Raw genomic sequence first — 72,089 nt, 5'->3', positions numbered from 1 at the left:
TCATTGCACATGCATTTCCTTCATTAGTTAACCCACATGCACTTATCACTTATCATCACCACATATCATATCACTTAATCACTTATCACTTATCATCACCACTTAACCACTTATCATATCATAACCACATATCATATCACTTATCACTTATCACTTAACATAACATCCACCTACTTCACCTACAACATCCACTTCACCTACAACATCCACCTACTTCACCTACAACATCCACCCACTTCACCTACAACATCCACCTACTTCACCTACAACATCCACCTACTTCACCTACAAATGACATAGCCATATGTTCCCTCCACTACTCCTATAAATACCCTTGCATTCATTCATTCATGGGGATCTCATCTCATTTTCACAACACAACACCCCTCAAACACTTCCATTATTCCCTAACCGTGAGTCCCCCTTCCACCATTCCTCATCCATTTCCATAATTCCCCAAACCTCACCTTAGACCTTGTGCTACAACAACGAGGAAGATAAGAGGGCCTAAACGTTCATACAATTCAAGTTTGAGTTGTTGGAATGTTTAGGTGTTTCTTTGATTTCAAAGTTTAAATTCAATTCTCTTTGTTTTGTACGTATGAGGAATGGAAGAGAAGAATGCCTAAACGTTCATACAATTCAAGTTTGAGTTGTTGGAATGTTTAGGTGTTTCTTTGATTTCAAAGTAATGAGGAACTAATCCCCCTTTAGCTAGGGGGTGATTCGAAACTATGTTTATATTTGCAATATGAATTGATTACTTTTGGTTGGAATTTCATAAGTTGTGGATTCAATTCGTTTAACTGTTTGATTGATAACTTATTTATGTATGTTCATTGAGATTGCAAGCTTAATTTTCATGCATGAATATGACGCTAGAATATAAGTGAGTTTCACCTAATCGTTATGAACTTATATTCACAAGTAGTGGAGGTTGCTTATAAACAATCGCGTTAAACGAATTCTTGGCATAAGTTTCATGCGTATTCCATAGTAACGAATGCCTCGTCAACACTTCTAATTTTCATTGAACTTAATGATCTTTGTTGAATGTCTCTATCATGCGTATTCCATAGTTAGGGACTTTGATTAAGAATAATTTGGTTGTAATGCGTATTCCATTCAATCCAATGAATTTAGGGAAATCTGAAAGTTAATTTAAGCGGACCTAATTAACTTGGAGCATTGAGTTTCATAATTTATCGAAAGACCAACTGAGAATCAATCTTGTATGCAAGTATAACATGTGTGGAGAAGAACCCCTTAGCTAGCCTTCATTCCATTTATTCCATCATCCATATTCACATTTACATTCTGCTTAGTTTATTAACTTGTTTTGTTATTTCAATTTTCGTCAAATCAAAACTCTTCCCCACTTTTTCCTTATTGTTCAATTTAGTTTATGTTTTAAAGCATTTTGAGTCTTTGGTTTGTCTTAGTGATTTAAAGTTTAGTTTTGCATTCTTTGAGTCTAGTATAGTGTTTTAAACTTTATTTTACGTTTTTGAGTCAAATCCAAGTGATTAACAATCCCTCCTAATCCCCGGTCCAGAACGATCCCTACTTATACATATACTACAATTGATAAAAAGAGGGTTTAATTTGTGTGCGTATAAATCACGCATCAAATTTTGGCGCCGTTGCCGGGGATTAGCAACTTTGCTAATCTCTTGGATTGTTTTATTTTCGTTTGTGTATATATATTTTTTTTTAGTTTTATTTTAGACGCAAGACATGGCACTTGATAGTGCTTCTCTTTTGTCACAGCTTATGGAAGAGTACCAAACGCAAAGAGTTGGTACATTTGATCATAATCAATCAAGGAACGACGTGTTTTCCAATACTTACAATTCCGATTGGAGTGATCATTCAAACTCTATATGGTGGGAACCTCAACATATTCAACAAGAAGGATATTGGCAGCCTTATGAGGAGTTCTATTCAACGTCTATGCATCCACCACAACCTCATATTCAATATGCCCAACCAAACTCAAGTTCGTCAATAGATTATAATCAAAAGCTTAATGAATTACTTTGTTTGGTGCAGGGCTCACAAAACCAAGTCGAGGAGACTCAACAAGGAGAATATTGGCAACCATATGAGGAGTTCTATACAACGCCTATGCAGCCACCACAACCTCATATTCAATATGCCCAACCAAATTTAAGTTCGTCAATAGATTATAATCAAAAGCTTGATGAATTAATTTGTTTGGTGCAGGGCTTACAAAATCAAGACAATGAGGCTCAACAAGAAGGATATTGGCAGCCGTATGAGGAGTTCTATTCAACGCCTATGCAGCCACCACAACCTGCCCAAAGTAATGTAGGTAATTCAAATGATAATGATACGATTTTTCAATTACTTACTACTCTGGAAAAGCAAATTGGGCAGATAACGGAGTTCGAAGGACAATTTTGCGACCAAGGCGAACTCCCTAGTTCAACCATTGCAAATCAGAAGGGAGAATTTGAAACCACCAATGCTATCATGTTGAGAAGTGACAAGGAGGTTGGAACGGACCCTCAACCATCAAAATCAAATCACAAGGAAGAGGAATACACCCAACCTACGGAAAGGGTGGAAACACCTTTACCGGAGGCACCTATTGCTCCTATGCCATCTAATACAGGTATGGTTGTTCCAAATTTCATTATTTTTAATCCCGTTCCAACAAGTATCCCTATTCCTTGCAGATTCATGACTTCCAAGGAAGAAGAAGGTGAGAAAGACATCTTGGAAGTCCTTCCAAAGGTGACAAGTAAGGAATGTCATGAATTCATCAAAGAGGACATTCTTGAAACCAAAAAATCCAAAGAAGTTAAATTTGATGACATTGGACAAGTCATAACCATCATTTGCAATCTGGCCAAGTCCAATATCCCTGAAACTTTCCAGCGAGTGATGTTTATTCTTGAGTTTATGTCGGAGCACACAGGTAAGCCGCCTTCCCGAATTTCAATTTTCTTTTATACTAATATGTTGTTAATGATCCAGGCACCCACTTTAGAATTTGAACCAATGCCGGTTCATTTCAAGTATCACCTTCCATTCAAGGACCAATTCCATGCCGTTTGATTTTATTTATGTAAAAAAAAAAAAAAAAAAAAAAAAAAAAAACATGGCAGGATGATGGAGCTTCACAAAGGGCGTTTACTTGAAGCCCCACTACTGGGCAAAACTCTAGAAGCAGGAGGCATAGATGCGGAAGGCATCGGAGCAGAAGGCATCGAGGCGGAAGGCATCGGGGCGGAAGGTATCGGAGCGGGAGGCATCAAAGAAGAGGCCTCAATACTTGGCCAAACGCTGGATGAGCCCGGAAAAATGTGCCTCTGGAAGTAAGCCGCAAGCCTTTGACGGTCAGTTTGACGGTCACTTTGCATCCGACCATTGGATTCTTGTAGCTCATCAAGCTTCCTCTTCATACCCGTCGAATAGTTGTTGGCAAGCACGTGCAAACTTCTATTCTCGTACTTAAGCAGTTTGATCTCCTGCTTGAGACTTTCCACCTCTGCCATCAAAGATTCCACCTGACGGGAGCGGGCAAGCAGGCGTTGGCCCATGTTGGACACAGAACTCGCACACTGAACACTAAGTGCGAGGGATTCTTGAACGGCCAACTCATCGGACCGTCCTGACAGCAGCCTACTATCTTTTGGAGTAAGGAGGTTCCTAGCTACTATTGTAGCTGTTGTGGCGTCCTGCATCACAGAGTCTTCACCTGAAAGAGGACCGTTAGAAGATAAGAAAGAAGGGCGCCATACGTTACCTTGACGCGGCGCGGCCGTATCACTGCTGAGACTCAATTCTAAGCTAAGGTTCGATGGGTTTGCCATTTTTCAAAAGTGTTCAAAGAGATGGGGTGGATGGAGTTAATTCTCAAAGGGCCGGAGTCGATTTTCAAGAATGGGAATTCTTCAGAGTGTGTTTGTTGTGGTGATCGATAGCTCTATAAGAAGCCAAGGCGACGCGTCCACCAATTCGAAAAGCCGGAATTTCCGGCGTAATTTAGGCGACGCGTTCTCTGCTTTTCAGAAGACGTGTTCAACTTTGTCAAAAGATTTCTGACAAAGCTGAAAACACGTGGAGGCCATCATCGCAACTACACATCTTTAGCCGACAAAGCGCAAAGTTCGGCGACGCTTTCTCTAATTTTCAGAAGACGCATGCAGCTTTGTCAAAAGGAGCCGCATCTGCACTACCACGTGTCGTTCAGAAAGCGAAGGGGCGTCGTTCAGAAAGCGAAGGGGCGTCGTTCAGAAATCGAAGGGGCGCCTGCTCAGAAATCGAAGAGGCGTGTTCAGAGATCGAAGAGACGCCATTATTTCAAAAAGCCGGATTTGCGGGATCAAAACGTTTGTCGACACGGGTAAAAGAACAATACCACCACTTGATATTATCTCTATATATGTCGACTTTCGTCTTTTATGGCAAGGCAAACCTGAAGAAAATGCCCAACTCTCCCTCACCTCTGAGGGTGCACTCCCAGCAAAGCCTTTCGAAATACTCAATTCTTTCTTCTTCCCCAAAGATGATCCCAGATGCCTGGAGTACAGATGACCCAGGAGGAAATGGCGGATTGAAGTGTGCTGATTCGTTCACCGCTTCTTCAAAAGCAAAGGTATCTCATATCATCAAGGTCAAAAGCAAAAGTATCTCATATCATGCTCTTTTCCTTTCCTTTTCTTTGTCCTTGTTCTTACTCGCATGGCAAAGTGAAAGAAGCAATCAGCCGGCACTTGGAGTCAGTCTTCCGATCTGGATCCGACTGCCTGGAATTTATTCCTGATTGCTTACCTAGCGTTGCTCTCGAGTAGTCATCTTCAACGGTTGATACACTTCCAGAGAAGGGACCACTCCTGCAAAGATTGAACAAAGAAACAGATAAAAGGGGTAAGCTCAGACCTTCGGGGGAGACCAAAAGAAGCCAGCTGCCCAGTTCAAGAGTAGCACAAAGGAAAATCAACGATGGGAGCAGCGCAGTTCAAGAGTAAGCCTGTGGAATCACAAAGATCAAAGCCTCAATGCAATTACCAAGGAGAAGATGGAATTTACACTCTATAACCAGATTTGCGTCTCTAAACTCTTCTCTTTGATTAATTACATTCTGCCATGTTTAATATGTTTAAATGCTTTTTGTATGTTTACTTATGTTTTGTGTGAATCTATGCTTAAAACATTGAGGACAATGTTTGATTTAAGTGTGGGGGGGTAACTAATGTTGTTAATGCAAATGCGTGGGATTTTATCACCCATAACTTTAAATGTTGTTCCTTGCTGTTTTAAGGTGTTTTTAAGATGTTTTAGAGTGTTTTATTATGTTTTGTTTTTATAACTCCGAAAAACCCATAAAAATTGAAAAAAAAAAAAAAAAAAAAATTGTTTTGAAAACCCAAAAAGAGTTGTTTTTAAGTTGTTTTTGTGTGTTTGTGTCTTAGGGTACCTTCCAACACAATGATATGGATTTGGTTTGTAAATTGCATGACTGTTAAAAAGAGTTATAAACATAGAGAAAAGTTTGATTTACTCTTGGTATATGCTTGGTTATGGTTATAATATATGACTTCACATGCAATTATAAAAGAAAAATTCGTTTTTGTAACATGCTTGAAGGAAGGAACTCAAACAAACGCTACAACCCTGTGAGACTCGAGCCATTACCTTCTTTGGAGAGTTATTTTCTGTGATTTCTTGTTTTCTAAAGTCGTTGCATGATCTCATTATTCTTGCTTGGTTGCTAACTAGAAGGCGTTTCATCACTTAGTTCCAAATGCTAGAACTTGCATCCATTCCATTCAAAGCATGATTGCATAATATATATCAAGATGAAGTGTGTAGTGAAGCCATCAACCAAATAGCCAACCCATGCACTATATATTGTAGGTCATAATCCCCATTGAGCCATTGTTAGCCTTTGTTATTTGTTTATCCATATCATCCCTACCTAGCCTAGATTAGGACCACCCATACCCTTGTTCTTGAAGCATAGTAAGCATGATTTAGAGGGAATCCTTTCGATTATGCAAAACAACAAGTGTGGGGGAATTTGTGTGTGTGTGTTGATATGCCACAAAAAAAAAAAAAAAATAAGGCATGAGTGAAAATAAAAAGAAAAAAAAATTTCGTGGAAAAAGAAAAAGAAAAGAAAAAGTTGTGAAAAGAAAGAAAAAAAAGAGTATGAAATAAGTGAAAATAAGCTCACATGTTTGTGGTAGTTGAAGAAAGGGTCCAAAACGTTGAATATGGCCCTAAGAGTTGTGTGAATTTTCCCCTTGTGTGTCTAAGTGAGTTTCTGCAATCACGAGTGATTCTAAGTGTCAAATTTCATTACTTTGCTTGTTATTGCCTAAAGAACGTTTGTTATCCTTACCTTTCATTGTTAGCCAATCACCCTTAACCCGTTACAACCCTTATGCTTCATTCTTGATCATTATGTTTTCAATAATGTGGAGTTTGGAATTGATGTAAGCATATGGTGTCCCTGGTTCTCGCATCTAATTAGTAGCATTCCTTTCATGAGATCATATTCATATACATTCCAGAAAATGCTTTCTTTGATATAACATATGTGAGTGTTAGAATTCATATTTACATCAATCTTCTCACATATAACTAGTGTAGGGAGTGTAGTCAGAAAATCTGTGTGAAAAACGAGTACATCTAGTAAGAAATTGGGGGAATTCTCTAAGGCATGTTACTACATTCGAAATGTGTTTTAAATGCTTAATTGTGAAATAGTATGTGGTGACTATGATTAAGAATGTACTCAAGTGTGAAGATGACTAAAATCTATGGGACTAATGATTTTTAACTTGTCATGTGCATTGGAAGTCCCTGATACGATTGTTGGAAGGTGTAGGTTGTGTTTTGTTCTTTTTGTTTTGTTTTTTCTGTTTTGCTCGAGGACTAGCAAAAGCTAAGTGTGGGGGTATTTGATAGGAGCATATTTATGCGACTTAAATGGCTTGTTCTCGTACATTTACGTTATGTTTCTTTAGTTATTTTAGTACTTTAAGCTATTTTCGTGTGTTTGTAGGTCCAAAGGGCTAAAGGAGCAAAAAGATGCATTTTGGAGACTTTTGGAGCACTTTTGGGCTAAGGACGGATAACTTATGCTTGAAGCCAAAGTGTTGGACGAAATTGAAGACCTAATTGGAGCCAAAGTGTTGGAACCTTGTTCTCTTTAGTTTTAGGACATTTAAACCTTTCCTAATCCCAATCATGCCATGCATAACACACATCCATTCTAACACATTGTCATTGCACATGCATTTCCTTCATTAGTTAACCCACATGCACTTATCACTTATCATCACCACATATCATATCACTTAATCACTTATCACTTATCATCACCACTTAACCACTTATCATATCATAACCACATATCATATCACTTATCACTTATCACTTAACATAACATCCACCTACTTCACCTACAACATCCACTTCACCTACAACATCCACCTACTTCACCTACAACATCCACCCACTTCACCTACAACATCCACCTACTTCACCTACAACATCCACCTACTTCACCTACAAATGACATAGCCATATGTTCCCTCCACTACTCCTATAAATACCCTTGCATTCATTCATTCATGGGGATCTCATCTCATTTTCACAACACAACACCCCTCAAACACTTCCATTATTCCCTAACCGTGAGTCCCCCTTCCACCATTCCTCATCCATTTCCATAATTCCCCAAACCTCACCTTAGACCTTGTGCTACAACAACGAGGAAGATAAGAGGGCCTAAACGTTCATACAATTCAAGTTTGAGTTGTTGGAATGTTTAGGTGTTTCTTTGATTTCAAAGTTTAAATTCAATTCTCTTTGTTTTGTACGTATGAGGAATGGAAGAGAAGAATGCCTAAACGTTCATACAATTCAAGTTTGAGTTGTTGGAATGTTTAGGTGTTTCTTTGATTTCAAAGTAATGAGGAACTAATCCCCCTTTAGCTAGGGGGTGATTCGAAACTATGTTTATATTTGCAATATGAATTGATTACTTTTGGTTGGAATTTCATAAGTTGTGGATTCAATTCGTTTAACTGTTTGATTGATAACTTATTTATGTATGTTCATTGAGATTGCAAGCTTAATTTTCATGCATGAATATGACGCTAGAATATAAGTGAGTTTCACCTAATCGTTATGAACTTATATTCACAAGTAGTGGAGGTTGCTTATAAACAATCGCGTTAAACGAATTCTTGGCATAAGTTTCATGCGTATTCCATAGTAACGAATGCCTCGTCAACACTTCTAATTTTCATTGAACTTAATGATCTTTGTTGAATGTCTCTATCATGCGTATTCCATAGTTAGGGACTTTGATTAAGAATAATTTGGTTGTAATGCGTATTCCATTCAATCCAATGAATTTAGGGAAATCTGAAAGTTAATTTAAGCGGACCTAATTAACTTGGAGCATTGAGTTTCATAATTTATCGAAAGACCAACTGAGAATCAATCTTGTATGCAAGTATAACATGTGTGGAGAAGAACCCCTTAGCTAGCCTTCATTCCATTTATTCCATCATCCATATTCACATTTACATTCTGCTTAGTTTATTAACTTGTTTTGTTATTTCAATTTTCGTCAAATCAAAACTCTTCCCCACTTTTTCCTTATTGTTCAATTTAGTTTATGTTTTAAAGCATTTTGAGTCTTTGGTTTGTCTTAGTGATTTAAAGTTTAGTTTTGCATTCTTTGAGTCTAGTATAGTGTTTTAAACTTTATTTTACGTTTTTGAGTCAAATCCAAGTGATTAACAATCCCTCCTAATCCCCGGTCCAGAACGATCCCTACTTATACATATACTACAATTGATAAAAAGAGGGTTTAATTTGTGTGCGTATAAATCAGGGTATTTGATAGGAGCATATTTATGCGACTTAAATGGCTTGTTCTCGTACATTTACGTTATGTTTCTTTAGTTATTTTAGTACTTTAAGCTATTTTCGTGTGTTTGTAGGTCCAAAGGGCTAAAGGAGCAAAAAGATGCATTTTGGAGACTTTTGGAGCACTTTTGGGCTAAGGACGGATAGCTTATGCTTGAAGCCAAAGTGTTGGACGAAATTGAAGACCTAATTGGAGCCAAAGTGTTGGAACCTTGTTCTCTTTAGTTTTAGGACATTTAAACCTTTCCTAATCCCAATCATGCCATGCATAACACACATCCATTCTAACACATTGTCATTGCACATGCATTTCCTTCATTAGTTAACCCACATGCACTTATCACTTATCATCACCACATATCATATCACTTAATCACTTATCACTTATCATCACCACTTAACCACTTATCATATCATAACCACATATCATATCACTTATCACTTATCACTTAACATAACATCCACCTACTTCACCTACAACATCCACTTCACCTACAACATCCACCTACTTCACCTACAACATCCACCCACTTCACCTACAACATCCACCTACTTCACCTACAACATCCACCTACTTCACCTACAAATGACATAGCCATATGTTCCCTCCACTACTCCTATAAATACCCTTGCATTCATTCATTCATAATCATCTCATTTTCATACACAACACACCACAAACACATCCCTTTCTCTCTTAGCCGTGAGTCTCCCTTAGAATCCAAAAACCATCCACCATTTTTCCATTCCCCTTCCACTTCTCAACCACTCCTCTTCCATTCCACACTTCCATCCCCCAAACCAATTATCCCTAGACCTTATGCTACAATAACGAGGAAGAAAAGAGTGCCTAAACATTCATACAATTCAAGTTTGAGTTGTTGGAATGTTTAGGTGTTTCTTTGATTTCAAAGTTTAAATTTAATTCTCTTTGTTTTGTACGTATAAGAGTGGAAGAGAAGAGTGCCTAAACGTTCATACAATTCACGTTTGAGTTGTTGGAATGTTTAGGGGTTTCTTTGATTTCAAACTTATGAGGAACTAAACCCCCTTTAGCTAGGGGGTGATTCGAAACTATGTTTATATTTGCAATATGAATTGATTACTTTTGGTTGGAATTTCATAAGTTGTGGATTCAATTCGTTTAACTGTTTGATTGATAACGTATTTATGTATGTTCATTGAGATTGCAAGCTTAATTTTCATGCATGAATATGACGCTTATAAACAATCGCGTTAAACGAATTCTTGGCATAAGTTTCATGCGTATTCCATAGTAACGAATGCCTCGTCAATGTTTATGATTTCCGTTGGACTTAATGATCTTTGTTGAATGTCTCTATCATGCGTATTCCATAGTTAGGGACTTTGATTAAGAATAATTTGGTTGTAATGCGTATTCCATTCAATCCAATGAATCTAGGGAAATCTGAGAGTTAATTTAAGCGAACCTAATTAACTTGGAGCATTGAGTTTCATAATTTATCGAAAGACCAACCGAAAATCAATCTTGTATTGCAAGTGTAACATGTGTGGAGAAGAACCCCTTGGCTATTCCATCATCCATATTTTCATCACATTCATATTTACGTTTATTCGTTTTACAATTTGCTTAGGTTATTAACTTGTTTTGTTATTTCAATTTTCGTCAAATCAAACTTCCCCCCCCCTCTTATTTTGTTAAGTCTTAATCATTTGATTTGTCTTATTTTATGTTTTTAAAGTATTTGGAGTCTTTTGAACTTGTTTTGAGTCTTTTAAGTTTGTCTTAGTGTTTTAAAAGTTAGTTTTATTTATTTAAGTCAAGTGTTTAGCATCCCTAGTTAATCCCCGGTTAGAACGATCCCTACTTACATCATTACTACAATTGTCACAAATAGGGTTTAATTTGTATGCGTATAATGCTCGTATCACTAATCTCTTGGATTGTTTTATTTTCGTTTGTGTATATATATTTTTTTTAGTTTTATTTTAGACGCAAGACATGGCACTTGATAGTGCTTCTCTTTTGTCACAGCTTATGGAAGAGTACCAAACGCAAAGAGTTGGTACATTTGATCATAATCAATCAAGGAACGACGTGTTTTCCAATACTTACAATTCCGATTGGAGTGATCATTCAAACTCTATATGGTGGGAACCTCAACATGTTCAAGAAAAAGGATATTGGCAGCCATATGAGGAGTTCTATTCAAGACCTATGCACCCACCACAACCTCATATTCAATATGCCCAACCAAATTTAAGTTCGTCAATAGATTATAATCAAAAGCTTGATGAATTAATTTGTTTGGTGCAGGGCTTACAAAATCAAGACAATGAGGCTCAACAAGAAGGATATTGGCAGCCGTATGAGGGGTTCTATTCAACGCCTATGCAGCCACCACAACCTGCCCAAAGTAATGTAGGTAATTCAAATGATAATGATACGATTTTTCAATTACTTACTACTCTGGAAAAGCAAATTGGGCAGATAGCGGAGTTCGAAGGACAATTTTGCGACCAAGGCGAACTCCCTAGTTCAACCATTGCAAATCAGAAGGGAGAATTTGAAACCACCAATGCTATCATGTTGAGAAGTGACAAGGAGGTTGGAACGGACCCTCAACCATCAAAATCAAATCACAAGGAAGAGGAATACACCCAACCCACGGAAATGGTGGAAACACCTTTACCGGAGGCACCTATTGCTCCTATGCCATCTAATACAGGTATGGTTGTTCCAAATTTCATTATTTTTAATCCCGTTCCAACAAGTATCCCTATTCCTTGCAGATTCATGACTTCCAAGGAAGAAAAAGGTGAGAAAGACATCTTGGAAGTCCTTCCAAAGGTGACAAGTAAGGAATGTTATGAATTCATCAAAGAGGACGTTCTTGAGGCAAACAACCCCAAAGAAGTTGAATTTTATGACACAAGAGAAGGACCAATCCTCACATGCAATCTGGCCAAGTCCAATATCCCTGAAACTTTCAAAGGAGTGGTGTTTGTCATTGAGTTCTTGTCGGACAAAACAAGTAAGTCATATTTTCCAAATTCCATTACATTTTATACTAACTTGCTGTTTTTTATGAATCAGGCACCTACACTAGAATTCAAACCAATGCCGGTTCACTTCAAGTATCACCTTCCATTCAAGGACAAATTCCATGCCGTTTGATTTGATTTAAAAAAAAAAAAAAAAAAAGAAAAAAAAAAAGATACTAAACATGGAGAAAGATGGTGCCTTCACAAAGGTTGTTTACGTGAAGCCCCACTACGAGACGTCGGAGCGGAAGGCATAGGAGCGGAAGGCATAGAAGCGGGAGGCATCGGAGCGGAAGCCATCGGAGCGGAAGGCATCGGAGCTAGAGCATTCTAGGCCTCAATACTTGGCCAAGCGCTGGACGAGCCAGGAAAAATGTGCCTCTGGAAGTAAGCCGCAAGCCTTTGACGGTCACTTTGACGGTCACTTTGCATACGACCATTGGATTCTTGCAGCTCATCCAGCTTCCTCTTCATGCCCGTCGAATAGTTGTTTGCAAGCACATGCAAACTTCTATTCTCGTACTTAAGCAGTTTGATCTCTTGCTTAAGACTTTCCACCTCCGCCATCAATGATTCCACCTGACGGGAGCGGGCAAGCAGGCGTTGGCCCATGTTGGACACAGAACTCGCACACTGAACACTAAGTGCGAGGGACTCTTGAACGGCCAACTCATCGGACCGTCCTGACAGCAGCCTACTATCTTTTGGAGTAAGGAGGTTTCTAGCTACTATTGTAGCTGTTGTGGCGTCCTGCATCACAGAGTCTTCACCTGTAAGAAGACCGTTAGAAGATAAAAAAGAAGGACGCCATACGTTACCTTGACGCGGTGCGGCCGTATCACTGCTAAGGCTCAATTCTAAGCTAAGGTTCGATGAGTTTGCCATTTTTCAAAAGTGTTCAAAGAGAAGGGGTGGATGGAGTAAATTTTCAAAGGGCCGGAGACGATTTTCAAGAATGGGAATTCTTCAGAGTGTGTATGTGGGCGGTGATCGATAGCTCTATAAAAAGCCAAGGCAACGCGTCCACCGATTCAAAAAGCCGGAATTTCCGGCGTAAGTTAGGCGACGCGTTCTCGGTTTTTCAGAAGACGTGTTCAACTTTGTCAAAAGATTTCTTCTTTTCAGACAACACGTGGAGGCCATCATCGCAACTACACATCTTTAGCCGACAAGCGCAAAGTCCGGCGACGCTTTCTCTGCTTTTCAGAAAACGCGTGCAGCTTTGTCAAAAGGAGCCGCATCTGCACTACCACGTGTCGTTCAGAAAGCGAAAGAGCGTCGTTCAGAAATCGAAGGGGCGCCTGCTCAGAAATCAAAGAGGCGTGTTCAGAAATCGAAGAGGCGCCACTATTTCAAAAAGCCGGAGTTGCGGGATCAAAACGTTTGTCGACAAGGGTAAAAGAACAGTACCACCACTTGCTATTATCTCTATATATGTCGACCTTCATTTTTTTTGGCAAGGCAGACCTGAAGAAAATGCCCAGCTCTTCCTCACCTCTGAGGCCGCAAAGCCTTTCGAAATACTCAATTCTTTCTTCTTCCCCAAAGATGATACCAGATGACTGGAGTACATATGACCCAGGAGGAAACGGCGGATTGAAGCATGTGCTGATTCATTCACCGCTTCTTCAAAGCAAAGGTATCTCATATCATCAAGGTCTAAAGCAAAAGTATCTCATATCATGCTCTTTCCCTGTCCTTTCCTTTGTCCTTGTTATTACTCGCATGGCAAAGTAAACGAAAGCAATCAGAGGCACTTGGAGTCAGTCTTCTGTTCTGGAACCGACTGCCTGGAATCCATTCCTGATTGCTTACCTAGCGTTGCTCTCGAGTAGTCATCTTCAACGGTTGATACACTTCCGGAGAAGGGACCACTTCTGCAAGGGGAGCAAGCAAGGCAAGTGAAAATGAAACATTGAAGCATGTGGAGATAAACATAGGCTGAGTTATCCTCCAACCCTTTTCAATACGAATTGGAAAGATTGAACAAAGAAACAGACCAAAGGAGTAAGCTCAGACCTTCGGGGGAGACCAAAAGAATCCTGCTGCCCAGTTCAAAAGTAGCACAAAGGAAAATCAACGATGGGCAGAAACTAGTTCAAGAGTAAGCCTGTGGAATCACAAAGATCAAAGCCTCAATGCAATCACCAAGGAGAAGAGGGAATTTACACTCCATAACCAGATTTGCGTCCCTAAACTCTTCTCTTTGTTAATTACATTCTGCCATGTTTAATATGTTTAAGTGCTTTTTGTGTGTTTACTTATGTTTTGTGTGAATCTATGCTTAAAACATTGAGGACAATGTTTGATTTAAGTGTGGGGGGGGTAACTAATGTTGTTAATGCAAATGCGTGGGATTTTATCACCCATAACTTTAAATGTTGTTCCTTGCTGTTTTAAGGTGTTTTTAAGATGTTTTAGAGTGTTTTATTATGTTTTGTTTTTATAACTCCGAAAAACCCATAAAAATTGAAAAAAAAAAAAAATTGTTTTGAAAACCCAAAAAGAGTTGTTTTTAAGTTGTTTTTGTGTGTCTTAGGGTACCTTCCAACACAATGATAAGGATTGGGTTTGTAATTGCATGACTGTTAAAAAGAGTTATAAACATAGAGAAAAGTTTGATTTACTCTTGGTATATGCTTGGTTATGGTTATAATATATGACTTCACATGCAATTATAAAAGAAAAATTCGTTTTTGTAACATGCTTGAAGGAAGGAACTCAAACAAACGCTACAACCCTGTGAGACTCGAGCCATTACCTTCTTTGGAGAGTTATTTTCTGTGATTTCTTGTTTTCTAAAGTCGTTGCATGATCTCATTATTCTTGCTTGGTTGCTAATTAGAAGGCGTTTCATCACTTAGTTCCAAATGCTAGAACTTGCATCCATTCCATTCAAAGCATGATTGCATAATATATATCAAGATGAAGTGTGTAGTGAAGCCATCAACCAAATAGCCAACCCATGCACTATATATTGTAGGTCATAATCCCCATTGAGCCATTGTTAGCCTTTGTTATTTGTTTATCCATATCATCCCTACCTAGGCTAGATTAGGACCACCCATACCCTTGTTCTTGAAGCATAGTAAGCATGATTTAGAGGGAATCCTTTCGATTATGCAAAACAACAAGTGTGGGGGAATTTGTGTGTGTGTGTTGATATGCCACAAAAAAAAGAAAAGAAATAAGGCATGAGTGAGAATAAAAAGAAAAAAAAAAATTCGTGGAAAAAGAAAAAGAAAAGAAAAAGTTGTGAAAAGAAAGAAAAAAAAGAGTATGAAATAAGTGAAAATAAGCTCACATGTTTGTGGTAGTTGAAGAAAGGGTCCAAAACGTTGAATATGGCCCTAAGAGTGGTGTGAATTTTCCCCTTGTGTGTCTATGTGAGTTTCTGCAATCACGAGTGATTCTAAGTGTCAAATTTCATTACTTTGCTTGTTATTGCCTAAAGAACGTTTGTTATCCTTACCTTTCATTGTTAGCCAATCACCCTTAACCCGTTACAACCCTTATGCTTCATTCTTGATCATTATGTTTTCAATAATGTGGAGTTTGGAATTGATGTAAGCATATGGTGTCCCTGGTTCTCGCATCTAATTAGTAGCATTCCTTTCATGAGATCATATTCATATACATTCCAGAAAATGCTTTCTTTGATATAACATATGTGAGTGTTAGAATTCATATTTACATCAATCTTCTCACATATAACTAGTGTAGGGAGTGTAGTCAGAAAATCTATGTGAAAAACAAGTACATCTAGTAAGAAATTGGGGGAATTCTCTAAGGCATGTTACTACATTCGAAATGTGTTTTAAATGCTTAATTGTGAACTAGTATGTGGTGACTATGATTAAGAATGTACTTAAGTGTGAAGATGACTAAAATCTGTGGGAATGATGATTTTTAACGTGTCATGTGCATTGGAAATCCCTAAGACGGTTGTTGGAAGGTTTAGGTTGTGTTTTACTTGTTTTGTTTCGTTTGGTTTTGTTTTGTTTTTCTTTCTGTTTTGCTCGAGGACTAGCAAAAGATAAGTATGGGGGTATTTGATAGGAGCATATTCATGCGACTTAAATGGCTTGTTCTCGTACATTTACGTTATGTTTCTTTAGTTATTTTAGTTCTTTATGCTTCTTTTGTGTGTTTTCAGGTTCTAAGGGCTTAGGGAGCAAGAAAGTGCATTTTGAGGCTATTTGGAGCATTTTTGGGCATGGATTGGATAGCTTATCCATGGAGCCAAAGTTTGGACGAATTTGAAGGCCTTATTTTCACTTTGGACATAAAACAAAGGGCCTAGCCCATTCTCTCTTAAACCAACCCCAAGGCCATGCATTTCCTTCCAATTCCAAAACCCACAATCACTTCAAAGGCCATGCAAATCCATATTCAACACCTTAAACTACAACCATGCATCATTACACCACCTTCTCCATCTTTATTCCACATATCATTCACCACTTATCATATCATACATTCATTTATCACTTATCATAATCATTCACTTATCACTTAACATATCATACACTTATCACTTATCACTCATAATCACCTACAACATCCACCTACTTCACCTACAACATCCACCTACTTCACCTACAACCTCCACCTACTTCACCTACAACCTCCACTTACTTCACCAACCTCACACACTTACTTCACCTACAAATGACATAGCCATATGTTCCCTCCACTACTCCTATAAATACCCTTGCATTCATTCATTCCCCATAAAATTCACATCTCATTTCATACACAACACACCACAAACACTTCCATTCCCTCATTGCCGTGAGTCTCCCTTCCCTTATAATCCAAACACACCACTCCTCATCCATTTCCATAATTCCCCAATCCATTCAACACATCAACAACATCCCTTAGACCTTATGCTACAACGAAGAGGAGGAGAAGAGTGCCTAAACGTTCATACAATTCAAGTTTGAGTTGTTGGAATGTTTAGGTGTTTCTTTTCCTCGATTATAATGTTTAATTTTGATTCTCTTTGTTTTGTAATCATGAGGAACTAAACCCCCCTTTAGCTAGGGGGGGATTCGAAATATATGTTTATGCTTGCATTTTGATTTGATTACTTCTAATTGCGTTTTATAAGTTGTGATTTCAATTTGTTTAACCGTTTGATTGATAACTTATTTATGTATGTTTATTGAGAGTGCACGCTTAATTTTCATGCATGAATATGACGCTAGAATATAAGTGAGTTTCACCTAATAGTTATGAACTTATACTCACAAGTAGTGGAGGTTGCTTATAAACAATCGCGTTAAATGAATTCTTGGCACTAGTTTCATGCGTATTCCATAGTAACGAAGGCCTCGTCAACACTTATAGTTTTCATGATGCTTAATGATCTTTGATTGTATCTTTATTGTGCTGTTCACGTAAAGGACTTTTGGAGAATGTTGTGAATTGCGTTGCGCTAACCCATCCAATTCATTAACTTAAGGAGAACTTGACGGTTAATTTAAGCGGACCTAATTAACTCGGGGTGTTGAGTTTCATAATTTATCGAAAGACCAATTGGAAATCATTTTATTATGCAAGTGTAACATATGTGGAGATGAACCCCTTAGCTAGCATTCATCCATATTTTCATCATATTCATATTTACATTCTGCTTTAATTACAATTTGTTTATTTAGTTTAATTTCGTTCAAAACTCAATCCCCCTTTACTTTCTTATTCTTTAGTGCTTAGAATCTGTTTAGTTTATGTTTTAAAGAATTTTGAGTTTTTGGTTTGTCTTAGTGTTTTAAACTTTAGTTTTGCATTCTTTGAGTCTAGGATAGCGTTTTATATTGTTTTTACGTTTTTGTGTCAGTTTCCAAGAGATTTGCAATCCCTCCTAATCCCCGGTCCAGAACGATCCCTACTTGCATACTTACTACAATTGACAAAAAGAGGGTTTAATTTGTGTGCGTATAAATATCGCATCAAAGATTAGTGATTGTTAATCTTCAAGGCTTCCACAAACCATGAGTAACACCTAGCAGTATGTCATGGTTACCCAAACTAAGTAAAAGTGGTTGGAGAACTTATTCAGTTACAACTACAATGCAATATGGTCCTTCTCAAATGTTTGTAGCATATTAAAGACCAAAATGTCTAAGGGGACATCAGTTGAACATCATGGACTGAAGATGATCGAGATCTTTCGAGATCTTGAGAATTTAGGAACTCCGTTCAAATGAGAAGTTGGGCTAGGACTTTTTCCTTGCATCTCTCTCGCCTTACTTCAACAGATTTGTAGTAAACTACAAGGTGAATAGATTCAACCATACTCTTCCTGAGTTATTAGACATGTGCGTTAATTTGAACAAAGTTCCAAAATAAACAGTAGGAGCAAGAATGCGGTAATGAGGAAAAGTTACATAAGAAAAAAGCGAAATACTCCAAAGGGACATGCTTTCATTGTGAAAATGATGATTGTTGGAAGAGGAAATACAGGATGCATCTTGCGAGCCTCATAAACAAAATTTATGAAGGGACAATTTCTGTTGTAGAAAGTGCTTTCACAATCAAGCTCTTCTGTTTGGATATTTGATTCAGGTGCTAATCAACATGATTGAAATGCGTTATAGGGGTCAAAAGAGCAAGACACTGGGCAAGAAGGTTATGCATCTTCCTTCATGTATAGAGAACTTAATTTCCATTTCTATGGTTTTAAGAGACGCACACTCGGTCTTGTTTGACAACCTAAGTTGTGCTTTATATTTGAACGGTCGGTCATGTTATCTTCCATGGTAGCACAATCGAAGGACATTTTTATCTCAACATGAATGGTAGTTTAAACTGTATTACAAGCGGAGATTCCTCAAAACCCACAAAGTAAAAGAAGGTGTTAACAAAGTAACATTGTGGCACCTTAAACTTGGACATGTGAACCAAGATAAGGTTCCGAAGATGTTCAAGATGCATATTTTGAGTCATTAGAGACTGACCTATTGTCTATATGTGAGTTTTGTCTAAAGGAGAAGATGTCTAAATAGAGCTCTATTCTAAAAAGGCAATGCTTGCATCTCTTGAAAACTTGAAGACAATCCATAGGAAAATAGAGCTACAAAAATAGACACTGGATTGCAAAGTCTGAATCCAAATGTAAAAATAGAATTAGAAACAGACACTGGATTGCGTGGTCTGAATCCAAATGTAAAAGCAAAACGAGAAACGAAGATTGCAACGCAGAGTCAAAATCCAAATGCAAAAGATAAACTAGAAATGGATGTTACAACACACTTTGAATCCAAATGTAAAACCGTCGGGAGATCGTCAAGGAACCTAGTTACTAGTGTGGTACCAATCAAGGATTCTCCTATGACTAAGTCAATAAATGTTATATGATCTCAAGCGGTGGGATAGAGAGATAGATTATGTGATATCTTTGACTAGAACCCTAGTTGTATTTATAATGATCATATAAAATTCTTAATAGGATAGTAATTCATATTTAACTGACAAAATTCCAGAGTAAATCTAGGAAAACATTCCTTTTCAGAATGATTGATTACTTATAATGCACGTCAATCTCATAATTCCAGGAATCTCCAAGATACTCAATACTTTATCCTAGTAATCAGGCTATTAGCATTCCGTTTCTTGAGGAGCAAGGTAATAGAAGGCAACTTGGGGACTCTGGAGATGCTCATGTTGGAGTTATGCTTGTCCTTCTTGGAATTTACACGATTTTTTGTCCTTGTTTGCTCCAGGACGACGTGTTAGCAACTCTGACTTGCCTCCAACTTGTTTTCTCTAAGAATTCTTCCTTCTCTGAAAGAGATCACCATCTCAAAAATCCTAGTGGTTACTACCTATTAATTTTGTAAAAGACAAATAAATGCATACATGGTATTAATTAGAGGCGGATATAAGGCACCCTAACAATTATAATTTTCAAATTTATTTTTATATACACCCTTTGACTGAAACACTTACTAAAAATGTGCCCAAAAATCCAATCATAAGATAATATATAACACGCACGCACGCACACGCACACCCCAGAAAGTGAAATCCATAATGATGAACTCATTAAAAATCCGGGCAGAAATAAGGGTGGAGCTTTATCAGTCTTCCTACAAGAAATAAAAATACTAACAAGATTTCTCTTCATCTCTACCAGCCTTTGTAATTACACTTGTAACCTACAAGAGCCACCACCCCCACCATTATACTACATACACCCCAAATACCAATTTATTCAACTTCCTTATTTTCTGCTTCAACAAAACTTGTGACCTTCTGAATTCCCCATACTTCTCTCTTCATATACAAATGCCATGTCCAATTGAACTTGCATCCAAGTCCCTCATTTTTCAAGATTTCTCAAACCTCGTTTGTTGGAACTTCGTATATTTTCCTTCCCCTTCTATGCATTCAGTCGTTCACAGTGAAGATTGAGCTTTAAACTGTTCATAATGGCTCTTAGCACGCTGGATGGCCTTCTGCAGGTCTACATACGCCTCCACAGACGACTCTGCAAAGTTGCTCAACTTACCACAAAACCCCGCCAAGCTTATTTGGAAATGGTCGACCTGAAATCCAGTCTTGAGAAACTTCATCTGTTATCATATTAGCACCGAAATCACTACCATTGTCATGCTTCCAGGATGTTAAATCAGATAGGCCTGCACCCTTCTCTTTCTTTTCTTGGTGTGGTAAAAAACGGTAAGTTTCAGCTGCTAAAGTCTTTATATAATCTTCCACTTCTTTGGCAGGTAAACTGCCATGCTTTTCCAGCCAGTCACCACAGGTGACATGTATTGGAGGGCCATAGTTCCTATAGGGGATTTCGTACGGCCTCCTTTTCTTTTTGGAAGACTTCTGTGGAAAAGAGATGCATTTTAAAAGCCAAACATCTATAGACTGCAAATAGGACTTTTGAGCACCATTCCACTTCATAAAACTTGATGATAGAGAGTTGAGTTCGTCATTAAGCTCGATCGTAATCTGACAGCGTGATTTTGGCTGTACAGAGATTTTGGTGTTGCTGTTGTTGTAAGCTATTGAGATTATGTGAAACTGATGTTAAAAGTACAACACCAGCCCAAATAATAAAGATTGGCCCATGATGAAGAAACAAAGGAGAAAGCATTCATATGCTAGAATCTTCTAGCATAAGTGTGTTGGTGGGAACAAGCTAGAATTGTCTAGCTATTATAACAAATGTGTGTGTGTGTAATAATATGCTAGAGAATTCTAGCATCATTTAAGTCGGCAAGGCTGATATGCAAAGCCTAGGTTGGTGTAGTGTGTGCATGATCATGCACTAGAAAATTCTAGTGAGGCCATATGTCGGCAAACATGCCTATAAATATGTATGCATGTGTGTTGGTAAGAAACCAACCAAGCAAGCTTGTAAGCAAGCAAGCAAGTGAAAGTGAGAAGAAAGAATAGTCTTGTAAGAGTGTGAGTGCTCTAGAGTTTGTCTCTAGAAAGTGAGTGAGTGTCATAGCTTCTCAAGAGTGTCTTTGATAGTTTGTGTTGTAATATTTTGTTTGTGTAATACAAGTAATTTGTTTACTTGTATTGTCTCTCCAACACTTGTGTTAGAGTTGTGTACTCTAAGTTTTTTTTTTCCCAACAATTGGTATCAGAGCGGTACGATCAGGGACCGTCTCTATTGAAGCTTTTGAGAATCGTGAGAAGTTTAGTACTTCGAAAGATTATTTGTTAATCTTGTTTGGCTTATCAAAGCTCTGCCGACACGATGGGAGATCTTCAAGTTGTTGGAGGAATCAAGAAGTTGAACAACAAAAATTACAACACATGGGCGACGTGTATGGAGTCTTACCTACAAGGCCAAGATCTTTGGGATGTCGTCGGCGGTAATGAAGTTACGCAGCCAGAAGAAGACACCAGCGGCGCTTTGAGGAAGTGGAAGATCAAGGCAGGTAAGGCCATGTTTGCCTTAAAAACTACAGTTGAAGATGACATGTTAGAGCACATACGGAAGGCCAAGACACCAAAAGAAGCATGGGACACCTTTGCCACACTCTTTTCAAAGAGGAACGATACAAGACTGCAGCTTCTCGAGAACGAGTTGTTATCAGTGGCCCAAAGGGACATGACGATTGCGCAGTATTTCCACAAGGTAAAGTCTATTTGCCGTGAAATTTCTGAATTAGATCCTAGTGCTGCCATTGTAGAATCCAGGATAAAAAGAATAATTATCCATGGATTGAGACCCGAATATCGAGGCTTCGTTGCCGCTGTACAAGGATGGCCGACCCAACCATCACTTGTTGAGTTTGAGAATTTGCTTGCCGATCAAGAAACTTTGGCAAAGCAAATAGGAGGGGTCTCGTTAAAAGGTGAGGAGGAAGCGTTCTACAGAGTCCCAGAATAATAAAAGATTTGAGGGCAAGTGTTACAATTGTGGAAAGAATGGCCACATGGCGAAGGATTGCTGGTTCAAAAGGCCTGCAGAAAGTAACGTCGCCAACTCAGAGAAGAAAAGTGAAGATGATTGGGACGTCATTGCGTCTCTAGCCCTGGAGGAAGAATGGGACGCAGAAGCATCATCTTGTTGATGCTCAGAAAATGAGGCATCACCTGACCCAAAAGAGTTCGAAGATACGTTGCAAGGGAAACTGGGAGACCAAGCTGCCCAAATCCAATCAAGTCCAGATGAGCCTGAAGATTTGCTTGCTGGAGACGATGTCGAGCAAGAAGTACCTAAGAGTCCTTGGCAAACAGGTGTGTACCAACAACCACAAGAAGTTAGACCTAGTAGAGTAGAAGTATCAACTCCACAATCACAACTAAGAAAGTCAACAAGAGTACGAAAGCCAAATCCTAAATATGCTAATGCTGCCATAACTGATGGAGCACCAAAAGAACCTGAGGTGTTTGAAGAAGCATCACAGAGTTCTGAATGGATAAGAGCTATGGAAGAAGAAATCAATGCGCTTAAGCAGAATCAGACTTGGGATTTGGTGCCAAAGCCAAGGGATGTGAAACCCATATCTTGCAAAGTGGTTACTCAGTGGCGCATGCAGATTCCAACTTATTTGTTAAAGCTAATGGAGGAAAGTTAGCTATCGTGCTGGTGTACGTGGATGACCTAATCATCACTGGCGATGATGAGGTTGAAATTTGTCGAACAAAAGAAAACTTGTCAGTTCGGTTCAAGATGAAAGAGTTTGGACAACTCAAGCACTTTCTTGGATTAGAGGTTGATCGCACACAAGAAGGCATATTTTTGTGTCAACAAAAGTATGCAAAAGACTTGTTGCAAAAGTTTGGGATGCTTGAATGCAAGCCAATCTCAACACCGGTGGAACCTAATGCCAAGATGTGTGCACATGAAGGCAGAGACTTGGAAGATGCAACAATGTATCGACAATTGGTAGGTAGTCTGATCTATCTGACTTTGACTCGACCTGACATTTCTTATGCAGTTGGTATTATGAGTCAATACATGCAAAATCCAAATAAGCCTCATCTAGAAGCGGTTCGACGAATATTAAGATATGTAAAGAGTACAATTGACTATGGTCTCTTGTACAAGAAAGGAGAAGATGGTAAGTTGGTTGGCTATTGTGATGCAGATTTTGCAGGAGATCACGACACCAGGAGATCGACCACTGGGTATGTCTTCAGAATTAGTTCTGGAGTAGTTTCGTGGTGCAGCAAGAGACAACCAACGGTGTCTTTGTCAACCACAGAAGCAGAGTATAGAGCAGCAGCAATGGCAGCTCAAGAGAATGCATGGCTGGTACAGTTGATGAGTGATCTACATCAACCAGTAGATTATCCAGTACCATTGTACTGTGATAACCAATCGGCAATTCGCTTGGCAGAAAATCCGGTCTTTCATGCAAGAACTAAACATGTGGAGGTACATTATCATTTCATTAGAGAAAAGGTCTTGCAAGAAGAGATTGAGATGAGACAAATCAATACAGATGAACAAGTTGCGGACTTGTTCACTAAAGGTTTGAGTACCGGCAAGTTTGAAAAGTTTTGTCGTCAACTCAGCATGCAGAGAAGAATGAGCTGGTGTTGAGGGGGGAGTGTTAAAAGTACAACACCAGCCCAAATAATAAAGATTGGCCCATGATGAAGAAACAAAGGAGAAAGCATTCATATGCTAGAATCTTCTAGCATAAGTGTGTCGGTGGGAACAAGCTAGAATTGTCTAGCTATTATAACAAATGTGTGTGTGTGTGTGTAATAATTTGCTAGAGAATTCTAGCATCATTTAAGTCGGCAAGGCTGATATGCAAAGCCCAAGTTGGTGTAGTGTGTGCATGATCATGCACTAGAAAATTCTAGTGAGGCCATATGTCGGCAAACATGCCTATAAATATGTATGCATGTGTGTTGGTAAGAAACCAACCAAGCAAGCTTGTAAGCAAGCAAGCAAGTGAAAGTGAAAAGAAAGAATAGTCTTGTAAGAGTGTGAGTGCTCTAGAGTTTGTCTCTAGAAAGTGAGTGAGTGTCATAGCTTCTCAAGAGTGTCTTTGATAGTTTGTGTTGTAATATTTTGTTTGTGTAATACAAGTAATTTGTTTACTTGTATTGTCTCTCCAACACTTGTGTTAGAGTTGTGTACTCTAAGTTTTTTTTTTTCCCAACAACTGAAGCTTGTGACATTCAACCATCACCTCCCACATCCGCCTTAACCTTCAATTTGGAGCAAAGAACAAGGCAAATGAGCCTAGAAGTGAAGCACTCATAAATCATAATACTCACATCAGGGCAACACAATAATATATGGATTAAGACAAAAATTAATCATATTATTTCCTTGTTCTACATTCCACTGTTGCCCAAAACATATATGCATCACGTTGTTTTTAGCAACCATTATCAAAGTTCCAACACAACTCATACTGGTCCTAACAAACAACAATAAAAATAAGGGAAAAATGAACATACAAATACGCAAAGCTTTTTTTCTGCATCTAGGCATGGTACCACATTTCAAACTTTATGGGTTTCCAAAATTGAGTTTTTAGGAAAAATAATTAAGCACTAGCAAAAAGGAACATGCAAATACATACCCTTCAATTAACTCTTCGAGTTGAGGCTGGAGCTCTTTGTCTCGTAAATCCTCAATCCTCTTCGATATTGAGTCAATTCTGTGAATAGCAACCCTGATTCTAGAATGTAGATCCTTGACAACAGCATGAGTTTTATCAGTTATTTGAGAACTCTGTCATTTTGATTCTAGCTGCCTTAAAATCTTACACTTCAAGTCATAATCCCTTCTAACCATCTCACTGGCCTGAAAATAAGAATTTAAGTTCATATAAAACATGGGATGACCCATATACTCTGCATATCCGAAATATGTTTTTTAAAGTGAGAGAGAGATTTTTTTTGTTTCAGACATAACCATACAAACAAGGTCCACATCCATCTGCATATATATGAAATTTCTGATATTTTCGACAGTTCGAAGTCAATTTAAAATGGACCTAATGGTATTTTGTGCTCACTTGTTTTTTAAATTTTAACCAAGTATAGATTCCATCAAAATGAATAAAAGGTAGAAACTGGCATGTTATAAGCATCGTGACAATAAATACAAACGTGAAGCCCCAAAATTGAGCTCAGTTTCTACAACAGTATCAAGCTGCTAGAATACGAGTCACCATTTTTCAGCAATAATTCAAATAATAACATGAGATTCAGTGACATCAAACTGAACTTTATGCTTCTATGATATTAAAATGCGGTTACTGTCTGTATCCAATTCCTCCCAAAAGGTTGAACAAAACCATATGTAAGCATAAGTAAGGTCAACAAAAAATAGACACCATAATATAATTTAAACTAACGAGTTTGTTTAACTATTTCGTGTAACGAAATCTCTACAGATCAAAGTGTATCTATTTTCCGTTCATTTGAAGCAAAAATAGTGGTTCACCAAAAAAAAGAGAGTAATTTCCATCATGATGATTATGATTATAAACACCATAACTACTGCTAATTTATCACTAGTACCTTGACTTCATCATAAAGCTTCCTCTCCCACGCATATAGCCTATCCAAGGTTGAGGCATGACTGCCTGAATTCATGCAGAAGTTGTCAAAGAGGTGACCAGTAAGATCATCCGTATCATCTTTTAAGTTTGCTCCCAAGGGATTCCTCGATGAAGAGGATCGAGATGATGTCGTCCTATGCCAAGTTAAGCACTTCACAGAAGTTTGAGGAGGCTCTGGCGAACATAAAAAAAGAATCAGTTCAGAAAGCAAGGTACCTAGATCAAGACACCCAAATGAAAAGGCAGGCTAACATTAAAACTTAAAACCTATCATACAAACTTAAAACCTAACCACTGAACATCTAAATGGTACTTTGTGTACCTGCCGCGTCACTCTCAACAGTGATAAATCATATATGTGTATATAGATAAAATAAATCTAATGAAAAAACACACAATTTCTATTGAAGTTCCTCGTCCAATTTTTCACATATTTGTGATAAAAGAAACAAATGAGGAATGAAAGATAATGCACTAACATATTGATGTTAAATTATATTTTCTGCAAAAGGTAAATATTGGGGGATACCCCGACAATGAGCTTCATTTATTTGAACCATCTATTATTCAATTCCTTCCTTCAGGGATCATCCCAGCAAACGTATAGTAGCACTCCAATAATAAATATAGCCTGAGAAGAACTGTTCCTAAACTCTAAAGATACTGGCTGACAAAACGAATTCTATCTCACAGAAGATCGACCTCCTCCTCAACTCTAAAAGACTAGTTGCCATTAGGAATAGTATTGGGAAAGAGTATCAAGAAAATTATAATGATTGCAGTTATGTTCTTCTAAATACAACTTTTGTTCTAGCATGTTGCCACACACTCAAACATTTCGGGGAACTAAATTTTAACTTCCCTAAGACTTTCTTGTTATATAAATCTTTTGGTGGTTGACTCGTCACTAATGTAACTAACCATGCCATAGCAGTTTCTGGTAGTACAATACTGGTTTTTCCCAGTTTTTGGTTGTGCACAACTAGTTTTTCCTGAGAAGTCTTGCCAACTTGTGCATAACCATGCCCAGTTTCTAGACATGACAAATATGATCCAAGTATAAACCTGGATAAACTAGTCATGTACATTATCATTACATTGAATCATAACACTCAAATAGAAGTGAAAATGAAATGCTTTCACATGAAGTTGGCTAAAATTGATTTTGATCACGTAGACAAGGATTCCATATATTTCTAATTTTTAATAGGAAAAAAAAAAAAAAGGACAGACATCAATCGCAGTGTACATTAAAGTAATTACACAATGGCATCTTTGCATTGGACGATACAACAACAGAAAAAGGACAGACATCAAACCCTAATAAATACATGTAGGATATCAACAAAAAAACATCTAACATCCATAGTGTATACAGCAGCCGTACTGATTTGAAAAACTAACAGAAACCCCATAATAGCGTTTTTTGCACTGGACCGTGAAGGTTTAAAACCAATGTGTTTGTCATGCATCTATGACATTAACAATTAAAATAAAAAGGTTACAGACCAGGAGGCCTACCTTCCTGAACTTGACTTGGGTCTTCACCACAGGAGAAACAACCCTTCAAGAATTTAGATGAAATTGATCCACCTACTACAGTAGAAATCCTAGTGTTCATATCTTCAGACTATCAAAAGAAAACAGACTTCTAATGGTCTATAATAACATGAAATTAACTCAAAACATTTTAGAATATCCATTTCTTTTTTCAATTTTATATGTCCCATGATTTAAATACTGCAGTCTTCATTACATCCCAGAAACTGTTGATTGTATTGTACCTTACTCACAGCATAAAGCAGTGCCACTAGTCATCCTTAGATAACTAAAATATACTTAAAAGTGTTTTCATAAAATGAGAGAGTGAGAGAGAGAGAGAGAGAGAGAGAGAGAGAGAGAGATCTTACTTTCTTTTTCCGGGAAAATTGGACGGAAATGCAACTTATTTGCTTTAAGCATTCTAGGAATTTCTTTGCCTGACTCGAAAGCTCTTATAAAGAGAATTTCAATATCTTTCATGCTTGAAAACAAATCTTTTGGGGCAGCCTTACTTTCAATGCAATCTTCTTTAACTGTTTTTTTAGTTGAGTCAGTTTCAACTGCAACTGGTGAGGATGTAGCTCTCAATGGTGAAAAATCAGGTGAGTTACTTTTCTCCCCATTCAATAACTGAGTTTCTGAAGTTACACTTCCTGCAGAAGGCATTGTAGGTGAAGCACTAGCTTCAATGTGATCCTATACTCTATTAAGATTTTCAAAACTTCAATCAAGGGTATTTGTAGCAGGCTCATCGAATTCATCTTCAGAATCCTGAGATTCTTCCCTTCTATGAAAAGAAGCCTTCTCTTCTTCATCTTCCATATCAGGAATTCCCTCATCTTCCCTAAGCTGTCTCATATCATTGTTATTTTCAAACCCCTGGTTCATTCCCTTCCCTTCTTGAAAAGAAAATTGATGGTCGATTGGATGGAAAAAGTCAAATTAATCCCACGGTGGAGTTTGAGGTGGGAGTGAAGAAGCTTCAATTGGTAATGTTTCAGGTTTTCCAGCAGATCGAGGTGTGGTATTCTATGGGGTGCTCGAGGAGGTTACTGTTGCAGTAAAGGGAATAGGAGGTTTTTCTTCAACTGTTTTAGAAAAGCTGCCCCTGAATTTCATATGATTTGCCTGAAATCGAGTAGAATTTGGAGGAGAGGGAGATGGAAAAAAGGTTTCAACTGCATCTATGTGTTGTGACACAGATGGAGAAGAAAAAGAGAATTGAGAAAGACTCTTGCCAGTTTGAACAAGAATCTCTGGCGTTGCACTAGTGGAAGTGTACAAGGAAGACTCAACAGGAGCCCCAAGATCGACAAATTTCCTAAGAGCTGTTCCAGTATTCTTTAGTGATTGAATATACATAAAATGAGCTGCTGCTAGCGAGCATCTGCCGTCAAGTGCCAGTTTAACAAACTTCTTCCTTTCTCGACATAGCTGCAGGGCCTTATCTTCTTCTATTTTAGAGTTTGAGGCTCCCATATCTAGAAATCTGGCCTAATATCCCTCAAGTACATATCAGGACATAAGATTCTTCCTGAAACTGAATTTAATAGACGTGTTAGACAACGAGAAACAAGTGCGATGGTAAATATTCTACAAGAAATCAATATCATTAGACTTTAGATTAGAGATATAAAAACAAACAAACTAATTGCAGAACTCGTAACAAATCATACAAATGAAAGAGGGTCACAACACAAGAGGCAAATCTAATTGCTAGAAAAACAAAAATCCGGTGACATGATTATTAATCACAAGTTAAAGATGTTCGAGAAGAGCCGCTTAGTACTACAATCTAGTGATATTCCTTTTCACTTGTAAATGAAAGGTCATAGGTTCGATTCTCACCAAGACGAATTTGGACCATATTATTGCTAGTCCATTGTAAGGCTTAGCCACCTTCTCCCCTTATCGTAAATAATATCGTTTGTTTAAAAATATAAAATAAAACAAAATATTCAAGAAGAAAATTCCAGATGGCAACCCCACCGAGCAGAAACACAAAATCTTATCAGGAATCAACAAAATCAACAAGAAATGCACAAAATCATATCAGGGGTCACATAACAAAAAGAAGAACTGAATTTGTTAAAGCAAATTAACAAAGAAATACTAAAAATTAAATTGTAAAATTAACAAACTATATTAGGCTGCAAGTAAGTCACTGACCTTGCTTGTTTGTTGTTTTTCTCAAGTTGAGTGATTGAATTTTTACAGCAAAGCAAATCAAATTCTTGTAATTCAAGGGCCCTGATTGATTCCTGCAAGTTATCAAAACACAATCAGAGCCGGAGACTCTGCAGTTTGAACAACACAGAGACAGACGATTAGATTAGAATATAAACACCAAACAAACAAACCCCAATATCAACCTCACAAATCAAACAACAATCAAAGAAGTTAAGAATTTCGAGAGCGCGACCGACGTATGAGATGGCGAAGGATTGGAGGCATGCAATTGCAAAAGGTAAGCGATGAGTAGGGACCCCACTCTGTCCAACACTGACGCTGCCGCTTTCCCTTCCCTTGCTTTTTCTTTTTCTATAAAGTTAACCTTTTCCATTCTGCCTTGATAAACAATGTAAAGAATAAAAGATACCATGAAGTTGATTCCTATTCGGTTTACGTGAAAGCCAAGTCTATGTCAATTAACTGTTTTGACTTAGATCGATGTCGACGTCGACGACAATTCGAATTTATTCGTTTTGATTAATGGGCATTTAGTTAATTCTAGTTATAAACAATTAAACCATTTATTTGTTCTTGTTCAATTTTCTTTTTTTTTTGCGATCTCTATCTTACATGGTTTACTATTCATTGAGTTCTAATTAGTTAGGCAGTGGGCAAATAAAACTATTGTTAATCGATTGTGAATTGAATCTTACTTTTAATTTCCCTTTTAATGAGCATAAATGATTGCTAATCTTTAGAGTTTTCACAAGTCATGAATGATACCTAGCAGTATGCCATGACTATTCAACATAAGCAGAAGATGTGGAGAACCTGTTCAGTTTGGGATTACAATACAATACGATCATTCTTTATATCAACTTTTTTTTATCACACTGTTTGGTTGATAGCGTATTCATGTCTACATCAATACTCGAGACCAGTCACCCTCTGAAGAGAAGACATAATATGCACCGATCTATTCAAATTGTCAATACCCAACTGGCAATCATATAATCAGGAATGTACAACCAACTATGGCCACAACAGAAGAATAGTTCATCCCCTTCAAACGTGACACATCTTGTATAAAAAAAAAAAAAAAAAAAAAAAAAGGCCACAAATTACTTTTCACTTGTGTTTAATGGGCCATTGAGCATATATTCATAAAAAGCATCTATCATTCTCGAATTTCTAACGGTCACATGAGTGTTACTCTTTTGGGTTGGCTGCAAATTAGGCACACGATCAACATTTTCATTTGGCTCGGTAACATCACCGACAACAGCGCTTGGGGTCGCCTCTGTGTGTTCTTCGGTAACATCCCGTATACATTGGTGTTGAATGTGGTGTCAAATACAATCACATCACCAAAATGACCGTCCGGACCAAAGTTCGCAACGCCCTTACAGTTGATCGTCCACCAGGTTCCCAGCGGCAGGGACACTTTGATTTCACTTAGCCATAAATATATGAAGAAAATTAGATAACAATAAAAAAATAATAATAAATAAAAAAAATTATAAGATGCAGGGGACAAAAGCAAAATTCAACTTTAGTCTCAAATTGGTCAATTTTCCCAAGGTCTAAACTACAACTTCCGTTTCTTATGGGTTTCTTTTTTCATCTCTCTTGTACTTTTCTAAACAAAATTCTTCTTTGCTATGTACGAGTTGCAATCCAGAGGACAGAAATGACTCAGAAAAAAACAGAGGCACCCTTCTCACTTCTCAGGCTTGCAGATAACTCCAATAAAAGATAGAGCCAGGAGCCAGAAAAACCCTGAGCAAAAAACTGAGCAGCCGGCGGCCCTCCCTCACAAGGCGTAAAACCCATTTAACACAATGTACAGAAATCGTCTCCTTTCTTTGCCTCCAAACCAGAAGCTGCAAACTGACTGACTGACAGAATTGGATTGATTGTCGGCATTACTTACTAGTAACTACTGGCTACTAATGACTCCTCTCTTTCATGGCAGTGGCTCTCTCTTTGGCACGGAAGTCCTCCAAGCGAGAGTATACTTCCCTGAGCAACCGATCCAATTCCGGATGTTTGATTAGAGACTCTTTCTGATCCCCTTGTTGACGATAATGATGAAAAGCCCTGCAACATGCACAAGGAATTCAAGTTTATACAAAGCCATTTACATGCAAAGATTGGAAGACATGAGTTGCCTAAAACTTAAAACAGTAATCAGTTCAACCAAGTGATACACGAAAGTTACCTAATAAACATCTTCAACTCCGTGACCTCTAAACGAGAATAAATATCATTTAGCATTCATAATTTAGTTTAGCTTTGTTAAATGAACTTATCATACATATAACTTAGGGTCGTATTCTTTTGTATCATTGCCAATTTCTGCAAACTACCTACGTAAGGCTTTAAGTAATAAATTCTAATCAGACGGGCCCTGGTGACATCCATACTACCTCATACATTGCTTCAATATGGTATGTTGTAGTCGAGGATAGTAAAACCCGAACAGTATTGATCTCAGCCACGAGTTCAAATAATTCATCCTATTGGGCTACTAGCCACTGGCCTCGCTTCATAGCTCTCAACGAAACCGTCTACCTTCTGCTTTACTGTAAATCCAACTATCAGAATGAGAAATTGCATTGGGAATCGAGTATCAATAACATCCATATCCGTGACATGGGATTTTCTATGGTGCTCCAGACTTGTTACCATTACATCTTTGATAAATACCACAAAAATCAAGATCTAACGGTAAAATGTTTGCAGTAACCTGCATACTTAACGGAAGAGGGATCCAAAAAACCCCCGTGTGGGACATGGATATAGTGGCAAAACCCAAACACCTTATAGGGAATACAGTGGGGAATAAAAGGAATTGGGCTAAGAATCAGAAAAGGGATATAAAACTAAGGAAATTTCGATGACATTTGATTCATAAGACACGCACTTGGGAGTACATTACACTAGATGGATGGGAAAACATAAATATGAAAGAAGAATGAATATACACCAAAAAATAGCCCTCCTACTTAAAACTATTGGAGAAAACAATTTAATTTACAAGTGACAAAATAGTAAATTAATATTATTTTAAAAAATTCAAAACAAACAACCCCACACGTACATGAGTAGTTGTCAGAATTAAGCGGCCATCTGGGTTATTGAAATACATGATGTGGTAGATATTCAGCAAATAAACGACAACCTTGTGGCTTTAGACTCCTCAGCCAGCCAGTTGAAGGTTGAGTCTCGGAGACTCGGAGTGGTGGTATAGGCTTAGGGTCGGTACAAAATGAAATTCCAAGGCAAAAGAATTTTCAATAAGTGGCAGAAATGATAGGGAGGAAAGGCAGCACCCAGTGAACTATTACGTCTAGACCAAGCCATAAAGTAAAACCTAAACTACCTTCACTATACTCCGGTCTAATACCATGCTAGGATGTTGAAAACCCCCGTTTTCTGTATCCTTCTCCATCTTGGACGAATTTATACTAGTAATGCATATACAAATTATGAAAGAATCAACATAACTCTTCTCATCACATTATAGCCTAATCACAAGTTTAGGAAACCAATATTCTACGGCACAAGGTTTCAAGAAATTAATCAAAATCCTATCAACTGTAACAGAACACCATGGTCAAATTTCAACTAGAAAATTTAATTTTTAGGTATTTATTTATTTGGTTTTATTTTTGTAAAGAAGCTAAGGAAAAGCAGCCTCGTAAAGAAAAAGGAAAATTAATTACCAATATTTTTCCAGGCCATAGAGATTGCCTTTATGGTAAAAGTCAAGAGTGAGCCGTTCAAAGTCCTTGTACAAGTCCTCTCTAAAATCCTTCTCCAAACCATAACTGAAACAAGAATACACACACGCGCGCCCGCCCCCACACACACACATTAGTATTTATAACTGAAAACACAAGTAAAGCTGAAAATTCAAGAGGGGAATGCAAATATGACTAAAATGGGAAACGACCACAATTTTCTCACTAACCTATAGAGCCTGAAGAGGCACTCTACTCCATAATTGTAACCAGCAGTAGCATCTTCAAGTGCATAATTTCGGAACTCATCATACATTGAAGAGTTGAACATGTTTCTAAGAAAATAAGACCAAAACCTATACAGAGTATTCATTTCCTGCATGGGAAGTAACAAGGCACACATTTCACTGCGAATCATGAAACTGGAATTTTTTATACGGACATTGAAAAAAGACGATGCACAAAAACCGGATAATTTTATGTTAGACAAAATGGCATAATGACGAGACGTGAAAGTCCCATTTGTATACTTCGTGCATGGACCAACAAATCTAGTGCATCCAAATGTGATGCAAAAGGTCATCAGTTTCTGATACTACAAATATAAAGCACTATAGATAAAATACCAACCCCACAAATCCACAACTTTATCCACCATATTTAATACTGTATATTTATTTTAACTGCCTGATAATAATTGCAAATAGAAACAGTTGTCACATACTCATACAAGCATAAATATGCAACAATTAAGTGGATGTGGGTTCCAAATTTCGATGAGTATATTCAATAAATCAATGTAGAAAATCATTCAAGAACGGAGGATAAAGATATAAAACTGTGGGATTAAGTTCATAAGAAAAGGAAATTAAAATCAGGCAATTTGATCACAAATTAAAGCGTTCAACCCATGGAAAAAAATGCAATTAATATGACACTAGGAGTTCGGATAAAAGACCACCTCACTGCAACCAATTCCCAACTACTTCTTGTCATTTAGGCACCGGTTATGATACTTGAGGTACCTAACAGGAAGGGCAGCCATGTAAGTAAACAAAATTACTCTCTCTCTCTCTCTCTCTCTCTCTCTCTCTCTATATATATATATATATCTATATATGTATGTATGTATGTATGTATGTATGTATGTATGTATGTATGTACACACACACACACATATCAATATATCTCTGTCTCTGTCTCTCTCTACCTATCACACATGCACAAGAGCATCAAATTACATCCCTTACTTCTGCTGTTTAAAACCATTTTCTTCCAGAAGCTGATGACTTGGGTGCTGAAACGGTGGAAATGACTTTGGCACAGAACCCACCGGTGGACTACTGCCTGAGAGAAACCCATGTGGGGAAACACTCAATTTTGAAGATCTTGGTCTGTAAAATGAAAAATTTATATTTGGATTAGCTTCTTGGAATGATAAGAGCTAATATGCTTAGACATCACATTAGCTTAGTATTGCAGTTATTGCCCTTGATTCTAAGTTTTGTTAATTACAATTACTAATCCCAAAAGCAAGAATGACAAACTTCTAAATCACTAGAAAGAATTGCTTTGCTGAAGAAACAAATCCAAAACCAAATTCCATCCATTTCAACTAACCCATGAGTTTCAGGAGGCGGGGAACTAAAGAAAAAGCCAACAGAGTCACTTGGTGGACTTTCTGATATGATTCCTAGATTGTTCCGACCAGTTCCATAATTTTTTAAGTTGCTTGAGAAGAATCGCTGTCTATGGGACGGCTGCTGATTTCGGGAGAGTCTATTTTGCTTCTTCCGTGAAATAGCACTTCCAAACTCTTCAATGCCATTACTACTGCCAGATATTTCGCTGGGCTTTAATTTTGTAAAGCCTTTGGAAACACTTGAAAATCTTGAGTTTGCATCTCTATTTTCATGGCTGGTGCTGTTCTTTTTATGGTTTGGTCGCTTGGTTTTCAGTTCCTGCTAATTGGATACATGTTAGGAGCCACGTTAGTGCAGTACAGTAATTAACAAACTCCATAGGAATATTCCCAACCTGTTCATAGAAGTAAAGCCCATCGTTTATAGCAGACGCTAGCTCATTGGAAATGGTTTTTGATTCTTTATCATCATGTTTTGATCCTTTACCTACTCTACTATTCTGCACAGAAAACAAAGAAATGACTATTTATCAAAATGCTACAGACATGAAATTAAAGTCTCATTTAACTGAAAAAACTAATCAAAGAAAAGTATAAAAATATCAAAGGACCTTTCCATGCTAAAAACATAGTTTCAAGACACTTTTTGTTACTTAGTGATACCTGGGTGGCAATTACAAGTCTCTGTACGTCCTGATCATTGACTAGAATCTCATCATCTTCATCATCAATCCTTGGGCCAACACTGTCATATGAAAACACTACAACAAGTAGTAAGCTCACATGCATAGTCAACCGCATGACATAGTATTGCAACGCTACTGAAGCAAGAATGCCTAGCCAGGATAAGCCTGAATTCTTAGCCTCCAATTTAAAGAGAAAGCTCAAGTTCAACGACCAGTTTTAGTACACCAACAAAGAAAGAAAGAAAGAAATAAGCGAGGGAAATATATGAGCACTGGCATAGAGCCACGTGAATACAGATTACAAGGCTTCCAACACGCAATTTTTCAAAATACAATAAAAACACTACTAAAAAAATGCCACCTACTGTGAAAATGAATCTCACCCAACGTATTAAAAGTGTGAGGCGTGGGCGAGGCATCCGAGGGATAGTCCGGCCTAGGCGTGAAGTGAAGCCTCATGGGACCTAAATTTTTTAATATATACACTGAGCGTACACATATATTATATTAAAAAACAAAAAAAAAGATTATTAATCAATAATCACCCTGAGCACACACATGTATTATAAATCTATATAATATTATACACACACATCCATTATATAAAAAAAAATCAGAAAAAAAAAAAAAAAAAGAAAAAGGCAGAGAGACGATAGTGCAAGGAAGAGGTATGAGGCAGTTAAAACCTACCCAAAATTTGGGTTTGGAAGTAAAAATAAAAATAAAAATAAAAATAAATAAAAAAAAAACCATGAGGCGCGCCTAGGCGGCTCCAGCGACGCCTTCCGCCCACTCCCTCAAAACAGAGGCGGCAACCCTCAAGCCCAGCCTCAGAGGAAGCCTAGGCGCACCCTGAGGTGAGCCTTTTAAAACATTGATCTCACCACAAGAACACCCCATTTCCCAAAACTGGGAAGAACATGGTGGTTGGTGCCCCTTTCTCAATCTGGCTTTACAATATGAGTTTAGACCTACTTGTAAGTATGGAACAATTGAGATGATATTTGCATTCAATCATGTGGAAATTTTCAGGTCGACGGGCCGAGGGCCCACTCCAACAACACCGATACTGTCCCCACTTAACCACCTGCACAATCCTCAGGTGTGGGGTTTTATCACAAAAGGCCTCGGTGTTAATTAGAGAGGGGTATTTCTATTTAAAGCACTCTTCTCTTCTCCCTCTGTCCGATGTGGGACTGGGGGTTCCAACACTCCCCCGCACGTGAGACCCCACTTATGGGTCACACGTGAATTTCCACACATCGGCAACCACGTGGAGCCATGTCGGGACTCACCCAATCACGCGGGGCCAATGGGGACCCACCCAAACACGTGGCATCTTTGGCCTACGTGGACAATCACGCGGGGCCAATGGGGACCCACCCAATCACGTGGCAGTACGGGCCCGTCCCCTGGCTCTGATACCATGTGGAAATTTTCAGGTCGACGGGCCGAGGGCCCACTCCAACAACACCGATATTGTCCCCACTTAACCACCTGCACAATCCTCAGGTGTGGGGTTTTATCACAAAAGGCCTCGGTGTTAATTAGAGAGGGGCATTTCTATTTAAAGCACTCTTCTCTTCTCCCTCTGTCCGATGTGGGACTGGGGGTTCCAACAAATCAGGTAGGTTTCCTATTACCTCAAATCATATTTAACCAATGTTGGGTTATTTCTTCATCACTAAGTACCCCACGAAATCTCTTGGGGGCCCAAATCCATAGTGCTTATAGTTCTCATGGGTACGGGTGACTTTTTGCACTATAGCCCAAAAGGTGGAGTAAGGGTTTGAATAGAGATAGAGATGTTGTTTTTGGTTTGTTGAAATTGTAAAGTGTCAAGAGCTAGAAAGACATTGTAAGTGCATCAATTAAATGCAAAAAAAAAAAAAAAAAAAAAAAAAAAAAAAAAATTAAATTAATACCTTCTAATAGGAGAACGATCATCCTTTATTATTTTCTGCTCAAGCTCTAGCTCTTCATCAAGCATAAATGTGTTTGCAAAATTGTTAGACGTTGCCAGATTCTTCATATCCATATCTGAAGGCATGCCTTCAGTCCCATCATCATCATATCTTACAGTTTCAATTCCCTCTGAGTGGTATGGGCGGTCTGAGTAATGATCCATTTTGGGATCTGGGGACTTGCAATTTGATTTGAAAGTCAACTTTGCACTTAATGCACTATTATAATCAGCAGATGCTAGTGATCCACCATCAACTTGAACATCATCAGTGCCAGGTATGGTGGTTGATGGCATGCACAACATCAATTTTTTTCCATCTGATAAAACTTCAACCTTTTCTTCGAAACCTTTCTTTCTATCATTGCTCGCACTAATCTCAGGAGCATTGATATATCTATCTTCAACTTGAACCATGGGAGTTTGCGGCTTGGATGTTAACATTGAGTCTACATAATCTGCAATCCACTTCGACCACTCATCACGTCTTCGTATCTTGTTAGCCTATAAAGACAAAACAACTCAAGTGCATGTCAGGGAAAAAAAAAAAAAAAGAAAGAAAGAAGATGCAATGCATTTCAAAAACATTCATAACTTGTCAACATATTTCCCAATTTCTCTGAATAATTTACAATGATGTGCCAGATAACACAAGGGACCAATCAAAGTCAAATGCAACATCTCAAACAATAGAAAGGCACAAACTAGGAAGAAATAAAAGTAGACTTACAAATTTACAATAAGAAATTATTAGTACAAAGGTAATAACATACCAATTCAAACTCCACATCAATCCTTTTTTTTGGTTACAAAACCGTAATAATTTTTTGATAAATAGGGAGAGTATTCTCTAACCTACTGTGGGGTTACTAAACATAACATATCCATCAAATGAAATTGTTAATGTATCAAGACATGAATGACGGCGATGCTTTCAAATGACCCATCTGTTCAGAATCCAGATTTTAAGATCCAATCTTAATACTAATTTGCATCTAAATACATCATATCAATTATTTTATTATGAATATAATGACATTCCTCTCCTACACATCTTCACAGGCATAAATATAGACAGGAAAAAGAGGACCAAGAAGTATAATAACAACACAAATTAAAACACAAAACAAAAATCTGAAATCAACAAAGTGAAACATAAGCAAACCTAAAAGGTTGTTGAATAGGAAAACCAGTAAAGGAAGATTTTTCAACAAAGACATTATATCTAGCTTGTTAACGTAGGAGAAGAGAACTTAAACAATTTATGCAGGTTCGAGAAATCAGACTAACTATGAATCTACTTAAGTTTTATTAATTATGCCATTGAAGGTTGGAAGAGGGACGAAGAGAAGGGAAGAACAAGTTGGATATTACAAGAATATAAATTAGAGAAAACAGAAAGGAGAGAAAGAGAGATTCCATGCAGGCAAACAATAGACCACAAAATTTGGTTGTCACTCCATAAAAAATATTAGGACATGCTATATTAAAATACCAAAGAGAAGAAAGAAGATTAACCTGCACTTCTACAGTAGCTGAACCCAGTAGCGAGTCAATGATGAATGTTATGTCCGTACACATCTTCTTAACCTATAACACACACTATCAAAACATAGCTTATTCACGTTATTGTCAGCTACAAACAGGAAGACATATTAACTAATCTAATAGATCACACAGCTGACCAAAAGCAAAACTGGATCAGCATGTATTACCTTAGCTTCTGCAATATCTACTATCATACCAAAACATACCCTTTTAAAGTCAGCAATGGTGGTTATTGGGACCCATCCTTGGTCATCCATCAATGAAATTAAGTAACGATCATTCTTTAGATTTTCATCACTACCAAAGAGAGACTAAGAGTTAATTAATAAAAAAAGAAATATCTGTATCATCTATACCACTATTTAAGAGAATACTCCCTGTCATTGTTTGTGAAAATCGGTTATAGCCCTATTGCAAAGATAACTTTATTAAGTCATCTAAAATTTAGTGATAATTTTATCCTTAAATACAGCGGCTAACAAACTAAGCAAAACAAAAAAGAAGAAGTTGCAGCTTGATTATATTTCAATTTATCAGCATATATCCTAAAACCCGAATTAAATACCATTAGTTGAGGTATCTTATATGCTTCAATGCTTCACCAATTTAGAAGACCTGTGAAATATAAACACTATCAAATTCTTTCCTTTGGAATTTTCACTACTCTGTGTAGAGAGGGTTGAGAATGTGTGATTTCATTATTGACAAAACTTCCTTCCATGCGTTAAAACTTAACAATCATGCCATGCGGTACAATAAAGTTCGAAATGCTCAATAATGGGTTCTCTAATTAAAGCATTGGGATAACATACATTGATATTGAAAGCACATTGGAAAGATAAGATCACCTTTAAGGTTATCTTTTCGTATCAGCCGTTCTATTCTTCCAGATTATTACATTTTAGTTTCTAAGTTTCTTTTTGTAGCTTTGAATAAAAAAATAATTGGAAAGATAAGAAATCTATCAAGATTGTAAAAATTCTTCTAAGAAAACTTCTTTTGATATTACATCTTTAGGATTGAACAAATACAGCATCTCAGTCAACAACAAATGAATAGTTTTTTTAGCTTCTATTTCTCCTTTTGAGTACAACGATATATTTTACAATAAAGGGATGGGGGATTTCAGCCAAGCCACATAATGGGCAACCTAATTTGGTATCGAATTTGCCATCTACAAGATTCGAACCTAAGACCTCTCACTTACAAGTGAAGAGGAATACCACCATAGTTTATCATAATTATGCTAAAAAGGAAAGCTTTCTCAACAGTACAATACAAACACATATATGCACTAGCTTGCAAGCAATGCACAAACACCGAGATTGGCAAGAAAGAAGACTTTCTTAAACAAATTACTTGAAATAATACTCTATTTGCTTTATAATATTGTCCCTCAACGACAATGTATGTGTTTCTGAGGGCGGTAATGGAGCCCCTGGATTTAAAGGATGTGGCACAAAGCTAGGAGGATGAGGTCCCCTAATTGCGGAAAGTGGTGGAACTGGAAGATAGCATATGCGTGCAGGTCCTGTGTAATTGAGATAAATCATTGTGGAAAGAATCTAATCCTGAACAACGCATATATACAAATAAAAACTATTGTTCATAAACGCAAAATAAAGAGGCAGCAACTGCTCGATTGTTAGGAGATTCATTCAAGATACTGATTTCTCCTTTTTTAGAAAAGCAAAATTCAAGTTTATTGCTGACACTGGAAATAGTCAAAATACCAATGGAGAAATAGAAAATTGCAGAGAAATAAAAAAAAATATAACTGAAACCAAAATAAGACAGCTCAGCACCGGTATGATAGAACTACCAGGAATGCTTGGGCCAATCATGAACCCTGGGGCTGGAACTAAAAACTGAGTGTTGCACAGGAATGTTCTCTCTGGGGTTGAATGCTCGCTGTTGATGCCAAGTATGATTCCAAGGGCCACCGGGTTTTTGCATATTGGGTCTTCTAGTAGAAAAATTGACACCATAAGCATTTGGATTACTTCGTGGCTGAGGTTGAACTGGTTGCACAAAATTTTGCACTGGGGTCTCAAATCCAGATTTTACCATATGATTCCCAACACTTGGAATGGGTCCAGCGTATGGTTGGTAAGCATACCCATAAGCCGGAATGTGGGGTTGTAACATGGTATGAAAAACAGTAGGAAGCGGTTGTTGATGGTAGGGTACGGGTACTAGAAAATGAGGTGCAACATTTGGGTTGTGCCTAGGACCTTTTTCGTGATGTGATGATGAATGCTTGTGCAAAGCGTTAGAGTTTCCAGACTCATTCAACTTCTGCATGACTAATCCCTGGATGACAAAGCAGAACATATAATGGCAAATACAGTTAGCAACTAGATGAACTGAAGTAGCATGTGTGAAATTTCTCTTTCTTTTTTCAAAGAATAAAGTAACAATTTTGATGAACAGGTCACAGGCCCTAGCATAAAAATTTCCGAAAACCCCCTCCAAATACTATTAATTAATTTTTATGTCTATCTAGACATGTCAACAACATGACCAAAATAACAAAAGGTTCAATTCTTCTATTACAGTTCCTTGACAACTTGTAAAATTTCTTTAGGAGAGAGGAACTATCTAATGCCAAAACAAAATAGGAAACAATAACCTTGAAGCATGACATTACTATCTAATGCAAAAACAAAAGAGGAAACAATAACCCTGAAGCAAGACATGCTTCACTGGTGTATAAGTTCAGTGTCAAAAGAGATCAAGGCATTCTTAACATAGCACAAGAATATATTCTAATAAATTAACCAGGGGTGGTTGGAGAGAGAGAGAGAGATAGAGATTAAAGCATGATGTGCCAGTTTGAAGACAAAGCAAAATTCTTATTCAGCAGTCTATTTTGAAGAACTTTTTTTGTGGGAATTCCACAATGTGACCATTTCAGATACATGGTTTAAACATATGTATGTTTGTAATACATATACATGTATAATTATTAATCAATATTGCATACATTACATACATACAAATATTTAAATGAAATTGGTGACGCTCCAACATTTTTCTTTTCCTTAAACAATAATCACCTTGAAGGCAACATTTCCACAATAATGGTTATATTGATTACAGCAAAATTTTATCAATAGTATAAAGGATTAGATAAAACATATATCTACTGCAAAAGTCGAAATGAAGAACAGAAGCATTTGGGATTCATTTGTAAAACGTTGGTTTAGAACAGCAATCTATTAATTCCCTCAAGACCCAATTTCTTCATTTTTCTTTTCTACTTCATTCAGATCAGGTGGTTAGATAAACATACATGTAGGAAATTTTATTTCTTACTAAACAAGATTATACTCTCTAGTTCCCTTATTCAAAATTATACTATTCTTTCGATGGGTGCTGGGGCGAAAGCAGCAATGGGAGTACAGCTGCATCAGTTCTAGTTGCAAGCTCCACAGGAATAATTGGAGGTTTCCTCCATACTTTGAGGATTGCCAAAACAGTTTGATAGTTTAATATGTTAATTATTCAAATTTCTTCTCGAAAAGTAAAGATTGATGAGTTCGCAATGCATGTTCCGTACATTATAATTTTACACATTTCAAACAAGTACCAAACAGCTTCACTGGAATTACCTGCGCAGGCGCAGGTAGGGGAGACGGCTGCGCAGCTGGCGGCTTTGCGGCAGCATCCAGACTCTTGGGCCTGTGGGCATCGGCCAAAGTAGGCCAGGATTCGGCGGCTATGAGGGGAGCATCAAGAGAGACCGGAGTCCTCCATGAAGACTTGGGCTCGCCGCCATTGACATTGAGGTCCCTCTGGTCATCCCCAACTTCATTCTCAGCCATCACCATCACTCCCTTCGATCTCACCAAAACATAACTCCTCTCATTTCCCTTCCTTTCCTTTCAATAGATTACTGATGGAGGGGGGACAAGAGAGAGGAGATCGTCACTGTGTCAGTGGCAAAGGTGTAAAATTGAGACCACGAGAGGCATTTGGGCAGGAATGTCAAGATCTTGGGGGGCTACTGAGAGTAGCTGCAGGGTTTTGTACTGTTTCATTCCGACATTGGTTTCGGTGGGAGTTAGGGTTTTAGGGGGGATGGCAGTTGTGGTTGCGAACGTTGACGAAAGCAATTGCGCGAAAGTCTTGAAAATGTTGCGTGTGTGTACTACTGTGTAGATTTCCATTTATATGAGCAATTAATGATGCCGAGTCAAATGGTGTTTGCCTATTGGCAGATGACGTTTTCGGCTGGTTCGGTTTTTTTTTTTTTTTAAATAAAAAATCAAATTAAAATTACTGTTCTATTCGATTTAGTTTGGTTGGATTATTTTTCTGTTTTTTCGGTTTGGCTTTTTTATTTTTACTAGCAAAGGCCACACCCTGTGTGCTGAAAAAAAAAATATATATATATATATATATATTTTTTTTTAAATATTTGCTTTTTATTTGTTTTTATGAGAGGAGTTATTTGTTTTCCACAGGTTTGCAAGCATCCCAACAAAATAAGGGTTGTAAGTTAGGAAAGAGAGAGAATGAGATTAGAGGGTATTGATAAAGTGACACAATTGTGAGGTTTTTTAAGAAAAAGCAAAACTTGTTTGTATAAAATTACCTCAATGCCCACATTGTTTTTTTCTTTCTAATATCTTCTTTTAGTTTTGTATTAAAGGGTATAGTAGTAATTTTATTAGTTTTTTTTGTTGACAAATAGTGTTTTATTAATACATAGTTTAGATTAAAGAGTATAGTAGTAATTTTATTAGTTTTTTTGTTGACAAATAGTGTTTTATTAATACATAGTTTAGATTAAAGAGTATAGTAGTAATTTTATTAGTTTTTTATTGACAAAAAGTGTTTTATTAATATGTAGTTTAAATAACACACGAAAGTCATAGGGGACTCGGCTCGCGAGGGGTGTTGGGCTTTAGCATGCAAGGTAAAAACCTTTGGAGACAACAACACCATGAGCATTTGTCAACTTATTAATTTGTTAAAGAAAATAAAAATGGTAGTACATGCTTCAAGAAAAAGACTAAGCCTTAGTTTGGTACTGGTGCGAGACTTATACGCACACAAATTAAACCATCTTTTCGTCAAATTGTAGTATATGTATAAGTAGGGATCGTTCTGGACCGGGGATTAGGAGGGATTGTTAATCACTTGGATTTGACTCAAAAACGTAAAATAACAATATGAAACACTATACTAGACTCAAAGAATTGCAAAACTAAACTTTAAAACACTCAAACAAACCAAAAGACTCAAACAGTACCCAAAGCACTTATAAACACAAACTAAATGTATTTCTAATTAATCTAACACTTTAAAATAAATGGGGGATTGGTTTTGGATGAATTTAAACTAAAACAGAAACTTGGAATTAAAACAGATTCTAAAAAAAAACGAAATTAATGAAATAGAATGATGAAAAACTAGTTAGAGGGTTCCTTATCCACACATGAACATAAGCATATAAATTGACTCCCAGTTATGACTTCAACAAACGATGAATGACAATGTTCCAAGTTAATTAGGTCCGCTTAAATTAACTTTCAGATTTCCCTAGATTCATTGGATTGAATGGGATACGCATTACAACCAAATTATTCTTAATCAAAGTCCCTAACTATGGAATACGCATGATAGAGACATTCAACAAAGATCATTAAGTTCAACGGAAATCATAAACATCGACTAGGCATTCATAACTATGGAATACGCATGTTAATCCCGCCTAGGGTTTACTAAACACAATCGTGACTAGCGATCTTTACTACTCATGAATATAAGTTTATAACGATTAGGTGAAACTCCCTTATATCCTAGCATCAAGTTTAGGCATGCAAATTAAGTGTCGACCCTCAACCCACATACATAAACAAGTTCTTAATCAAAACAGAAAAGTAACCCACATCTAAAGTTCATGAATTCATAACTGGAGTGAATCAAATCATAACCAACATATGTACATGGCTTCAAATTCGCCTCTAACTAAAAAGAAATTAGTTTCACATGTCTAACATAATTGATTAACAAGTTAAATTAAACATGAGAACAGAAACAAGAAAAGAAAGAACAAATGGATGGAAAGTTAGCCACGGGGTTCATCTCCACATATATTATACTTGCATAATAAAACGATTTCCAATTGCATTTCAATAAATCATGAAACTCAACGCCCCGGGTCAATTAGGTCCGCTTAAATTAACCGTCAAGTTTTCCTTAAGTTAATGAATTGGATGGGTTAGCGCAACGCAATTCACAACATTCTCCAAAAGTCCTTTACGTGAAAAGCACAATAAAGATACAATCAAAGATCATTAAGCATCATGAAAACTATAAGTGTTGACGAGGCATTCGTTACTATGATGAGCATGAAACTCGTGCCAAGAATTCATTTAACGCGATTGTTTATAAGCAACCTCCACTACTTGTGAATATAAGTTCATAACGATTAGGTGAAACTCACTTATATTCTAGCGTCATATTCATGCATGAAAATTAAGCGCGCATTCTTAATAAACGTACATAAATAAGTTATCAATCAAACGGTTAAATGAATTGAATCCACAACTTATGAAACGCAATTGGAAGTAATCAAATCAAAATACAAGCATAAACATATATTTAGAATCCCCCCCTAACCAAGGGGGGTTTAGTTCCTCATGGTACAAAACAAAGAGAATCAAAGAAACACCTAAACATTCCAACAACTCAAACTTGAATTGTATGAACGTTTAGGCCCTCTTATCTTCCATTCCTCATTCGTACAAAACAAAGAGTATTGAAATTAAACCTTGAAATCAAAGAAACACCTAAACATTCCAACAACTCAAACTTGAATTGTATGAACGTTTAGGCACTCTTCTCTTCCTCTTCCTCTTCGTTGTAGCACAAGGTCTAGGGATAGTTTGATGTGTTGAATGGATTGGGGAATGATTGAAATGGAAAGATGGTTTTTGGATTCTAAGGGAGACTCACGGCTAAGAGAGAAAGGGATGTGTTTGTGGTGTGTTGTGTATGAAATGAGATGATCCTTGAATGAATGAATGCAAGGGTATTTATAGGAGTAGTGGAGGGATATATGGCTGTTTGTTTAATGAATGATTATGAGTGAATGCATGTGACTTGTGGCTGCAAAGAGAAGGAGAAAAGCTGGAATTTCAAGGGGGAGTCACGGCAATGATGTTGGTGTTGTGTAAATGCATGTGTTTGCTGTTTTGGTTGTTGGTTAAAGTTTGTGTTTGCATGTGAATGTTGTTTGTGTGAAGTGTGTGTGAATGCATGTGAAATAAAGAGTGAATGGTGGCTGAATTAATGATGGAAAACAGTATGGAATGCATGTGAAATGTAAAGGGAAAAGTTTGGAAATGGCTAGGAAGGTCACGGCATGGGTAGTGTTGTGTGATTTGTTTTGTGGTTAATGGGAATGTGGTTGAATGATTAAATGGACATGTGGGGTGTAATTGCAAAGGGAATGCAAAGTGAGTGAATAATGAATGCATGTGCACTGTTTTTGGGAGAAAGGTGGCTGAATGTGCATGTGAATTAGGTTGTGAAAACATGTGGAATGTGGCTGGAATTGATGAGTAATGCACGGCTTTGTTGTTGGTTCTTTGGTGATGAATGCAATGATGAAATGGATGGGAGTGCATGTGAGTTAGGTGGTGTAATGATGAAGTGGGAAGTGGAAGAATGTGGTTGGAAATGGCTAAGGGGATGCACGGCTAGGAAGAAGAATGAATGATGTGCATGTGAGTTGAAATGCATATGTTTAAATGGTTGAAATGTGTAGATGATTATGAGTATGATAAGGGATAAGTGAATGATATGTTAAGTGATAAGTGAATGATATGTTAAGTGATAAATGAATGATATGTGGTGAGTGATAAGTGAATGGAAGTGATAAGTGAATGGTTTGATAAGTGATAAGTGAGTGGAAGTGATAAGTGATAAATGAATGATATGTCAAGTGATAAATGAATGATATGTGGTGAGTGATAAGTGAATGCTTATAATAAGTGAATGATATGATAAGTGAATGATATGATAAGTGAATGTTTTAAGTGTTTAAAATAGGGAACAAAGCCCTTCCTTGCATGGCAAGGAAGGGAGACACAAGGAAACACACGACAATGTCCTAAGGTTGCAAGGAATGTTGTTTTTGTGTTCTAAAATGCGTAGGAGTCTTCAATGATGCTTAAACATGAGGTCTTTTAGGATTTAACTTTCCTACTTCAAGTCTTTAATTTCGTCCATCCTCTTGGCTCCAAGCATATGATATCCATTCCAATCTCTAATTTGCTCCAAAAGGCTTCAAAAGGCATCCTTTTGCATACCTTGCCCTTAGAACCTGAAAACACACAAAAGAAGCATAAAGGACTAAAATAACTAGAGAAACATAACGTAAATGCACGAGAACAAGCCATTTAAGTCGCATGAATATGCTCCTATCAAATACCCCCACACTTATCTTTTGCTAGTCCTCGAGCAAAACAGAAAGAAAAACAAAACAAAACTAAACGAAACAAAACAAGTAAAACACAACCTAAACCTTCCAACAACCGTCTTAGGGATTTCCAATGCACATGACACGTTAAAAATCATTATTCCCACAGATTTTAGCCATCTTTATACTTAAGTACATTCTTACTCATAGTCACCACATACTAGTTCACAATTAAGCATTTAAAACACATTTCAAATGTAGTAACATGCCTTAGAGAATTTCCTCATTTCCTTACTAGAATGCACTCTATTTTCACACAGATTTTCTGACTACACACCCTACACTAGTTATATGTGAGAGAATGATGTAAACATGAAAGACTAGTATCTCACATATGTTATAACAAAGAAAGCATTTTCTGGATTTACGACAATGACATGAATATGATCTCATGAATGGAAAGCTACTACTTAGAATGAGAACCAGTGATTCCATAAGCTCATACCAAATTCAAACTCCACATATTGAATACATAACATCAAGATAGAAGTTGAGGGTTGTAACGGGGCTAAGGGTAATGGTTTTAACAAAGAAAGGTAAAGTAAAACAAAAGTTCTTAAAGTAATAGGAAGCGAAGTAATGAAATTGACACTTAAACTCACTTTTAATGGCAGAAATCAACTTTTTAAACACAAGGGAAGATTCATGCAACAACTAGGGTCAAATTCACTCTTTTGGACCCTTCCTTCAATAACCAATGGTTGTGAGATCATTCTCACTTATTTTTCAACTCTTTTTTTTTCTTTCTTTTCAACAATTTTTTTCTTTATTTCATTCTTTGGCCGTGCCCTATTATCTTCCCCCACACTTATTTTCTGCAGTATATTGATCAAAAGGAGTTCATTCTAAGTCATGCTTCACTATCCTTTAAGAACAATGGGTTAACAAAGAAAATAAGCTTGAAAAGGCTCAAAAGGGTTAAAACTTACAACAAATAGGAAATATGAAAAGGGATAGGCTTTTTGGCTTTGGCTTGACTAACAACTTCATCTTATTGTATGTTATGCAAACAATATCATGCTTTGAATGAATTGGGCATGAGTTCTAGTATTTGGAACTATAATGAAATGCATTCCAAATAGCAACCAAGCAAAGAATGATGAGATCATGCAACGACTTTAGAAAACAAGAAATCACAGAATATAACTCTCCAAGGAACGTTTAGGCTCAAGTCTCACAAGGTTGTAGCGTTTGTTTGAGTTCCTTCCTTTAAGCATGTTACAAAAACGAATTTTTCTTTTATGATTGCATGTGAAGTCATACATTATAACCATAACCAAGCATATACCAAGAGTAATTCAAACTTTTCTCTATGTTCATAACTCTTTTTAACAGTCATGCAATTACAAACCAAATCCTTATCATTGTGTTGGAAGGTACCCTAAGACACAAACACACAAAAACGACTCAAAACACTCTTTTTTTAGGTTTTTCAAAACATATTTTTCAAATTTTTATGTGCTTTTCGGAGTTATAAAACAACAAATACTAAAACACTCTAAAACATCTTAAAAACACCTTAAAACAGCAAGGAACAACATTTGAAGTTATGGGTGATAAAATCCCACGAATTTGCAATAACAACATTAGTTACCCCCCCACACTTAAATCAAACATTGTCCTCAATGTTTTAAGCATAGATTCACACAAAGCATAAGTAAACACACAAAAAGCATTTAAACATACTAAACATGGCAGAATGTAATTAACAAAGAGAAGAGTTTAGAGACGCAAATCTGGTTATAGAGTGTAAATTCCATCTTCTCCTTGTTGATTGCATTGAGGCCTTGATCATGGTGATTCCACAGGCTTACTCTTGAACTGCACTGCTCCCATCGTTGATTTTCCTTTGTGCTACTCTTGAACTGGGCAGCAGGCTTCTGTTGGTCTCCCCCGGAGGTCTGAGCTTTCCCCTTTGGTCTGTTTCTTTGTTCAATCTTTCCAATTCGTATTGAAAAGGGTTGGAGGATAACTCAGCCTACGTTTGTCTCCACATGCTTCAATGTATCATTTTCACTTGCCTTGCTTGCTCCCCTTGCAGAAGTGGTCCCTTCTCCGGAAGTGTGTCAACCGTTGAAGATGACTACTCGAGAGCAACTCTAGGTAAGCAATCAGGAATGGATTCCAGGCAGTCGGTTCCAGAACAGAAGACTGACTCCAAGTGCCTCTGATTGCTTTTATTTACTTTGCCATGCGAGTAATAACAAGGGCAAAGGAAAAGATAGGGAAAGAGCATGATATGAGATACTTTTGCTTTAGACCTTGATGATATGAGATACCTTTGCTTTTGAAGAAGCGGTGAATGAATCAGCACATGTATTTGTTGTGCTGTTTCCACCTGGGTCATATGTACTCCAGGCATCTGGTATCATCATTGGGGAAGAAGGAAGAATTGAGTATTTCGAAAGGCTTTGCTGGGAGTGCGACCTCAGAGGTGAGGAAGAGTTGGGCATTTTCTTCAAGTTTGCCTTGCCATAAGAGACGAAGGTTGACATATATAGAGATAGTGGCGCCTCTTCGATTTCTGAACGACGCCCCTTCGATTTCTGAGCAGGCGGCCCGTCGATTTCTAAACGACACGTAGTTGTGCGGATGCGGCTCTGTCAGAGCTCTTTTGACAAAGTCGCACGCGTTTTCTGAAAAGCAGAGAAAGCGTCGCCGAAATTTACGCTTGTCGGCAAAAGTGTAGCTACGATGATGACCTCCACGTGAACTTTTGACAAAGTTGAACGCGTTTCTGAAAAGCCGAGAACGCGTCGCCTAACTTACGCCGGAAATTCCGGCTTTTTGAATCGATGGACGCATCGCCTTGGCTTCTTATAGAGCTATCGATCACCACAACAAACACACTCTGAAGATTTCCCATTCTTTGAAAATCGACTCCGGCCCTTTGAGAATTAACTCCATCCACCCCATCTCTTTGAACACTTTTGAAAAATGGCAAACCCATCGAACCTTAGCTTAGATTTGAGTCTCAGCAGCGATCCGGTTGCGCCCCGTCAAGGTAATGTATGGCGTCCTTCTTTTTTATCTTCTAACGGTCTTCTTACAGGTGAAGACTCCGTGATGCAGGACGCCACAACAGCTACAATAGTAGCTAGAAACCTCCTTACTCCAAAAGATAGTAGGCTGCTGTCAGGACGGTCCGATGAGTTGGCCGTTCAAGAGTCCCTCGCACTTAGTGTTCAGTGTGCGAGTTCTGTGTCCAACATGGGCCAACGCCTGCTTGCCCGCTCCCGTCAGGTGGAATCATTGATGGCGGAGGTGGAAAGTCTTAAGCAAGAGATCAAACTGCTTAAGTACGAGAATAGAAGTTTGCATGTGCTTGCAAACAACTATTCGACGGGCATGAAAAGGAAGCTTGATGAGCTGCAAGAATCCAATGGTCGTATGCAAAGTGACCGTCAAAGTGACCGTCAAAGGCTTGCGGCTTACTTCCAGAGGCATATTTTTCCTGGGTCATCCAGCGCTTGGCCAAGTATTGAGGCCTGGAATGCTCTAGCTCCGATGCCTTCCGCTCCGAGGGCTTCCGCTCCGATGCCTCCCGCTTCTATGCCTCCTGCTCCTATGCCTTCCGCTCCGACGCCTCGTAGCGGGGCTTCACGTAAACAACCTTTGTGAAGCTCCATCTTTCTCCATGTTTAGTATCTTTTTTTTTTTTTTTTTTTTTTTTTTTTTTTTTTTTTATGAACATGCTTTGTTTTATTTAGTGCATTGGGTTGCCTCCCAAGTAGCGCTTTCTTTTATGTCTTGCAGCCGGACGAAGAACCCAATCACTCCAGGATATGTTCACGAATCGGATGAGAACTCCGAGTCATAAACTAGTACCTAGAACAAGAAACAAAACACAAATCAGAAACTAAAACTAAAATACATAATAAAGACGAACAATCCAAGGAATTAGCAAATTTTCTAATCCCCGGCAACGGCGCCAAAATTTGGTGCGAGACTTATACGCACACAAATTAAACCCTCTTTTCGTCAAATTGTAGTATATGTATAAGTAGGGATCGTTCTGGACCGGGGATTAGGAGGGATTGTTAATCACTTGGATTTGACTCAAAAACGTAAAATAACAATATGAAACACTATACTAGACTCAAAGAATTGCAAAACTAAACTTTAAAACACTCAAACAAACCAAAAGACTCAAACAGTACCCAAAGCACTTATAAACACAAACTAAATGTATTTCTAATTAATCTAACACTTTAAAATAAATGGGGGATTGGTTTTGGATGAATTTAAACTAAAACAGAAACTTGGAATTAAAACAGATTCTAAAAAAAAACGAAATTAATGAAATAGAATGATGAAAAACTAGTTAGAGGGTTCCTTATCCACACATGAACATAAGCATATAAATTGACTCCCAGTTATGACTTCAACAAACGATGAATGACAATGTTCCAAGTTAATTAGGTCCGCTTAAATTAACTTTCAGATTTCCCTAGATTCATTGGATTGAATGGGATACGCATTACAACCAAATTATTCTTAATCAAAGTCCCTAACTATGGAATACGCATGATAGAGACATTCAACAAAGATCATTAAGTTCAACGGAAATCATAAACATCGACTAGGCATTCATAACTATGGAATACGCATGTTAATCCCGCCTAGGGTTTACTAAACACAATCGTGACTAGCGATCTTTACTACTCATGAATATAAGTTTATAACGATTAGGTGAAACTCCCTTATATCCTAGCATCAAGTTTAGGCATGCAAATTAAGTGTCGACCCTCAACCCACATACATAAACAAGTTCTTAATCAAAACAGAAAAGTAACCCACATCTAAAGTTCATGAATTCATAACTGGAGTGAATCAAATCATAACCAACATATGTACATGGCTTCAAATTCGCCTCTAACTAAAAAGAAATTAGTTTCACATGTCTAACATAATTGATTAACAAGTTAAATTAAACATGAGAACAGAAACAAGAAAAGAAAGAACAAATGGATGGAAAGTTAGCCACGGGGTTCATCTCCACATATATTATACTTGCATAATAAAACGATTTCCAATTGCATTTCAATAAATCATGAAACTCAACGCCCCGGGTCAATTAGGTCCGCTTAAATTAACCGTCAAGTTTTCCTTAAGTTAATGAATTGGATGGGTTAGCGCAACGCAATTCACAACATTCTCCAAAAGTCCTTTACGTGAAAAGCACAATAAAGATACAATCAAAGATCATTAAGCATCATGAAAACTATAAGTGTTGACGAGGCATTCGTTACTATGATGAGCATGAAACTCGTGCCAAGAATTCATTTAACGCGATTGTTTATAAGCAACCTCCACTACTTGTGAATATAAGTTCATAACGATTAGGTGAAACTCACTTATATTCTAGCGTCATATTCATGCATGAAAATTAAGCGCGCATTCTTAATAAACGTACATAAATAAGTTATCAATCAAACGGTTAAATGAATTGAATCCACAACTTATGAAACGCAATTGGAAGTAATCAAATCAAAATACAAGCATAAACATATATTTAGAATCCCCCCCTAACCAAGGGGGGTTTAGTTCCTCATGGTACAAAACAAAGAGAATCAAAGAAACACCTAAACATTCCAACAACTCAAACTTGAATTGTATGAACGTTTAGGCCCTCTTATCTTCCATTCCTCATTCGTACAAAACAAAGAGTATTGAAATTAAACCTTGAAATCAAAGAAACACCTAAACATTCCAACAACTCAAACTTGAATTGTATGAACGTTTAGGCACTCTTCTCTTCCTCTTCCTCTTCGTTGTAGCACAAGGTCTAGGGATAGTTTGATGTGTTGAATGGATTGGGGAATGATTGAAATGGAAAGATGGTTTTTGGATTCTAAGGGAGACTCACGGCTAAGAGAGAAAGGGATGTGTTTGTGGTGTGTTGTGTATGAAATGAGATGATCCTTGAATGAATGAATGCAAGGGTATTTATAGGAGTAGTGGAGGGATATATGGCTGTTTGTTTAATGAATGATTATGAGTGAATGCATGTGACTTGTGGCTGCAAAGAGAAGGAGAAAAGCTGGAATTTCAAGGGGGAGTCACGGCAATGATGTTGGTGTTGTGTAAATGCATGTGTTTGCTGTTTTGGTTGTTGGTTAAAGTTTGTGTTTGCATGTGAATGTTGTTTGTGTGAAGTGTGTGTGAATGCATGTGAAATAAAGAGTGAATGGTGGCTGAATTAATGATGGAAAACAGTATGGAATGCATGTGAAATGTAAAGGGAAAAGTTTGGAAATGGCTAGGAAGGTCACGGCATGGGTAGTGTTGTGTGATTTGTTTTGTGGTTAATGGGAATGTGGTTGAATGATTAAATGGACATGTGGGGTGTAATTGCAAAGGGAATGCAAAGTGAGTGAATAATGAATGCATGTGCACTGTTTTTGGGAGAAAGGTGGCTGAATGTGCATGTGAATTAGGTTGTGAAAACATGTGGAATGTGGCTGGAATTGATGAGTAATGCACGGCTTTGTTGTTGGTTCTTTGGTGATGAATGCAATGATGAAATGGATGGGAGTGCATGTGAGTTGGGTGGTGTAATGATGAAGTGGGAAGTGGAAGAATGTGGTTGGAAATGGCTAAGGGGATGCACGGCTAGGAAGAAGAATGAATGATGTGCATGTGAGTTGAAATGCATATGTTTAAATGGTTGAAATGTGTAGATGATTATGAGTATGATAAGGGATAAGTGAATGATATGTTAAGTGATAAGTGAATGATATGTTAAGTGATAAATGAATGATATGTGGTGAGTGATAAGTGAATGGAAGTGATAAGTGAATGGTTTGATAAGTGATAAGTGAGTGGAAGTGATAAGTGATAAATGAATGATATGTCAAGTGATAAATGAATGATATGTGGTGAGTGATAGGAGCATATTCATGCGACTTAAATAGCTTGTTCTCGTGCATTTACGTTATGTTTCTATTGTTATTTTAGTATTTTAAGCTATTTTCGTGTGTTTGTAGGTCCAAAGGGCTAAAGGAGCAAAAAGATGCATTTTGGAGCCTTTTGGAGCAAATTAGAGATTGGATTGGATTGCATATGCTTAAAGCCACATAGATGGACGAAATTGAAGATCAAAACCATTCACTCATCACTTATCATTACCACAACCATTCACACCCCTTTAATCCACATGCACTCCCATCCATTTCATCATTGCATCCATTGCACATTTACATCAACAAACATCTCTTTGCCGTGCCTTTCCCTTAGCCTAGTTGTTTTATGCCATTTTCAGATTTCCACCATTCACACACACATGCACTCATTGTCATTCCCCCTTTAATCAACACATGCATCCCCTCACCAAGAAATCATTCATTCCACATGCAATCAGAAAATCTACTCCATTGCACATGCATTCCTTTAATCTACATGCATCTCCATAATCAATCAAAAACACCCATGCCGTGGCTCCTCTCCCATTTCCAGATTTCCCCTTTTGCATTTCCCCTTCATAAATCAGCCACATGCACTTTAATCATTCAATCACACCAACACACATTCAATCTCCAACCTTTGCCGTGCATTACTCATCAGATTTCCAACATAATACACATTGCATTTCACATACATTCCATCTTTTAATTTAATCACATGCACATTCAAACAAACACAATCATTCCAGCCATGCACATTCACCTTGCATTTGCAGAAAATCCACTTCATAACACATGCATCTTGGCAGATTTCACATGCATTCACTCACCACAAACAAGTCACATGCATTCATCAACATATCTAGCTGTCATTCACATGCATTTCATTCATCATTTCCACCCCCACATGTCCATTTAATCCACATGCATTTCCACCTAGCTTTCCACCTCACAACCACCAGAAATCTCCCAAAACCGTGCATATCAATCCCCTCACTCTCTAATTATTTCATCACATGCATTTTCAGCACATTCCCTTGCACATGCATGTCCACAACCTGACCCGTGCATTCCATTTCCCTTCTTCACTTCTCTTTGCAGAAATTCACATGCATTTTGATTAAACAAAACACAAACTTGCAGATCTTGTCCATACCATGCGCCCACTACCTCAGAAACCCATCATTCCATCACTTATGCACTGCCATCTGAGTTAAACAAATGGTAGATCCAATCTGATTGTCTCTCCATCATTAGACTCATTCAGAAATGCACCAAGACTCATCATTCCCACTCTCGGATTCCATTGCATGCTACTTTCTTTTCCTTGCACAGAAACTGTCCATATTCTCTCCCTTTTCCCATCCGCAAGTTTTCTTCTTCAACCAGTCCATTACACTCCCATAACCCCCCCCCATTTCACCTATAAATACTCATTCATTCATCTCATTTCATACCTCAATTCATACTCATTCACACTTCCATTCCATTGTAAATACCACAACACAAACTCTTCCATATTCACTCATCCATTGCAGAAATGTAGACCATAAACCACCCTTGCCGTGACCTTCCCTATTAATCCAAACACCACTCCCCAAACCATTCACACCACCAAACCTCACCTTAGACCTTGTGCTACAACAACGAGGAAGAGAAGAGTGCCTAAACGTTCATACAATTCAAGTTTGAGTTGTTGGAATGTTTAGGTGTTTCTTTGATTTCAAAGTTTAAATTCAATTCTCTTTGTTTTGTACGTATGAGGAATGGAAGAGAAGAGTGCCTAAACGTTCATACAATTCAAGTTTGAGTTGTTGGAATGTTAAGGTGTTTCTTTGATTTCAAAGTTATGAGGAAATAAACCCCCCTTTGTTAGGGGGTGATTCGAAATATATGTTTATGCTTTCATTTTGATTTGATTACTTCTAATTGCGTTTCATAAGTTGTGATTTCAATTTGTTTAAACCGTTTGATTGATAACTTATTTATGTATGTTTAATTGAGAGTGCACGCTTAATTTTCATGCATGAATATGACGCTAGAATATAAGTGAGTTTCACCTAATAGTTACGAGCTTATATTCACAAGTAGTGGAGGTTGCTTATAAACAATCGCGTTAAACGAATTCTTGGCATAAGTTTCATGCAATCCATAGTAACGAATGCCTCGTCAACACTTATAATTTTCAAAGAGCGTAATGATTCTTGCTTGTACCTCTTCTATGCATTCATGTTGAGGACTTGTGGGGAATGTTTTGAATTGTCGCATGCATCATCCAATTCAATAACGTTAGGAAGATTTGAAGGTTAATTAGTGCATCACGGTTAACTTGGGGTGTTGAGCATCATGGTTTGTTGAAATGCAATTGGAAATCATTTTATTATGCAAGTATAACATGTATGGAGATGAACCCCTTAACTAGGTTCCATCCATCAAATTCATCTTTACATTCTGTCTAGTTTATTACTTGTTTCGTTATTTCAATTTTCGTCAATTTAAAACCCCCCTTTACTTTCTTTAGTACTTAGAATTTGTTTAGTTTATGTTTTAAAGTGTTTTGATTCATTTTATTTCCCAAATTCGTCCAAATTCACCAAAGTGCTCAAAACTGCCCAGAAAGTGATTTTAAGGCAGTTTTGAGTGTTTTGGGTGATGTTTGAGTCTTTTGGTTTGTTTTAGTGTTTTAAGTGTTTAGTTTTACATTCTTTGAGTCTAGTTTAGTGTTTTATATTGTGTTTTTACATTTGAATCAAGTCATAATCTTAATTTCGTCCAACTTTGGATTTAAGGTCAGAAACTGCCTAGTTAGTGTTTTTAGGCAGTTTTGAGTCTTTTGAACTTGTTTTGAGTCCTTTGAGTCTTTGTGAGTGTTTTAAACTTTGTTTTTACGTTTTTTTTAGTCAAATCCAAGTGATTAACAATCCCTCCTAATCCCCGGTCTAGAACGATCCCTACTTATACATATACTACAATCGATAAAAAAGAGGGTTTAATTTGTGTGCGTATAAATTTCGCATCAAATTTTGGCGCCGTTGCCGGGGATTAGAAAATTTGCTAATTCCTTGGATTGTTCGTTTTCATTATGTATTTTAGTTTTAGTTTCTGATTTGTGTTTTGTTTCTTGTTCTAGGTACTGGTTTATGACTCGGAGTTCTCATCCGATTCGTGAACATATCCTGGAGTGATTGGGTTCTTCGTCCAGCTGCAAGACGTAAAAGAAAGCGCTACTTGGGAGGCAACCCAATGCACTAAATAAAACAAAGCATGTTCATAAAAAAAAAAAAAAAAAAAAAAAAAAAAAAAAAAAAAAAAAAAAAAAAAAAAAAAAAAAAAAAGATACTAAACATGGAGAAAGATGGAGCTTCACAAAGGTTGTTTACGTGAAGCCCCACTACGAGGCGTAGGAGCGGAAGGCATAGAAGCGGGAGGCATAGAAGCGGGAGGCATCGGAGCGGAAGCCATCGGAGCGGAAGGCATCGGGGCTAGAGCATTCCAGGCCTCAATACTTGGCCAAGCGCTGGATGACCCAGGAAAAATATGCCTCTGGAAGTAAGCCGCAAGCCTTTGATGGTCACTTTGACGGTCACTTTGCATACGACCATTGGATTCTTGCAGCTCATCAAGCTTCCTCTTCATGCCCGTCGAATAGTTGTTTGCAAGCACATGCAAACTTCTATTCTCGTACTTAAGCAGTTTGATCTCTTGCTTAAGACTTTCCACCTCCGCCATCAATGATTCCACCTGACGGGAGCGGGCAAGCAGGCGTTGGCCCATGTTGGACACAGAACTCGCACACTGAACACTAAGTGCGAGGGACTCTTGAACGGCCAACTCATCGGACCGTCCTGACAGCAGCCTACTATCTTTTGGAGTAAGGAGGTTTCTAGCTACTATTGTAGCTGTTGTGGCGTCCTGCATCACGGAGTCTTCACCTGTAAGAAGACCGTTAGAAGATAAAAAAGAAGGACGCCATACATTACCTTGACGGGGCGCAACCGGATCGCTGCTGAGACTCAAATCTAAGCTAAGGTTCGATGGGTTTGCCATTTTTCAAAAGTGTTCAAAGAGATGGGGTGGATGGAGTTAATTCTCAAAGGGCCGAAGTCGATTTTCAAAGAATGGGAATTCTTCAGAGTGTGTTTGTTGCGGTGATCAATACATCTATAAGAAGCCAAGGCGACGCGTCCATCAATTCAAAAAGCCGGAATTTCCGGCGTAAGTTAGGCGACGCGTTCTCGGCTTTTCAGAAACGCGTTCAACTTTGTCAAAAGTTCACGTGGAGGTCATCATCGCAGCTACACTTTTGCCGACAAGCGTAAATTTCGGCGACGCTTTCTCTGCTTTTCAGAAAACGCGTGCGACTTTGTCAAAAGAGCTCTGACAGAGCCGCGTACGCACTACTACGTGTCGTTCATCAACGATGGGGGCGTCGTGCAGAAATCGAAGAGGCGTCCGTTCAGAAATCGAAGAGACGTTTTGTCGACACGGGTAAAAGACCACCACTTGATATTATCTCTATATATGTCGACCTTCGTCTTTTATGGCAAGACAAACATGAAGAAAATGCCCAACTCTTTCTCACCTCTGAGGTCGCACTCCCAGCACAGCCTTTCGAAATACTCAATTCTTCCTTCTTCCCCAATGATGATACCAGATGCCTGGAGTACATATGACCCAGGAGGAAACAGCACAACAAATACATGTGCTGATTCATTCACCGCTTCTTCAAAAGCAAAGGTATCTCATATCATCAAGGTCTAAAGCAAAAGTATCTCATATCATGCTCTTTCCCTATCTTTTCCTTTGCCCTTGTTATTACTCGCATGGCAAAGTAAACAAAAGCAATCAGAGGCACTTGGAGTCAGTCTTCTGTTCTGGAACCGACTGCCTGGAATCTATTCCTGATTGCTTACCTAGAATTGCTCTCGAGTAGTCATCTTCAACAGTTGACACACTTCTGCAAAGGGAGCAAGCAAGGCAAGTGAAAATGATACATTGAAGCATGTGGAGACAAACGTAGGCTGAGTTTTCCTCCAACCCTTTTCAATACGAATTGGAAAGATTGAACAAAGAAACAGACCAAAGGGGAAAGCTCAGACCTCCGGGGGAGACCAAAAGAAGCCTGCTGCCCAGTTCAAGAGTAGCACAAAGGAAAATCAACGATGGGAGCAGTGCAGTTCAAGAGTAAGCCTGTGGAATCACCATGATCAAAGCCTCAATGCAATTACCAAGGAGAAGATGGAATTTACACTCTATAAACAGATTTGCGTCTCTAAACTCTTCTCTTTGTTTAATTACATTCTGCCATGTTTAGTATGTTTAGTAAATTTTTATGTGTTTACTTATGCTTTGTATGAATCTATGCTTAAAACATTGAGGACAATGTTTGATTTAAGTGTGGGGGGGTAACTAATGTTGTTAATGCAAATTCGTGGGATTTTATCACCCATAACTTTAAATGTTGTTCCTTGCTGTTTTAAGGAGTTTTTAAGATGTTTTAGAGTGTTTTATTATGTTTTGTTTTTATAACTCCGAAAATCACATAAAAATTTGAAAAATATGTTTTGAAAAGCCTAAAAAGAGTGTTTTGCGTCGTTTTTGTGTGTTTGTGTCTTAGGGTACCTTCCAACACAATGATAAGGATTTGGTTTGTAATTACATGACTGTTAAAAAGAGTTATAAACATAGAGAAAAGTTTGATTTACTCTTGGTATATGCTTGGTTATGGTTATAATGTATGACTTCACATGCAATCATAAAAGAAAAATTCGTTTTTGTAACATGCTTGAAGGAAGGAACTCAAACAAACGCTACAACCCTGTGAGACTCGAGCTATTACCTTCTTTGGAGAGTTATTTTCTGTGATTCTTTGTTTTCTAAAGTTGTTGCATGATCTCATTATTCCTTGCTTGGTTGCTACTTAGAATGCAATTGTATCATAATAGAACTAAATGCTAGAACTTATATCCGTTTCATTCAAAGCATGATATTGTTTGCATAACATACAATAAGATGAAGTTGTTAGTCAAGCCAAAGCCAAAAAGCCTATCCCTTTTCATATTTCTTATTTGTTGTAAGTTTTAACCCTTTTTAGTTTTTTTTTTCAGCCTATTTTCTTTGTTAACCACATCACCCCTTACCTAGCTTAGAGTAGGACTTTCCCATACCCTTGTTCTTGAAGTATAGTGAAGCATGACTTAGAATGAACTCCTTTTGATCAATATATTGCAGAAAATAAGTGTGGGGGAAGATAATAGGGCACGACCAAAGAATGAAATAAAGAAAAAAAAAATTCGTGGAAAAATAAAAAGAAAATAGAAAAGTGTTGAAAAGAAAGAAAAAGAGTTGAAAAATAAATGAGAATGATCTCACAAGCATTGGTTATTGAAGGAAGGGTCCAAAAGAGTGAATTTGACCCTAGTTGTTGCATGAATCTTCCCTTGTGTTTAAAAGTTGATTTCTGCCATTAAAAGTGAGTTTAAGTGTCAATTTCATTACTTCGCTTCCTATTACTTTAAGAACCTTTGTTTTACTTTACCTTTCTTTGTTAAACCATTACCCTTAGCCCCGTTACAACCCTCAACTTCTATCTTGATGTTATGTATTCAATATGTGGAGTTTGGAATTGATATGAGCTTATGGAATCACTGGTTCTCATTCTAAGTAGTAGCATTCCATTCATGAGATCATATTCATGTCATTATCGTAAATCCAGAAAATGCTTTTTTTTGTTATAACATATGTGAGATGCTAGTCTTTCATGTTTACATCAATCTCTCACATATAACTAGTGTAGGGTGTGTAGTCAGAAAATCTGTGTGAAAATAGAGTGCATTCTAGTAAGGAATTGAGGAAATTCTCTAAGGCATGTTACTACATTCGAAATGTGTTTTAAATGCTTAATTGTGAACTAGTATGTGGTGACTATGATTAAGAATGTACTTAAGTGTAAAGATGGCTAAAATCTGTGGGAATAATGATTTTTAACTTGTCATGTGCATTGGAAATCCTAAGACGGTTGTTGGAAGGTGTAGGTTGTGTTTTGTTCGTTTTGTCTAGTTTCGTGTTCTTTTGTTGTTTTGTTTTGCTCGAGGACTAGCAAAAGATAAGTGTGGGGGTATTTGATAGGAGCATATTCATGCGACTTAAATAGCTTGTTCTCGTGCATTTACGTTATGTTTCTTTAGTTATTTTAGTATTTTAAGCTATTTTCGTGTGTTTGTAGGTCCAAAGGGCTAAAGGAGCAAAAAGATGCATTTTGGAGCCTTTTGGAGCAAATTAGAGATTGGATTGGATTGCATATGCTTAAAGCCACATAGATGGACGAAATTGAAGATCAAAACCATTCACTCATCACTTATCATTACCACAACCATTCACACCCCTTTAATCCACATGCACTCCCATCCATTTCATCATTGCATCCATTGCACATTTACATCAACAAACATCTCTTTGCCGTGCCTTTCCCTTAGCCTAGTTGTTTTATGCCATTTTCAGATTTCCACCATTCACACACACATGCACTCATTGTCATTCCCCCTTTAATCAACACATGCATCCCCTCACCAAGAAATCATTCATTCCACATGCAATCAGAAAATCTACTCCATTGCACATGCATTCCTTTAATCTACATGCATCTCCATAATCAATCAAAAACACCCATGCCGTGGCTCCTCTCCCATTTCCAGATTTCCCCTTTTGCATTTCCCCTTCATAAATCAGCCACATGCACTTTAATCATTCAATCACACCAACACACATTCAATCTCCAACCTTTGCCGTGCATTACTCATCAGATTTCCAACATAATACACATTGCATTTCACATACATTCCATCTTTTAATTTAATCACATGCACATTCAAACAAACACAATCATTCCAGCCATGCACATTCACCTTGCATTTGCAGAAAATCCACTTCATAACACATGCATCTTGGCAGATTTCACATGCATTCACTCACCACAAACAAGTCACATGCATTCATCAACATATCTAGCTGTCATTCACATGCATTTCATTCATCATTTCCACCCCCACATGTCCATTTAATCCACATGCATTTCCACCTAGCTTTCCACCTCACAACCACCAGAAATCTCCCAAAACCGTGCATATCAATCCCCTCACTCTCTAATTATTTCATCACATGCATTTTCAGCACATTCCCTTGCACATGCATGTCCACAACCTGACCCGTGCATTCCATTTCCCTTCTTCACTTCTCTTTGCAGAAATTCACATGCATTTTGATTAAACAAAACACAAACTTGCAGATCTTGTCCATACCATGCGCCCACTACCTCAGAAACCCATCATTCCATCACTTATGCACTGCCATCTGAGTTAAACAAATGGTAGATCCAATCTGATTGTCTCTCCATCATTAGACTCATTCAGAAATGCACCAAGACTCATCATTCCCACTCTCGGATTCCATTGCATGCTACTTTCTTTTCCTTGCACAGAAACTGTCCATATTCTCTCCCTTTTCCCATCCGCAAGTTTTCTTCTTCAACCAGTCCATTACACTCCCATAACCCCCCCCCATTTCACCTATAAATACTCATTCATTCATCTCATTTCATACCTCAATTCATACTCATTCACACTTCCATTCCATTGTAAATACCACAACACAAACTCTTCCATATTCACTCATCCATTGCAGAAATGTAGACCATAAACCACCCTTGCCGTGACCTTCCCTATTAATCCAAACACCACTCCCCAAACCATTCACACCACCAAACCTCACCTTAGACCTTGTGCTACAACAACGAGGAAGAGAAGAGTGCCTAAACGTTCATACAATTCAAGTTTGAGTTGTTGGAATGTTTAGGTGTTTCTTTGATTTCAAAGTTTAAATTCAATTCTCTTTGTTTTGTACGTATGAGGAATGGAAGAGAAGAGTGCCTAAACGTTCATACAATTCAAGTTTGAGTTGTTGGAATGTTAAGGTGTTTCTTTGATTTCAAAGTTATGAGGAAATAAACCCCCCTTTGTTAGGGGGTGATTCGAAATATATGTTTATGCTTTCATTTTGATTTGATTACTTCTAATTGCGTTTCATAAGTTGTGATTTCAATTTGTTTAACCGTTTGATTGATAACTTATTTATGTATGTTTAATTGAGAGTGCACGCTTAATTTTCATGCATGAATATGACGCTAGAATATAAGTGAGTTTCACCTAATAGTTACGAGCTTATATTCACAAGTAGTGGAGGTTGCTTATAAACAATCGCGTTAAACGAATTCTTGGCATAAGTTTCATGCAATCCATAGTAACGAATGCCTCGTCAACACTTATAATTTTCAAAGAGCGTAATGATTCTTGCTTGTACCTCTTCTATGCATTCATGTTGAGGACTTGTGGGGAATGTTTTGAATTGTCGCATGCATCATCCAATTCAATAACGTTAGGAAGATTTGAAGGTTAATTAGTGCATCACGGTTAACTTGGGGTGTTGAGCATCATGGTTTGTTGAAATGCAATTGGAAATCATTTTATTATGCAAGTATAACATGTATGGAGATGAACCCCTTAACTAGGTTCCATCCATCAAATTCATCTTTACATTCTGTCTAGTTTATTACTTGTTTCGTTATTTCAATTTTCGTCAATTTAAAACCCCCTTTACTTTCTTTAGTACTTAGAATTTGTTTAGTTTATGTTTTAAAGTGTTTTGATTCATTTTATTTCCCAAATTCGTCCAAATTCACCAAAGTGCTCAAAACTGCCCAGAAAGTGATTTTAAGGCAGTTTTGAGTGTTTTGGGTGATGTTTGAGTCTTTTGGTTTGTTTTAGTGTTTTAAGTGTTTAGTTTTACATTCTTTGAGTCTAGTTTAGTGTTTTATATTGTGTTTTTACATTTGAATCAAGTCATAATCTTAATTTCGTCCAACTTTGGATTTAAGGTCAGAAACTGCCTAGTTAGTGTTTTTAGGCAGTTTTGAGTCTTTTGAACTTGTTTTGAGTCCTTTGAGTCTTTGTGAGTGTTTTAAACTTTGTTTTTACGTTTTTTTTAGTCAAATCCAAGTGATTAACAATCCCTCCTAATCCCCGGTCTAGAACGATCCCTACTTATACATATACTACAATCGATAAAAAAGAGGGTTTAATTTGTGTGCGTATAAATTTCGCATCAGTGAGTGATAAGTGAATGCTTATAATAAGTGAATGATATGATAAGTGAATGATATGATAAGTGAATGCTTTAAGTGTTTAAAATAGGGAACAAAGCCCTTCCTTGCATGGCAAGGAAGGGAGACACAAGGAAACACACGACAATGTCCTAAGGTTGCAAGGAATGTTGTTTTTGTGTTCTAAAATGCGTAGGAGTCTTCAATGATGCTTAAACATGAGGTCTTTTAGGATTTAACTTTCCTACTTCAAGTCTTTAATTTCGTCCATCCTCTTGGCTCCAAGCATATGATATCCATTCCAATCTCTAATTTGCTCCAAAAGGCTTCAAAAGGCATCCTTTTGCATACCTTGCCCTTAGAACCTGAAAACACACAAAAGAAGCATAAAGGACTAAAATAACTAGAGAAACATAACGTAAATGCACGAGAACAAGCCATTTAAGTCGCATGAATATGCTCCTATCAGGTACTGAGGTAATTCTGAAAAAAAGTGGATATCACAAAAAGCTGAGAGCTTTTTTATGTTTGATAAACATTCAACTTCAACTTTTTTTCACAATTTTGGGTGAAAAAAAAGCCAAAAACACAAAGCTGCAAAACCTAGCTTTGAAAAACCAGCTTTTTTTCACATCTGTTTTACATAAACCTTTATCAAACACTATAAGACTGCTTTTTTACTTTCAAAAGCACTTTTACAAAAAAGTTTACCAAATACTCTGCTACTTTATTTCACAGCTGTTTATTCTCACAGCACAGCAGAAGCAATTTTTTTTCAAATCACAGCAATACCAAACCAGCCCTAATGACACACCCCGACCGAGATCAGGGCATGCTGGCCGTCACACGAAGGTGACGTAACCATGTGCGCGTGCGGAAGCTATTAAGATAGTAATATAAAAGTACGAATAATTAAAAACCTAAAAGCATACAAAGTACTAGTGTATGTGAGACACAATTCAGAGCAAGTCTACAACAGTCCAAAAGGAAAAGATACGATGTATTTACACCCGAAGGTGACCCTACAATGGTGAGTGTCTGTCAGAAATGCCGGGACGCCCTCTGGGATAAACCACTGAACTTGCTAGACCACTAGAACCTGGAGGGGCGCAAAAACAAAAGCGTGAGTGGGCAAAAACAAAGCTCTTTGAAAACTCTTTAACAAAATACATTCTAACCCCTCGCCGTAAAACCTGTATACTTCCCAGAAAATGAACATATATACGTATGTATAGATATGTCAATCATGCTCCACATATGCCATTTATGCTCACAATATGCCATTCATGCTTGAGAATATGACACAACAGAATCTCATAATCAAATGTAAATGCTCAAGCGTAATTCACATCAATCACATATAAACTGGCAGCCGGGAGTCACCTAACGTGACATGTATCGCTGCATATAGAGCTCCAATCTCAACTCAACATCTGAATCTGCACACGAGTCGGAACCACCTAATGTAGTCTGTCCGACAGGACTGGGTGTAATATATACGCTCTAGTGCTACGATCACGTGAAGACTGTGCGAATAATCGCGGGTCACCTACGAGTCGGAACCACCTAATGTAGTCTGTCCGACAAGGCTTGCACCTAACTTGGATCCAAGGCGAGCGTGTGGTGTGATAGGAGCATATTCATGCGACTTAAATGGCTTGTTCTCGTGCATTTACGTTATGTTTCTCTCGTTATTTTAGTCCTTTATGCTTCTTTTGTGTGTTTTCAGGTTCTAAGGGCCTAGGGAGCAAGAAAGTGCATTTTGAGGCCATTTGGAGCATTTTTGGGCATGGATTGGATAGCTTATCCATGGAGCCAAGAGGATGGACGAATTTGAAGGCCTTGTATGCACTTGAAGACACAACACATTATGCCATACAAACCAACCTATTTTAGGCCCATTCTATGTACTTAAACCCTAGCCCTTTAAACTAGTTCATTTATCACTTATCAAACCATTCACTTATCACTCACCACATATCATTACTTATCATATCATTCATTCATCTACATATCAATAACCACATATCATATATTTATTACTTATCATATCATTCATTCATCTACATATCAATAACCACATATCAATAACCACTTATCTTATCACTCAACATATCATACACTTATCACTCATCACACTTCATTATTACACCACCATTCATTCTTTAAAACACAAACAACATTCACATGCAAACACAAGCTTTAACCAACAAACAAAACAGCCAACACATGCACCAAAACACCTTTGCCGTGGCCTTCACTCCCCCTTGCATTTTCAGCCATTCCACTTCATCATTACACCACCTTCTCCATCTTTAATCACATGCACCACTAATTCAACACATGCACTTGTTCCTCCATTAAATCAACCACATTCATCACCAAAGAACCTTTGTGCCGTGAGTTCCATTGCATTTCCAGCATCCTCACATGCATTCCCTTCACATTCACCCACATGCACATTCAATCATTCACACATCCACCACTCATTCTTCATCATTTCAACCACCTACATGCATTAATTATTAAACTCTTCATCATTGCATCCAGAAAATGAGCAAGAAGCTTCCCAAACACATGCAAATCCATCCATGCCGTGGGTTCCCTTTGCTCCCCTTGTGCAATTCCAGTTTTCACATGTGTCCTAGCTGTTTTTCCATCATTCCTCCACACAAATGCTTAAACAAACAGCCATATGTTCCCTCCACCACCCCTATAAATACCCTAGCATTCATTCATTCACTCCCCATTCAATTAGCATCTCATTTCATACACAACACACCACAAACACTTCCATTCCTTCCCTAGCCGTGAGTTTCTTTCCATTTTGCATCTTTTCTTCCATCTCCAACCACTTCCCATCCCTCCAAAACACTTCACATAATCCCCAAAGCTCACCTTAGACCTTGTGCTACAACAACGAGGAAGAGAAGAGTGCCTAAACGTTCATACAATTCAAGTTAGAGTTGTTGGAATGTTTAGGTGTTTCTTTGATTTCAAAGTTTAAATTTAATTCTCTTTGTTTTGTACGTATGAGAGTGGAAGAGAAGAGTGCCTAAACGTTCATACAATTCAAGTTTGAGTTGTTGGAATGTTTAGGGGTTTCTTTGATTTCAAACTTATGAGGAACTAAACCCCCTTTAGCTAGGGGGTGATTCAAAACTATGTTTATATTTGCAATATGAATTGATTAACTTTCGTTGGAATTTCATAAGTTGTGGATTCAATTTGTTTAACCGTTTGATTGATAATTTATTTATGAATGTTTATTAAGAATGCGCGCTTAATTTTCATGCATGAATATGACGCTAGAATATAAGTGAATTTCATCTAATCGTTATGAACTTATATTCACAAGTAGTGGAGGTTGCTTATAAACAATCGCGTTAAACGAATTCTTGGCATAAGTTTCATGCGTATTCCATAGTAACGAATGCCTCGTCAATGTTTATGATTTCCGTTGAACTTAATGATCTTTGTTGAATGTCTCTATCATGCGTATTCCATAGTTAGGGACTTTGATTAAGAATAATTTGGTTGTAATGCGTATTCCATTCAATCCAACGAATCTAGGGAAATCTGAAAGTTAATTTAAGCGGACCTAATTAACTTGGAGCATTGAGTTTCACAACTTATCGAAAGACCAACTGAGAATCAATTTTGTATGCAAGTGTAACATGTGTGGAGAAGAACCCCTTGGCTATTCCATCATCCATATTTTTATTCATATTTACATTTTGCCTTTAATTATATTCTGTCTTTTTAATTTAATATCGTCCAACCACAATTCCCCCCCCCCTATTTTGTTAAGTCTTAATCATTCGTTTATGTTTGTATCTTTAAGCTTTTGGAGTCATAAATAAATGCAAATTCATCTAAATCAAGTTCTAGCTTCCATTTGAGTCAATTTGATTGTTTTAGACAATTTGAGTTTTTCAAAGCCATTCTGAGTCATAGTAGTCTTGTTAAGAGTATTTTAATTTAGTTTTTATGTTTTTAAGTCAATTTAGAAGGTTTTAGCAAGCCCTCCTAATCCCCGGTCTAGAACGATCCCTCACTTATCCATTCTACTACAATTGTCAAACGAGGGTTTAATTTGAGTGTCAAGTAATTCCGGCATCAAATTTTGGCGCCGTTGCCGGGGATTAGCAACTTTGCTAATCCTTTGTCTTTATTTTTATATATATTTTTTTTTTTTTTAGTTTTTCGTGCATTCTTATTTCAGATTCTTAGTTTGTTTGTTTCCTTGTTTTTTTTTAGGTACTGTGTATGACTCGTCGCTCTCGGCCTATTATAGAGAACATCTCCGACTTTGACGGTGATTTTGAACGCACTTTGAGGAGAACGAGGAGTCAACAAGATCCACCACAACCTAGGCTTGAAGAAGACGAAGTCGGTGTAGAAGAAAACCCACGGATCAGATTTTTGAAGAAGAACAAGCCATGGCAGCAGATAATAGAACCATCAAGGAGCTTTCGGCCTCGGGTTTGGATAATGCATTGCCTCTTTGTATCCAATACCCCACGGCTGCAGAGGGGAAGACTGACGAATTTGAACTCAAATCCAGTTTGTTACACCATATTCCGAAATTCCATGGCTTGTCTATGGAAGACCCCAACAAACACTTGAAGGAGTTCGAGGTGGTTTGTTCGAGCATGACCCCCGTCAATGTGGATGGGAGTATACTGAAGATGAAGGCCTTTCCATTTTCACTTATGGACAAGGCCAAAGATTGGCTCTACGAACTAGCCCCGGGAACAGTGACTTCGTGGGAGAGTATGAAGCGTGCTTTCTTGGAGAAATTCTTCCCTACTTCGAGAGTGATTCTCCTACGGAAGAAAATTAGTGGTATTCAACAGAACCATGGTGAGACATTCCCGGCTTATTATGAGCGTTTCAAAGGCCTTGTAGCTTCATGTCCTCAACATCAAATGAAGGAGGAACTTCTCCTTCAATACTTCTATGAGGGCCTTCTTCCTATCGAACGTCAAATGCTTGATGCATCAGCGGGAGGAGCATTGGTGGACAAAACACCAAGGGATGCCAAGATGCTCATAGCCAACCGAGCGCTCAACGCTCAACAATATGAAGGAGTGGGCCAAAGGGAAGGCCCACGGCAACAAAGTGTAAATGAGGTGAGTGTTATTTCTGAAATTCAATCACAGCTTGCTAATCTTACTTCTCTTGTTTCTCAGGTTGTGATTGGTCCAAAAGCACAAGAACACCAAGTTTGTGGCGTATGCTCAATTCAAGGGCATCCATCCGACAATTGCCCTCAACTAATCGAGAATGGTGGGTGGGAATCCGCCAATGCAATTGGTTTCCAAGGACAAAATCAAAACAACCCATACTCGAACACTTACAATGCCGGATGGAGGGACCATCCAAACTTCAAATGGAGGGAGCCACAACAAACTGCCCAACAAGGAGGATTTAGGCCAAACCCCCCTGGTTTTTATTCCAAGCCGTATGCACCCCAACAATCTCAACAACCTTCGGCATCATCTCATTCAGGTACGTCTTTGGAAAGTAATCAAGCTATGCAATTACTAACCTCTATTTCACAGGGGTTGCAAAATCAAAACAACCGGATAGAAAATAACGAGAAGGAGATGATGGATATGAAGAAACAAATAGGGCAGATTTCTGAGTTCCTTGGACAGATTAGAGAACAAGGAAAGCTTCCTAGCTCAACCACAGTCAATCCAAAGGGAGGATTCGAATCCGCCAAGGCCATCACCCTAAGGGGTGGAAAAGAAGTTGGGACCGAGCCAAACAATCCCAAATCTACCCAGAAAGTAGATGAAGAGACGACACAACCTGAGGCAGATCACCCTAACTCGGCCAAATCAGGTAATTTAAGTTCAAATTCATGTACTTCACATCCTAATCTGCCCAATGTACCTTTTCCTCGCAGGTTCATGCAAGAAAAAAAGGAAGAAAGCGAGAAGGACATTCTTGAAACGTTCCGGAAGGTGCAAGTGAACATACCGCTTCTCGATGCAATCAAACAGGTTCCAAAGTATGCTAAATTCCTCAAGGACCTATGCAATACAAAGAGAAGAAGGGCAAACAAAGAGGTAGTGAAGGTAAGCGAGAATGTGTCCGCTGTTTTGCAACGTAAACTGCCTACCAAGTGCAAAGACCCCGGTAGTTTCACAATTCCTTGTGTGATTGGACATAATCGTTTTGAACATGCCATGCTTGATTTAGGTGCATCCATAAATGTCATGCCTTATTCTATTTATGCATCTATGAATTTGGGTGAATTAAAACAAGATGGTGTAATTATACAATTGGCCGATCGTTCTAACGCGTATCCAAAAGGAGTTTTGGAAGATGTGCTTGTGCAGGTGAACCATTTAATTTTTCCGGCTGATTTCTACGTCCTAGACATGGAGGATTCAGCCCATTCTACATCTTTGCCGATTCTCCTTGGTAGGCCATTCATGAAGACGGCCCGAATGAAGATTGATGTATACAAAGGCACCTTGACAATGGAATTCGATGGGGAAGTGATTGATTTTAATATTTCTGAAACTATGAGATATCCCGTTGATGACCATTCTTGTTTTTCTATTGATGTTATCGATTCTTTGGCGCAGGTATACCTTGAAGAATTGAACGAGGACGCCCTGGAAACAACCATCACTAAGGCCATAGAGCGCAAAAATGAAGGATTTGGGCCAATGCAAGGCCACGACAAGGTGGAGGAATTCTTTGCCATGGGTTCTAGTGACGAAATAATTGAGGTTGTGGCAGCCCTTGAGTCATTGCCACAACAATATGGTAAGGTTCCACTCTCACTTTCAAATTCGGTTTCCACTAAGATGCTACCTTCTGTTGTTCAGGCACCATCGCTTGAACTTAAGCCGTTGCCGGACCATTTGAAGTATGTGTTTTTGGGAGAAGGCGAAACATTGCCCGTCATAATTTCATCAAGTCTCACGGCAATGGAGGAGGAGAAGCTTGTGAGGGTGCTGCGAGAGCACAAAACGGCCATAGGGTGGACTTTGGCCGACATTAAAGGAATAAGCCCTACCACATGCATGCACCGTATACTTCTTGAGGAGGGGACTAAGCCATCCCGAGAGGCTCAACGCCGTCTCAACCCTCCGATGATGGAAGTGGTGAAGAAGGAAATAATCAAGCTTTTGGATTGCGGAGTGATCTACCCTATCTCCGATAGCCGTTGGGTCTCTCCAGTTCAAGTCGTTCCCAAGAAGTCCGGAGTAACTGTTATCAAGAATGATGAGAATGAGCTCGTG

General features: G+C 37.8%; 2 pseudogenes; both read right to left on the bottom strand.

The window, feature by feature from the left end:
- Positions 1 to 19,836: 19,836 nt before the first annotated feature.
- LOC125468192 lies at positions 19,837 to 29,049 on the bottom strand (annotated as a pseudogene).
- Positions 29,050 to 31,213: 2,164 nt separating this feature from the next.
- LOC103951822 lies at positions 31,214 to 43,346 on the bottom strand (annotated as a pseudogene).
- Positions 43,347 to 72,089: the final 28,743 nt, after the last annotated feature.

This window comes from the organism of the source record quoted next, unplaced genomic scaffold (genome assembly GCF_019419815.1).
Source record: "Pyrus x bretschneideri cultivar Hongxiangsu unplaced genomic scaffold, Pyrus_bretschneideri_v1 Contig199, whole genome shotgun sequence".
Lineage (NCBI taxonomy): Eukaryota > Viridiplantae > Streptophyta > Magnoliopsida > Rosales > Rosaceae > Pyrus > Pyrus x bretschneideri.
This window is presented reverse-complemented; position numbering and strand designations above follow the sequence as displayed.